Below are 56,909 nucleotides of genomic sequence, written 5' to 3'. Positions count from 1 at the left end.
TAACGTACCGACACAACCTAGACCCGGAGGTCCATCTCTCTTGCAGCGGGTAAAGTCCATTAAACTCCCTTCATTGTATAGATCAGAGCCAGAACAGAGCTCCGAAGAGAAAGCGCCGGAGAGGACGAAGTCGGAGTCGAGTAAGCCGGCGACGAAGAGTAAGAAGAAGAAGGCGGCGAAGAAGATGACGAGATCCGCTAGCGAGAAAGTCGGCGTCGGGTGCATTGGCCGGGAGGAGGAGACGGTTGAGGCAGTGGAGAAGAGGCGCCCGGAGACGACGAGAGTCGAGAGGACGACGTCGATCGATGAAGGAGAAGAAGGTGTCGACGACAAAGCTTCCGACTTCATCAACAAGTTTAAGCAGCAGCTGAAACTACAGAGGCTAGATTCGTTTCTCAGGTACAGGGAGATGCTCAAGAACACTTGAACTTTGAAATTTACGGTTTTACCCTCTTGTCGGAATGGAGTTTCTTGTGGGGTCTACTTGGTTAAAAACGGAATACCCTTGTCTGAAGGGCTTTTTGGTCATTTCGACACATAATGCTTGTCTTTAGATTTGGTGATGACTGATGACAAACTAGTAGTTTTGTCGTGTTCGTAATTTCTAGATCTGGCTTCTGCTGCACTTTTTTACTTTTACGTTTTAGGGCATCTCCGACTCAACTCCATTTATTACTCCAAAATGGAATAAAAGTGAATATGGAGTAACATATGCTACAACCCAACTCCATATCTCACTCCATTTTGAAGTTTACTCCATAAATAGAGTAATCTATTTTTTGTTTGTTCATGACTCCATTATGGAGTGAAAAATGGAGTAAAGTTGGAGCAATTTTACTCCATATTTACTTTTACTCCATTTTGGAGGAAAAAATGGAGTTTTACATTGGAGATGCTCTTAGGTCGGCAAAAGTAGTTTATGCTACTTTTACGTTTAAAAGTACTCATAATATTAGTTTTCGTATTGATCGAAAGAAAAATTATAGTTTTCGCTAAATCGAAAACATTCACTGAACAACACCTCCTATTTTCTTAAAGGACAAGACTTGGATTTATCTCCTATGGTAAACCTTTAAATTCATTACTTCCCTAATAACCAATTAAATTGCTAACTAGATTAATGATAAAATAATTTGAAAAATAAATAATATCATATTTAATAATGTTAATGTCACTATTTAATCTCTAAACTCAAACTCTATACCCTAAATCCAAATTCTAAACTCTAAATTTTAACTTATAAATCAAAATTCTATACCATAAACCCAAATCTTAAACCCTAAATCCAAACCATAAATCATAAACCAAAAAATCTAAACTTTAAACCCAAAACTATACCCTAAACTCAAACCCTAGACCTTAAACCCAAATATTAGACTCTAAACCCAAACCATAAACCCTAAATCCAAACTGTAGACTCTACACCCAAACCTTAGACCGTATCCCAAACCATGAACTCTAAATCCAAACTTTAAATCTTAACCTTAAATTTAAAAAAAAAACAACATCAATAATAATCTAAATATTTAGGGTATAAGGTTTGGGTTTTGTATTTATATACGTTTTGGTTTTAGAATCTAGGATTTGGGTTTAGGGTATAGGTTTGGGTTTAGAGTTCATGTTTTTGGGTTTATGATTTATGGTTTGGATTTAGGGTTTAAGATTTGGGTTTAAGGTATAGAATTTGTGTTTATAATTTAGAATTTAGGGTTTAGAATTTGGATTTACGATATAGAGTTTGAGTTTATGGATTAGATAGTGACATTAACATTATCAAAATTGACACTATTTCTTTTTCTAATTATTTTAGTTTTTGAAAAAAAATATTTAATATTTTTAATCATTAATGTAATTGACACTTTGGTTGGTTATTAGGGAGGTGGTGAATCCAAGTCCTATCTTTCTTAAAATGTTTTACACTCCGTTTAACATACCGGTAATTTATTTTGATTTAATACTATATTTGTTTTGACCCAAATGGATATATTAGTTTATCTGTTACTTGCTTTCATCATTGTTACATACAATATGTTACTATCTAATATCTATGTTGGTTACTGCATACAAATCTGAACATTTTCTATCAAATTTTTTTTGGTAGGGTATGTAGTTGTCATCAGTTTACTATTTATTGAACCACTAATGATAATGACGGTTCTCACTCTCATGACACATGCGTCATGCGTGTGATCAACAAACATTTGATCGAAAATATCTAGTGACTGGATAAGTACAACGGAACAAGTTGATCAAATATTCTTTTGCATTGTGAGAAAGGAAAAAAGAAACAAGTCTCAGTTATATCATGAAGTTAGTTTAAAGCAATAAACTAATAATGGGAGATTCGAGATGTGAATACAGATGCTTCACGGGTCAAGGTCGAAGATATTTTTCATAGAGATATTTTACAATTGTGTATGAAAGATCTCGAATGAGAAAAGGTGTGCGATTTGATTATAAACTTTCTTACAAGGCAATGATCAAAATATTTCAATTCACATGTCACTTTTCTTCTTATCTTCACTTGGTTGATTAAGCGTGCATCTAGTTTACATGGCTATGTGTTCAAATTAAAAATTTCTTTTTTGATTAGGAGTATTCCGCCTATGAAAAGATACAAACTAATATTTAAGTGGAGATGTAGCCTACATATACTCTTCGGGGTATTCAAATTTATATTTTTATAAGCAGCAAAATGATGAACTTTAGATATATTCATCATATATAGTCAATTCACGAAACAAAAACCTTATCAAAAGATTTAGACTCAGTCCCTAAATGGATTGGAACGTCTTGCGTGTACATAACTAATACTGTTGTACGTGAATGAATCTCCTGTGTGTACTCCAATGTTTCCATGATATTCCAACATCACATATGTCTAAGAGGCTGGTCTCCGTGGACAATGATAGTTACCACGAGACAAAATTAGGCAGAGACGTATGGACCCACGAACATATATAAAACAACTGGTCTGTTGTTACAAAGTCGTATCAGAAATGAACTCATACAATACTTATAGTGTGAAGTTGGTGAAGTCACAAACAATTTTGATTCGTGACAAAGACATCAAGAGAATTTGAACGGTAGGTATGCTTTGTTAAACTGATAAATAACCATACTATTCTTGTGGACTTTATATGAAAGGCTTCTTCCATCTAAATCGCGCAAGTCTCATGTATTAGCGTAAACAATACTGTATAAATAGTATCACATCACTGGTTAACAAACGACCAACATCTGTTCAAAATACACTTGCACCTAGTATACACTAATACACATGATGCAAAGTGAAGGTAAGAACTCATATTGACTCAGATGAGAAACAGAGAGAGAAACACATATGAACGAACATATATATCTACAACAAAACTTACCCGAAGAGTCTTACAAAAAGACCTAGGGGTGGGCCAAACTTAGTCGCGGGCTTGAAATGTGACATGCTTTTCTATTCTTGAATCACCCTTCCTCTTTCTGCAAAGTCTTTTCTCTAAATCTCTTTTGTCCACCCTTAGGCGCCGATGAGAGAGCTTACCATTGGACCTCACTGATCTTGTTTTGGAAGACTTTCCAGAGTCCTCCTTTTCCTCACTAAAGGTCTTCATCAGAGTATCTTGTAGTTCCATGTACCTTTGCTTCTTCTGTAGACGTTTCTCAGGAGTGTCCTCTTCTACACAAGCCAGGTGATTCAAGTCCTCAGTGTCCATAAAGTGATCAAGAGAGCAGCGTGGGAAGTATCGTTTCCCTAGCTTCACTGATAACAGAAGTTGACATCAATTAGGTTTTTTTTTCTTAACTCTTCTTTGACGGTAAGAAAAGTAAAAATCAATACATACATACCGACATTTGTAAGCGCTATTAGTCTACACAAATGCTCCTCTCGGATTACGAAAGGTGCCATGTTTAAGTCCAGTGATGTCCTCTTCGCACCACTATGTTGATCAGGCTCGAGACTAGAAGCTGTAAACTCGTATGTTCCCTCCAGTTTGACGATATCCATTACCACTTGTGCTTCCACTGGAAAGAGGATCCGAGCCAGTGCAACTGAAAAGTAGACACAAAGTATAGTAATGTCATTAGAGCTACTGCAGTCTCAAATTATTTCTAGGCCTTGTTCATAATTAAAAACCTTCAAAAAGTAATGATAAAGTTTTAAAAGTTATAATTTCATCTCTATGTAATTAACTTTTCTTTTAAAATTACATAAATTTGAAAGAAAAAAATAAATAAATTTTTAGGCTCTAATTTATATATTTAGTTAAAATAATTAAGTTTAAAAAAAAAAATAGAATGTGGGCTTATCCGACCATTCCACTTACACATGTTAAAAACAGATCTGCCCTGATTAGAGCACACGACGGTTGTCATATGAGGAGGAAGAAGACATACCTCTGTTTTCAAGATATAACAACCTCATCTTCAGTTCATCAGGAGTAGCTGGAAGACAAGGTGATTCATCTCTAGGCAACCTACCTAGTTTACGTGCATGCTCTAGTACCTCTATGCATAACCCTCCTTTCAGAGAAGGCTTCCCTTGCTCCGTACTAGCATTATACTCCGAAGCTTTAGTGCGCCGCTTCGCAATCACAAGAGCAGTTCTACCATCAAACGTTGTCTCTGACGCATTCGCACCTTTAGTCAATAAATAAACCATCAGCTTCGGCTCGTTACGCATCGCAGCAACGTGAAGCGCCGTGTACCCTCTAGGGTTTCTGTGATCAACATCCGCAAGCTCAAGGTCTATGAGATCGGACGCGGTCTTGACATCGGAATGCGCAACGGCGTAATGAAGAGCGTAGGCGTCGTCTAGACTCGTGTGTCCTTCCGTCAAAAGCATCTTGACAAGCTCAACATCGTCGGAGTCTAGCGCCTTGTATACGTTCGTAACATGTTTATCTGGCTCGAATGGCTCGAGACCGAGCTCTTTTCGGGTGTCGGTGATTCGTTTGACGATGTCTTGGTGTAGAGACTTGTGGAGACTAATAATCTCTATATCAGACTTGGCGATAATCTCTACGCATCTATCTAAAAGCTTCGTGTAAGTTTCACCACAGATGTTACCGAGCTTGAATATCACCAAGATGTCTTCTATAACAATCTTGTCTACAATATCAAGAAACTGCCTCTGAAAAATAAAAATAAACAGAGGAGACCGACTCATTTTGAAATTGCTTTATAATTAGGAGATACGAACCGTGTGTTTTATTTATTACCTCGTACAGAGACACTAACTCAGGAATCTCGAAGACGTAAGCCAAGTAGAGAAGCTCCATCAAGAACTCCACGGCTGGTCTGCACGCCACGTGGCAGCAACCATAGTCAACGCAATCAGAAGCTCCTTTCCGCGGCGGCCTCGCTCTGCCGCTGTAGACGTAAGCCAAAACGGTCACCACCGAGTCGAATCCCACGTCGTGATCTCTCGCGATCTCCTTCAGCTCGAGCTTGACGACGGCGGTGGGTTTCTTGTCCTTCACGGCGGCTGCTAGCGCGTTCTTGAAGACGGGTATCCTCGCCGAGAGAACGCAGCGGTGGAAGGATATCTCACGGCCGTCGGGGAGAACCAGCTTGGCGTCGCTGTAGAAAGTCTCCGGCGAGTCGAAGACGGATTCTAGGCATGTGGAGAGGAGTTGCAACGCCGAAACCTCCGGTGATGTTAGAAACTCAGACGCGGGGTTGTCGACGGAGGACTCGGTGATGAAGCTGTATCCGTTGGTGATTTCATACGAACCGGAGAGTCTAGCGATGGTAGCCATCAAAAGAGAAATTGACAATAAACTCGATAGATCCGAGGGAAAGAAACAGAGAATGTGTACAGTGTAATCGAGGCGTCAATAAGTAGTGACCGAATTAATCGTATTATTTAAACCAAACCAGAACAAAACAAAACAAAACAAAACGGTCTCTATAGAGCATCTCGTAAATTTCTTCGGAAATGATTTAAAGCATAAACTAGAAAAAATTAGTAAATAAAGAAATGCTCTGATTTGATCTAAAAAAAGAAAAAGAAATGCTCTAAATGAGGCGGTTTTTTCGTTTCTTGATTGTGGGTCCCTTGTGCATGTCTCCATGGTCTCTAACTCTGCAGTGTGTTTGTTATGTCCGAAAAAGAACAAAAAAAGAGTTTAGATGCCAGGACTCGGTATTTTATCTCTTCGATTTGATTCTGTTTTGATTCGATGCCAGATTTTCATCTCAGTAAGCTTTAGAAACAAAACAAATATAGTAAAAATCAATATCCGTATAATATCGAAATAAATCACAAATATTAAAATTTTATGGAACAGATATCCATTTGAGGAAATTCCATAAAAATACCCAAACTAAATTTTGTTAAGCTTTTTAATACCCAAATTTTTTCACTATCTAGTTTAATACCCCAACTAATTATTTTTCTCATTTTAATATCCAAACTTTTAAAAACGTGCCCATTTTAATACCCAAACTTTATTTATTTTAATAAAAATACTAATAAATTTCAAACAAAATTTTTAAAAATCTCAAAAATCTAAGAGAAAAAAATTAAAAATTTTAATTTTATTTTAAGATTTAGGAAAGAAGGTAGATAAACCATGGAAATTTTATTTTTTAAAAAAAATAAATGAATTTGAATGATAAAATAAATTTCGTTTTTTATTTCAGAAAATAAACTAAATAAAATATTTAAAACTTAGAAATTTTATTACAAAATTAATATTTTACACTATTTAGTTACTTTTATTTCTCAAACACCAAAAAATTTAGAATTTCTGAATTTGTTTTGTAAATTTTAGAGATTTTTTAAAAAATTGTTTGAAATTTATTAGTATTTTTATTAAAATAAATAAAGTTTGGGTATTAAAGTGGACACGTTTTTAAAAGTTTGGATATTAAAATGAGAAAATAATTAGTTGGGGTATTAAACTGGGTAGTGAAAAAGTTTGGGTATTAAAAAGCTTAACAAAATTTAGTTGGGGTATTTTTATGGATTTTCCCTATCCATTTCGATCCGATAATAAATTAATACATGTATATCTTTATTATATTTAAAATGTATAAAATTATATAATGATTATTCTAATATATGATTTGACAAATTCTATTCAAATTATTACTTATATAAAAGTATTACATAAAAAAGAAAAAAATTATGATATTTATAATCTTTTTCTAATTTTATGTTGTTATAATTATTAACTAAGTTTAAAAAATTTACAAAATATGTAGATTCACTATTTATTTTTATTTTGATTTTATATATCATGCAAAAAAATATTTTATAAAGCAAATTTGTATCGAATTTTGAAGATTATTGATATTAATTAAAACTGATAAGATATCCAGACATTCAGCTAAATATTTTGGCCAAAATATTTGGCTGAAAGCAAAATCTAATTATCAGCACACAAAAATTAAATAAAGTAGGATGTTGTTCGAACTTTTCACCTCCTTTGAATGTGTTTCAGCACTTGACCACTATGGTAGCAGACATTCAGATATATATTTTGGTCGAAATATTAGATATTTGAAACCGGGTTGGAAGCATATGCTTCTGTCGCTTTTGCCCAGAGCCAGTACTAATAAATATTCGTCAATATCTCTTTTTTTTGCAGATCCGTATTTTTAGATATATCCGTATTTTTCCGAATCAAAATAAATCGCATAATTAGATATTCGTAACATACAAAACAAATTACAAATACCTTCAAAATGTCAGATTCGATCATGCCCTGGCCTGCTGATACGTGCGGACCACATTTCTTGCGTTAGTTGTATTCCGTTTGTTGGACTTTGAAAAGGAGGTTTTAATATGGGATTAATGGAGAAATAGGTGAGCTGATTTTGACAGATTTTGACTTGACTGAATTGGTAGTAGTCAAATCATCCATTATTTGGTCTTCACTAATAAATGGTCAAGGTTCATAAACAGTAAGACAGAGTAAAATGGTAAACTAAAAGATAACAATGGTTCAGATTACAATACAACGATAATGATTGGTCAAACTAGTTTGGTCCGAATCAGAGAACAAAAAATTGGAAAACTCTCTTTTGTCAACAAAAGTAAGAATGCGGAAAACAAAAGCAAAACGGAACTTTCTTTCATATTAGGAAGTAATTTACATTCTTCAGAAATTGACAAATCCGGACGCGGGCGACAAGTAACATCACACAAGCCAATTTCACCGAAGAAACCTCTTGGTGGCATCCTCTTACAAACACACATGTCCACACTTACTCTGTAAAGGACAAGTTTGAACAATTGGCTGAAGCGTAGTTTGTGCAATAAATACAGCACAAGCCATATTCTCCCTATTCTTTAAGACTATTGCGTTAGAATGCTTGTTCTCAGGTTTGGGACATGTATTTCATCTTTGTATTATCAAATGTGAGACCTAAAATATAGAGTACTATATAGCAGTTTTTCACTAAAAGATGGTGAAGACAGAAAGAAAATAAGGGGATAATTCATTGATTGATATTTGATTGATAAACACTAAGGAAAAGTCTTGAGTGATTCTAAGAAGATAAACACCAAAAGTTAAATGATAGACGAACAGCGAATGAGCCAAGGGTATGTGTTTTCACGCATGCTTTTTCATTCAGTAGAGCGTAGACATTACTATTGCTGCTTGCATTCAGGTGGCCTCTCGCCTTGTTGACCGTCACCAACAACCACCTGAGACCTGCCTCCCTTCTGCTAATATAAACAAAGATGATGATTACCACCATATGAAATTCATCACTCTACAAATGAAATGAATAAAGTGACTCAAGAAAATGACAAATGCTAGTTACATACCTTGCGACCGCTTGATGGCTGCATAAACAATTTAACCAATTTCAAAACCATTAGCAAGCACACAAGATATGGCAGGACCAATTGAATACAAAACAATAATTGGCGCACTTCATACCTTCTTTTTAGTCTTGCTATCTTCTTCATCTTCATCATCCTCCTCATCCTCCTCGTCATCTTCCTCATCCTCATCTTCGTCCTCGTCAATATCATCGTCCTCATCATCATCATCTAAATCAAACTCCTCTCCATCCATAGCCTCACCAGTAAACCATGAGACTGCATGAGGGATAATCTTCTCCCGGATAGCAGATCTGCAGAAAGCAAGAAAGATAATCAAATAGTTAGCAACTCATAAAGTAGAAGCAAACCCATAAACCCAAACAGAATAAATAATCTCAGAAAAGGACGCACCCAATGTCATAATCTTGTTCCATCAGATTCTGAAGTTCCTCAGCCTGCATTACAGAAAATAGGAGGCGTTACTAAATACGTCAACTAAATGATGACAATCACTTACAACAATCGATATCATACACTGTCCTCGTCGATATCTTCATCTTCCTCCGGGACTTGTGGAGGATTAAAGAAGTTGAAGAAGCTTTCACAATCTTCCATTTTGGTGATCGGTTTGGCGTTTGAACCTTTCTTAGGCTTCTTCTTAAGAATCTTCTGAGTAAGACACTTTCCAGGATACCAATCAATATCTGTCCTGAAATAGGGAAATAATACAAGTTAAGATGATTTTTATACAGCTTACTGCAATAAGATAGGAACATAATATACATTATGTAAAAAAAAAATATTTGTCAAAGAGCATAAGCAAGTTACCCTATAGCCTTCTCAAGCAGTGGGTCATCTTCATCAATCATATGATAAGACTTTGTCAAGACAGCGTTCTTAAAATAGGGATTCGAGTCAAAGAAAAACTCAAGTTTGAATCCTTTAGGCTCTTCAGTCTTGCACCACTTAATATCCTTAAGATATTTGAGAGCCTCTTCATCACGCTCTGTAACCTGGAATAAAAGACATTAAGCTTAGATTATATTACATTGTTATGATTGGAGTTGCATACAAAAGGAATACCAAAACTGTATATAGCTTACCTCCTCGGAAGTAACATCATTGTTTTTCAAGGCCGTCAGCCAGAAACTTGGCACTCCTTTCTCTGCCATGGAACACATGAAAACATGTTACATTGTTCTCATCTTCCAGAAATATTAAAAAAAAAAAAGAAGAAGAAGACACAGTGTTCCTGAAGTTACCTTCTGCAGTTTTTTCCTCTCCTTGGTCCATCTTCGTATCCTCTGGAGTCGGTTCAACATCAGTAACTCCATTCACAATCTCATAACGCTGTGCATTACAAGATACCAAGTTAAGAATTCATGAGTATTTAACACGAAATCTCAGAGGAAACTCTTGACTTTTTTTCTCAGTAACAAACAATTACCTTGGTATACAAAGGCTGATACAACTTTTCATACTTGGCTTCAAGAACAGCTCTCTCCTCACGAAACTTTGCCTCAAGCTCATCATGCTTTCCCTGTGTTGAGAGACGTCACAGGTTTATCAATACGCAACAAACACCTTAATATATTTAAGGCTTGACATTCGAATAAAGGAAGGAGAATAATACACACAATCTCACATCCTTAACCAAGATCAGATTTCAAGGTACCACACATCATTCTACACAATTTAATAAATCAATATGAAAAAGAAACTTGTCAAACCTGTATGTCCCTCAAGGCTTCAACACGGTTTCTCACTTGGGGAGTCAGACTCTCGAGAACATCAGAACGCTGACCAGCCATTAGCTTGTTCTGTTGGATTAACATATACAAAATTAAAAAAAACTCACAAACAATCTCCGACGGAACTCATAAGTTATTATCATTCTACACTGAAACCCTATAAAATCAAAACCAAGGCAATGTCTAATAGCAACATTAAACTTAACAAAACCATTCATATTCTTCGATTGCAGAACTTTGTCAGAAGAAAACAAAACTCACCTTGAGAGCGTTCATAAGGCCAGCTCGATCCTCGTCTTTAAGAGCTACAAAAACAAACGCAGATGAAAAGAAGAAACAGTAAGTAACCACGATTAAATGAAAAATTAGGGTTTAAACAGGTCTCTCGCGTAAGAGGAAGAGAAGAAGAGTGTAGTCAGAGGGGGGAAGTCTTACAGGCGGTTAGATCGGCGAGGTTGAAGTTGTCCTTGTCGCCGCTCATTTTTTCTGAGGATTTTTTTGCCTTGGAGGTTTGAAAGTGAGAGGAGAGAGAGATAAGAGAGGAGGGTTTTTAGGAGGCGACGTATAAACGTGGCTTTCCTTAAATCCTCTCCCTCCCCCTCACACCAAAATTATAAACCTAGCAAACTGGCCACTCTTCTTTTTTTTTATGTCATTTTAATTTAATTTCTCTAGTTTATTAAAAAGAAAAACATTTTGTCTCTCTTTTTCTTTCAATTTTATTTATTTTATTTATTAAGAAATCATATTCTGTTTTTTTTTTTTTGCCTAAACAGAAATTCAGATTTTGAGTTGTCAATGTGTTATAAATTTGTATTTACTCCTCAGATATGAATATTTTCCTCAACTAGAAGTCTAGAATGCGTTGTTCAAAAAAAAAAAAAAAGAAGAAGTCTAGAATGCGTGCCGTTTTTACAAAACGATGATAAACACTTGGCCGTCTAATCCAATAAGTTTTCAATAAGGAATATTCCATAGCAGTGCCCAAAAAGAGCCAATAACGTATCTGTCGTGGATACTAACGGGCCAACGATATATATGAATATGAAAAGATAAAAAAGCTTGTTTCGGCTTTGTCATCTAGAAAACGAAAGACATACGGAGGTAGGTTGCTGTCTTCTTCCTCTGATTGGTAAACAAAACCTTTCAATCATAATCCTAAACAGCAAACCAAATCTTGCTAGGCCTTGCAAGTGACCAGCTGCTATTGCTAATGCAACAGAGGTTTTTGAATTTTCCGAAGAGGGATGGTATGGTTAGAGAAGCAGCTCCACTGAGAGATTAAAACCCTTCAGGAATGCTAATAATTGAGGTAGCGGTTCTGGGAGGAACTCGTGAAACATTCTTGAGGTGATGGCTTCAACCTTTAGAAGATACATTTTTTTCCCCAAGGTTCTGGATTCTTATAGCTGCAGTTATTGCAAGTGAACCTGAACATGCTTTTGGTTCTTGGTAGACGTTAACCAGTAGATGAACAACCATTCTTCATTTTTTTCGCACACCGACTCTTAAAGACTCTGTAACACCATCATATGGTGTATTATTGATGTACATAAATTATATGTATATATCACAGCCTCAAGAAGTTACAGCATTTGCTCCAAACACACCCCTACATCATCAACTATTACCTCCAACAAATAGTCTCACCGACGTCGTCGGTGAGAGAGTTTAGCAATAGACCTCTTTTTACCATTTAATTTCGATGTGGAAGAAGAGGAAGGTGAGAGAGACGACTTTCCAAGATCCTCCTTGTCTTTACTAAACGCCATTCTCACAATCTCCTGTATTTCCATGAACCTTTGCCTCTTTTGTTGTCGTTGCTCAGGAGTCTCTTCTTCCACGAGAGCCAGTATAGTCAAGTCCTCAAAGTTCAGAATATCATCTAGCACTTTCGAACAGCGTGGGAAGAAGCGTTTCCCGAATTCCACTGGCAGAAATAAAAAGGAAACAAGGTCAGCGCAGATGTTTGTTTCAGTTATATATATAAATATTAATATTACAAATGATTTGATCATACCAGTTTTAGAAAGCGCTGTTAGTCTACTCCGATGCATTTCTACGAACTTGAAAGGTTCCATGTTTAAATCCGTTGTTGTCGTCACGACAAACTCGTGTGTTCCCTTCATTCGGGCGAAATCCATTGCAACTTGTGCTTCCATTGGATAGAGACATCGAGCCATTTGAACTACAAAGTAAATAGTTAAATCATTTGTTCACTCAGTTCTCCTAAGCGAGCACACATAGCTTTATTTCGGGGGCTATAAATATTTCTTTAGAATTTTAATAACGGTCTTGACTAAGAAATGAAGGAATAAGAGTAAAGAGATACCTCTGTTTTCAAGATCAATCAACCTTATCTTCAGTTCATCAGCAGCCACTGCAAGGGAGGGAGAAACATCTTCAGGAAATGGTTCTCGTTTGTTGTCTGGTTCCTTGAGTATCTCTACACATACTCCGCCTTTGGCAGATAACTTGCCTCTCTCCAGAATACAACACTCGGCCGCCTTGGTGACCTGTTTCGCGATCACTAGAGCAGTTCTCCCGTCCAAAGACGTTTCCGATGCATTAGCCCCTTTCGTCAACAACAATGCTATCAGGGTCGGCTCTTTCCGCATCGCAGCAACGTGAAGCACCGTGTAACCCCTTGGGTTTCTCCGGTTGACATCCGCAAGCTCCAGTTCCAGGAGATCCTTCGCGGTCTGCACATCGCAGTAAGCAACAGCGAAATGGAGAGCATACGCGTCGTCTAGATTCGTGTGTCCCTCGTTCAGAAGCATATCGACAAGTGCAAGATCGTCTGACTCAAGCGCCTTGTGTATGTTTGAGACATGTCTCTCTGGTTCAGCTACCTCCAGGCCAAGCTCTTTACGGATATCGATTACTTGCTTGGCAACGTCCTCAGGCAATGACTTCTTTAGAGTAACAACATCTACGTCAGACATGACAATGATCTCTTTGCACTTATCGAATAGCTTCTTGCATGCTTTACCACATATGTTGGCGAGCTTGAGTACGACCAAAGTGTCCTCTATGATAACTTTCTCTATAACATCCAATAAATGCCTCTGAAAGAAAGTAGATAAACAGAGTTAAATAAAAACTAAACTACTTGAGTGTGTTCTGTCTGAACAATAAAGCTAAACTACATCACGTGCGTTCTGTCTGAACACACAGCTAAATTACTTCAAGTGTGTTCTGTCTGAAAACAACACAGCTAAACTACTTCAAGTGTGTTCTGTCTGAACAATAAAGCTAAATTACTTCAAGTGTGTTCTGTCTGAACAATAAAGCTAAACTACTCCAAGTGCTCTTTCTGAACACACAGCTAACCTACTTCAAGTGCTCTGTCTGAACAACACAGCTAAACTACTTCAAGTGTGTTCTGTCTGAACAAACACTGAGATCGTGTTATTTATTACCTGGTACATGGTAACCAACTCAGGGATCTGGAAGACAAAAGCCAAGTAGAGAACCTCCACCATGAAATCAACAGCCGGACGGCACGCCACGTGGCAGCAGCTCTCGTCCGCGCACTCGGAAACACCCTTCGGAGGCGGCCTAACCCTGCCGCAGTAAACGTACGCCAGAACAGCCACCACGGAGTCGAACCCGACGTCGTATTCCGCCGCGAGTTTCTTCAGCTCGAGCTTCACGGGGGTAGACTTCTGCACCTTCTCGGCGGCCGCCAGCTCGGCCTTGAAGAAGGGGCTTCTCGCGGAGAGAATGCAGCGGTGGAAGGATACTTCCCTGTCGTCGGAGAGAACAAGCTTGGCGTCGCTGTAGAACTCTTCCGGAGAGTCGAAGACGGACTCGAGGCTGTTGGAGAGGAGTTGGGACGCCGAGACTTCGGGTCTGGTGGTGAGAAGCTCCGTCGGGTAAACGGTGGATGATCCGGAGTTATCGGTTGGTGCCGGTGCGGCGAGGAAGCTAGTGCTGCTGATCTCGTAGAAATCATCAAATCCAGCAATGGTCTCCATTAATGGTGAGAGGAAGTTAGAGAGATCGCGAAAACAGAGAGAGATGGTGAAAAAGTGAAGAGTCCAAGAAACAAGGACCGAATCAACGAAGAAACTTATGAATCGAAAGACTTGAGATCCACACGGAAGAGGAGACAACACCATTGACGGGCTGCGTACTTATGTAGCGTGTGCCAAGTCAACGAGATAGAGAAAAAAAAAGAGATGAGGAAGCATCGACGGTTGTTACACGATTACCGGTTAAGTTTCCCGAAAAGGCAATTTGAGAATATTTACTTTTAACCGATTAATAACCGAAAGTGTTTACAAAACCAAACCGAAACGGAACCAGAATCTATTAACAGCAAGAAACCAGATTTTTTTCTTTTTCCAACTTTCAGAAGAAGAAAAAAAAAAGACATCCTCATCATGTTCTGTCCATCATAAGCTGTCTTTCAATCTTCGTTTTCAATTCTTAGTAAGAGAGAGAGAGAGAGAAGCGTCTAAGAAACGACATTCCGTTGAGAATGGATTTGTTTTTTCTCCAGATCGAGATGAGGATAGCTATTGGGTTTTGATTCTGGTTTTGTAGAGACTTTTTGTTGTTGGGGTCCTTCTTCTGGCTTTTGAATCTGCTTTTTTTGGAGGGTGAGATTGTAAATTAGGGTTTCGTTGGGTTATTGATGGAATCTCGTGTGGGAAACAAGTTTCGCCTTGGAAGGAAGATCGGTAGCGGTTCGTTCGGGGAGATCTATCTGGGTTCGTCACTCTTTTCTTTTTTTTTGTTTTTTTTTGAAATTGTTGTCTGAGTTTGAAAATTGGTGACATTGTTTGTGAACCCTTTTCTGCAGGTACTAATATTCAAACGAATGAAGAAGTTGCAATCAAGCTTGTGAGTTTCTGAGGCTTATAAACATGAATTTAGTTTTGATCAATGTTGAATGTGATCTTTCATTTAAATAATTTGGATCTATTTTGTAACATTATTGTCACGACATGGGCTTGTTTGATCATGTTCTGTTTATTGAAAGCTCCGATATTGATTTCTTTTTTGTTTTCTCAGGAAAGTGTGAAGACAAAACATCCTCAGCTTCTCTATGAATCGAAGTTATACAAAATTCTACAAGGAGGAAGTAATGATCTTTATCTTCTGTAATCTGTATTTTTTGATAACGAGGTCGTGATTCCTTGTGTTTATTTTGAACTCTGTATTGCCTTTGAACTTTGGTTATAGCTGGTGTTCCAAATGTCAAATTGTACGGTGTTGAAGGGGACTACAATGTTTTGGTGATCGACTTACTAGGGCCGAGTCTTGAGGATCTGTTCAATTTCTGTAGCAGGAAACTTTCCTTGAAGTCGGTCCTCATGCTTGCAGATCAAATGGTAAGAGCATCTTTTGTCTTCTTGTCATGCCTGTCTATGTTTCAGTAATGATTGACTTCTTTTTTTTTTTGTGTGTGTTAAGATCAACCGTGTTGAGTATTTCCATTCAAAATCTTTCCTTCACCGAGATCTCAAGCCAGACAATTTCCTCATGGGCCTTGGAAGGCGAGCCAACCAGGTTTCTCATCTTATATCCTACCTAGTATATATACTATTAGAGACACTAGTGGATTGGTTAATAAGTTTGTTCCTTCTCTAAGGTATACATCATCGACTTTGGTCTAGCCAAGAAATACAGGGATAGTACAACACATCAGCACATTCCGTATAGGTGAGGCACCGCTGTCATTATATCACCTTTTGAATGTTCTTACTTAGAACATGATGTTGTCGTTATATCAAAATTGAGACACTATTTTTTCCTGTGATCCCATTCGCAGAGAAAACAAGAACCTGACAGGAACTGCACGTTATGCTAGTATGAACACCCACTTGGGAATTGGTAAGCTCGAAAAGACCTCTTTTGTACGTTTACATGTTCCAGTTTCTATCCTTGCATGTTTCTGAGTATCAAGATTTGACACTTACTTGTTTTCTGCCCTCGTTGAACCTCAAGAACAAAGCCGAAGGGATGATCTTGAGTCTCTTGGTTATATCCTTATGTATTTCCTCAAAGGAAGGTGAGTTTATGTTAATGCCTCACTTTACTTCATTTCTTGTACTCTTTCATTGTGATGACACATGTTAAATACCTCGTTTTTAGTCTTCCATGGCAAGGACTAAAAGCTGGAAACAAAAAACAGAAGTATGAGAGGATTAGCGAAAAGAAAGTTTCCACATCCATTGAGGTAAAGTCCTTTTTCACAAGCATGCTGCTTATTTACACCCTTGCCTTGATCTGAATCATATATTTTTGACTCTTGTAGGTCTTATGCCGTGGTTACCCATCAGAATTTGCATCCTATTTCCACTACTGCCGGTCGCTTCGTTTTGATGATAAACCAGACTACGCTTATCTCAAAAGGATATTCAGAGACCTCTTTATCCGTGAAGGTTTGAAAAAAAAATCATCTTTTCCCTCTGAAACAAACCAATTCATTTTTCTAAGAGGATTACATTTCTATGTTGCAGGATTTCAATTTGATTATGTCTTTGACTGGACCATCTTGAAGTACCAACAGTCACAACTAACCGCTCCTCCGACTCGTAATCACGTAAGTATGATTATGTGATAATCTCGGTTAATCTATCTCTTTAGTTGGACCACTTCTTTGATCGAGTCTCTTCTTCTTCAGAACCCTGCGGTTGGTACTAGCGCCGCATTGCCACCTGGCGTTTCAAACATTGATAGATACACAGGTAGATAGATCTCTCAACATGTGATTCTCATTCTCTCTCCACATAACTTAGCATTCATATTGTTTATTGCTCCTTGTAGGCGAGGAAGAAGGGAGACCGGTTGGTTTCTCGCATATGGAATCATCTCGACGGAGAGCTTCAGGCACTCTTGACCACTCAGGGAATCTTTCCAACCATCAGACATCATCATTTAACAGAGACTCCATGGTATGAAACTGCTCTGCTCTTCTCTTGTTCTGTTTCACTCTCTCTAGTCTCTCCCCCTCAAAAAACCTAACTTGTGTTGTAAGACATAGATAGAGAAAGCATGAGCTAAAAAGAAAAAGATCCTTATTTTGTTTGTGGATTGCAGATGCCGAGCTCCTCGATGTTTGCACAATCAGCAGGATCGTCGAGGAGAGTAGCTGCAGTGAGTAGCAGCCGAGACAATCTTCTGAGCGGGGAAGAGTTTCAGAGAAACCGTACAGGTGACGTAAGCCGAGGAGGAGGAGGAGTGATCTCTAGGAACTCCCCAGTGGAGGCTGGGAAGAGGTCTTCTTCCTCAAGAAGACACTACGAATCAGCCATTAAAGGCATTGATAATCTTCAAGTCTCCTCCGACAACAAGTTTCACCACCACCACTAATAATGATAATAAATAACACATTAATTTGTACTTGCAACCGTATTGGTCAAACGACCACAGAAGTTTCATATTTTTATTTCGTAATTACACTACGGAAGTTTGAATACAGTTGAGTTAATCTACATCAAATGGGTCTTCATTGTAAATTCGTAACATTCGGGGCAGTAAAAAAGTTAATCTAGTAATGTTGGGGCTTAAGTGCAATAAAAAAAAATAGAAGATAGATTCCATCGTCGAGCTCGAGCGAGCTGACTCATTTGTTCCCACTGAAACCCTAATCATCCTCTCTCTCCCAATCTAATATGACATCGATTTAGAGACTTGCTACAGAGATCTGATAACTGTCCTTCTTCACGGAAAGGAATCGGAGCGAGTCTTTGTTCATCTCTGTGCAAGAATATTCCGTGAGTTTTAGTATATCCTCTTCATAGTTTCGTTTTTTCTTTATCGTGGTCCGTCTCATGAGATCTTCGGTTGATCACCGATACTTTTACTTAGCTAGATTATCTATTCTCTTTACTTGTATGCGTAACTTTATGATTGGATCAATAACACAGAAAGCAAAAAAAAAAAAGTTTGGCTTGTGGCCTTGAGCTCCATATCGTTTGTGATTAAGCGTGCATTGATGATTTGATTCAGCTGCGAGTTCCTGATTTAGATGTCACTTTATCGAAACTTTAATCTCTAGTTTTGTGGCCTTTAACTCCATCTCGTTGTGATAAGTGTTCTAGGGGTAGCTAAAGATTCGATTAAAGGTGTTGCTAACTAACTATTCATTAATGATTTCTAACAAATCATTTGCATTTATATAGCTGTGAATACCTAAACGTTTGTTTAGTTGAATGATATTTTAGTCTTATTGTTGCGTTGAAATAACTGTAATTTTTTTCAGGAAATGGGCGACGAAAGTTCACTTCCTGGCTCTCTGGAAGAGAAAGCAGATCAAGTTGCTGAAGTAACTCCATTGGTTGGGGACGATGCTTCACTGGAAACTATAGTCCGAAGATTCCAGGACTCCATGTCAGTCGAGAAAACACACAAGTTCTGGGAGACTCAACCCGTTGGGCAGTTCAAAGATATCGGTGACACGAGTCTACCTGAAGGTCCCATCGAGGCTGCGACTCCCTTGTCCGAGGTCAAGCAGGAGCCGTACAACCTTCCTGCTGCTTATGAATGGACCACGTGCGATATGAAGTCTGATTACGTCTGCTCGGAGGTTTACAACCTTCTGAAGAACAACTATGTCGAGGATGATGAGAATATGTTTAGGTTCAATTACTCTAAGGAGTTTCTGAGTTGGGCTTTGCGTCCACCTGGGTACTATCAGAGCTGGCATATTGGAGTTCGTGCCAAGGTGTCAAAGAAACTTGTGGCGTTTATCAGTGGTGTGCCAGCTAGGATCAGGGTGCGTGACGATGTTGTGAAGATGGCGGAGATCAATTTCTTGTGCGTTCACAAGAAGCTTAGGTCGAAGAGGCTTGCACCTGTCATGATTAAGGAGGTTACGAGGAGGGTTCATTTGGAGAATATATGGCAAGCAGCTTACACTGCAGGGGTTGTGCTTCCGACGCCGGTTGCGACTTGCCAGTATTGGCACAGGACCTTGAACCCGAAGAAGCTCATTGATGTCGGATTTTCAAGGCTTGGTGCAAGAATGACAATGAGCAGAACCATCAAGCTGTACAAGTTACCAGATGTACCGGCTACTCCTGGATTTAGGAAAATGGAGCCCTGTGATGTCCCTGCTGTGACACGGCTGCTTAGGAATTATCTTAGTCAGTTTGTTGTTGCTACAGACTTTGATGAGAATGATGTTGAGCACTGGCTTCTCCCAAGGGAGGATGTTGTGGACAGTTACCTTGTAGAAAGCCCCGAGACCCATGATGTTACTGATTTCTGCAGCTTCTACACTCTTCCTTCAACAATTCTCGGCAACCCCAACTACTCAACACTGAAAGCTGCTTATTCATACTACAATGTGGCAACAAAGACGACTTTTCTTCAGCTGATGAGTGATGCTCTAATAGTCGCCAAACAGAAGGGTTTTGATGTATTCAATGCATTGGATGTTATGCACAATGAGAGTTTCCTCAAAGAGCTGAAGTTTGGGCCAGGAGATGGGCAGCTTCACTATTATCTCTACAATTATCGTCTAAGAAGCGCTTTAAAGCCATCAGAGCTTGGGCTGGTGCTGCTGTGAGCTCACATGTTAACTTCATGCTCGACTGAACTCAGCTGGAGTTTTGGGTTTCTTTTTTCCTTTCTTTTTTTTTTCTCTGAACTCCTTCCCTATGGGACAGTGATACTTATTTAATTTGTTGGCAATGCGAATTTGAAACTTCTGTGAGTTTGATCGATAAAATTCTCAGGTTTCTAGTCATTCTTATGCCGCTTAATCTGATTTCCCTTTTCTATAGTTTTGTTTTTTACACTCTCCATGGCTTTTTAGCTATATTCTGCATTTAAATGTTGATGTACTCATAATATGGTAAGAATCAGCATCTGTTGCTACTTCGTTTTGTTCACTTCTTTGCTCTAATTTGACATGCTACAGGCAACAGTGTTGGTAAAGTCTGCTCAAGCTCTTAATATTTCTCTTGCAAATTACTTAACATTCATTTGTTTTCATGTACATTACTGGCAGATGTTGATATGTATAGAGAGCTCCTAGCTCTCATATCAATTTGGAACAAAGCGTGGTGAACAACAAAGCTCTGTGATTGGTTGATCTTCTTCCAGTGCCTCCCACCATTTCTTATCACAGTAAACTGCTGGCAAGTTTGGCTGGACCCTTTCCTGAAATGGTAGTTTCTTCACTTTGGGGCAATTTATGATGACTAAAGTTTCTAGTTTTTTGAAAGAAAATCGAGATGGAAGGATGCTGCTTAGTTCTGGTAGATCCCTAATTGACAAAGTCTTCAAACCTGGGAACAATACTAGATCTTCAATGGATGGACTCTCATGGTCACTAGTCAGTTCCTCTAGCTCTCTGCAGTCGAACAGATCAATCGTCTCTAACTTCGGGAGTTGTGGAACCCATGAGACGTTCTTCAGCTTGTGGCAGTGTGAAATGTTAATGCAACGGATATTCCGCAGACACTCTTGGCTTACAGAATTTCCCCAGACTCTGCTTAGTTTCTGGAGGCTGTGTAACGTCAGAACCTCTAGACTTGGAAGCCAATCAACATCTGTTGGTGTGACCAGGCACTCCAAGTCATGGCAACTCTTAATGCTAAGTCTTCTTAAGTTCCTACCGTGGTTAGAAAGGGATGATAGATCGAAGTAGAGGAGATCATTGCACTCTTCAACGTGCAGATGCTGTAGACATTTATGCAAGGCGTCAAACTCGTAGAGTGTTCTCAGGCTCTCCAGTGAGAGAACAGTGATACCCAATGTGGTGAGGTTTTCTAAGTGTTCCAGGTCGGCAAATCCAAGTTCTTCTACTTCATCTTCTCCATAGCTCTGCAGTTCCCAACCAGCGTAACTGTAGTATAGGTTCAGAACCTCGAGCTTGCTTAGCCAACATATGGCATCTCGTGGGATTGTCTGGAGAAACTGAGTTCTTTGTAGGTCTAGATGCTTCAGGTTTCTAAGATACCTAAGCTCCTGGGGCAATACACTTATCTTTGTACCCGACAGAGCCAGATGATACAACTCCACCAAATACTTAATAGAAAGTGGGATCTCAGTGATACTTGTGAAGGACAAGTCAAGGACTCTGAGAACAGGCATATGCATGAAAAAGCTTGTTGGAATCTTCTTCAAAGAAATGTTCTGTTGGAGCAGCAGCGTTGTCAGATTCAGGCATATGGGTTTTTCAGGCAAGGTCTTGATTCTGTTATCCATCAACGAAATCACCAACGCCTGTTGCCAGTTTTCTGTTTTGGGAGCTTCAGTAAGTCCCATACTCGGCTCGATAAGGATCAGCTCTTTATAAGTCCCCTGTTCAGATGCCATCCACAGTGCAAAGCTCCTAACGACATTATGCATCTTCACCTGCGTTTTCTCATCCCCAGTTTCCAACAAACATGCCGCTTTCAGATCTCCAATCAGAAAATATCCATTGTATAACGTGTTAACACCGTGGGAGCTGATGAGAAAGCCTTCTCCGAGCCAGTACTCAACAAGCTGTTCGATCTCAATAGAATGTTCTTCAGGGAACAAAGCGCAGTACAAGAAACAAGTTCGAAGCAGATCGCTCTCGAGATTGTCGTAGCTGAATTTTAAAAGTGCAAATACATAGTCCATACCCTTCATCTCTGCTGGAAATCTATTCAGAACTTCACACGCGTGAATCCACTCTTCTTCAGTCTCTCTGTGAGCCATGGCTCCTCCTAAAGTGATCAACGCCAGTGGCAATCCACCGCATTTACTGACAATGATCTCGGCGTGCCGGCGAATCAACGGTGACTCCAAGAGATCTCTTCTCCCAACTTTATCACAAAAGAGCTCCCACGCGTATTGCTTCTCAAGAAATTCCACTCTCAGCTTGCATTCGGCACCCATGTTGCTGCATAATGCCACGGACCGTGTCGTGAACATCACTTTGCATTTGTTTTCCCTGTCAGGTCGAGGAACTCCAGTCTTGTCCAAGTCTATCTCTTCCCAGACATCGTCAAGCAACAACAAGAACCGTTTCTGTTTCAAAGCTCTGTATATCTTGAAAGTTCTACCTTCCCCTGTCTCCTTGTCATCCCAAGATAAACCCAACCGCTCTCCAACAGCTTGCTGTATTGTACATTCGCCAAATTCACGGGACATTGTAACCCATATCAGTACATCGTACTGATGACCTTTTGTGATCAGCTCGTTGTTAATGCTCTGCATTAACGTTGTCTTCCCAACCCCACCAGGTCCATAAACACCGATGGTTCCTCTTTCTTCTTCACTGAGAAGTTCCAACACCTGTTCCACCATTGTGGTATTCCCAACCACGGACTTCATCGGTATCTCCATACAAGTCTCTTGAATCAACCCACCATCTGTTTCTATATCTTCAGAACGCTGTCTAAGCTCATTGATACTCTTCAGCGTCCCCAAAACCTTCTTGCTCAGTTTGTACTCAGCACAACCTAAGCAACTGAGGCATCTCCTCCGCACTCTTTTCCTCTGTTCCCGACGCATATTCCTCGCTAGAATGGATTCTGTTTTTGCCTCCGCTGCTTGCACCGAACCGAGCCACTCTCTGGCACGGTTTGTGCAGCTTCGACCCTCTAGATTGTCTCGTCGGATGCGTAAATTCAGGTCGTCACGTATGGCCTTCAGCTCACCTGTGGCTGTTTCGAGATCACTGATGGCTTGCTTAAGATCAGTCTTATGTCCTGCTCTTCTCTCTGCCATATTCATAGATTCACACAACACCTGAGCCACGCCCACGAGTAGAGATGAGATGCAATCCATTTGGAATATTTCTCGCTCTTTCGTCACTTCCTCTCTCTGGGCAAACTAAGTTTTAGCTAATCATTGCTTCTCATGGTCGATCTTATCATACAGATTAGGTGAAGGTTGATTCATGAAGTCAAGTCAACTATAATATTTTAATAGAAAAGTTATGCCAAATGGAAAACGGTGGCCTTAAGTTTTTTCTAAAAAATAGTAATTAAATATTAATATATTTGTGAGATATATATGTTCTTTTTTTCACACTGGATTGTGTGAGATATATGTGTCATAACAACTCGTAGCTTCAAAATGTTGTTTGCATGTTTGTGATGTCCTGTCAAGGCCCATAGTAACAAACTGGCCCATTAAGAGTGTTTTCTCCAATATGTCAGAGACATTGAACTGCCTTCTTCTACCCAGTATCTTGATTTGTCTAATCAAGACTCCCTTGCTTATCTAGTCATATCTCTCTCCAAGTGACTTTTGCGTATATCTATTAGACTTGCTAAACAGTGTTCTCATGTTAAGATTATACTTTCTACTAACTCTAATTATGAAAGACACATGTAGCTGACAGCTCACAGCTGTGGTGAATTTCAACATAGGAAATTATATATAACCTTGGCCCTTAATGATCATCTCTCTAAGTTCTCAAAATTTCTATATGGTAATCGACCGCATGCAGGAATGGTTAACACTAGCATAATTGATACACAGTGATTCGTAGTTAATACTTAGATCATAATACGTAATGATTCTCTGAATAAACACATCATAATAATTGAGATGAATTGATGCTCACAGAAACACTACTCCGAATGTGTTCCAGTTTCTTTATGATGGTGTCACATGAGTTTGTGACCTCAAGAAAAATACACCGAAGAATTGAAAATAAAACAAGCTTTTCTGTTGTTAATGGAGACAATAAGAGTATGTTCCATATCAAAAGAATAGAATAGTCTGTTTCACCCAGAAAATGGGAGGCAATGGATGTGATAAAATACCACATTATTCCTTAATTTAATTTAAATTATAACGAACTTAATAACTTATTTATGATATATATAGTAGTAGTACCAGTCTTTGATTTAGTTAGGTTTTAGTTACGAGTTGAACAACCCTACTGCTTCCCTTGATCACGTTGCCCGCAAGCAAAGCTAAAAGATTAACATAAATAAGCAAACATTAACCAAAACTAGATTTTGACCCGCACAATCGTGTGGGTATTTATTTTCATGTTTATACATATATTTGGTTTATTTAATCACACATGAGAAGATGTTGTGACTTCTCTTTTAATATAATAGATTAGATTTTGACCCGTCCTGAAGGGCGGAAATTGATTTTTCAAATTTTAATTTTAATATATGTGTATATAATATTATTTATATTTTTGTGTAATATTTATATATATATATATATATATATCTGACATATATATAATATTTTATTAAATGTATATATAATTGAATGGTGTTATAATTTTGTGAGTTAGACATTTTTTCTCTTATGTTTGGAATGACTTGGAACTTGTTGATTTAAGAGTGGTTCACTTTTGTATGATCTAATAATATTAAGAGATAACCAAAAATATTTTAAAGATGTTATTGGTTAAGTCTAATTTATCTATGTCGGTTAAGATTTGATTTAATTTAAGTTGGTAGGTTACATTTTATAGGAGGCTTGATATATTCTATTAACAACTATGAAAGAGTTCAAATCTAAATGACAACTATAAATAGTAGAAAAAAAACAATTCCTAAATTAATAGATTAGATATTCACAATCCATGTTTTATTGCCCATTTCTTCTCATTTTATTATATTTACTATAAATAGTAGATGATTGGTTCATTGAATCTGAGGTGTCTAACCAACTTTCACATTTCCTTTTACAATAACATATCATTTACATTTACACATTAACAAGGTATAAAAAGGCTTGTAAAAAGGCCCTTTTTTGTTGAATAATAATTTTACATTCTGAAAAGAAAAAGAAAGAAAAATAAGAATAATATAATTTTTCAATATATTTATTTAGAGTCAGAAGGAAGCAAACGTGAAGTATACCGCAAAACCCTAAAGAGCAGTCAAAGCCAGCGGCACCTTCTTCCTTTAGGAGATCAATGATACATATGTCGGACCTTCCTGAGGATTTGATAGAGGAGATACTCTCTCGCGTCCCGGCGGCATCTCTGAAACGGTTTCGAACTACTTGCAAACGATGGAACGCTTTATTGAAAGACCAGGGATTCACGGAGAAACACTTCCGTAAAGCTCCAAAGCAGTCTCAGGTTCTCTTCGGGTTTTTAGGTAGATTGAAGATTTGTTCGTTGAGCGTCAATGGATGCCCATCTATAGAGGTCATAGATGAGATCAGACTAACCGACCCTGTTTATATTTATAAACAATTCGTAATTTCAGAAGTCTTCCACTGCGACGGCTTATTATTATGCACTAACGAAAAAAAGACTGGGCTAGTGGTTTGTAACCCTTGTACACGTCAAGCCAGGTGGATCAAACCCAGTAATCGTCACAAGATGAGCGACACCTATACTCTTGGATCCTACCAAGACATCAAATCCAACAATATTACTAGCTACAAAATATTGAGATGCGATACATATGAGGACAAGGCAAGATTCGAAATCTATGAGTTTGGATGTAATTCATGGAGGATTCTAGACGTCACTAATGACTACAAAACTAGGTATTCGGACGGCGTGTCATGGAGGGGAAAAACGAATTGGGTTTCTTGGGATAAAAAAGAGAGAGCCATGGTTATAGTCAGTTTTGATTATACACAGGAGAGATTTGGAGTACGTATGCGTCTTCCCTATTTTAGATTTGGTATTTCGACTATTTCTCTATCAGTTGTTGGAGAAGAGAAACTTTCGGTGCTATTACTACCCTCAGATACGATGAGGAGAGAGATATGGGTAACAAATAAGATTGATGAGTGGAACAAGGTCTTCACAATGGATAAACGGAAACGTGATTGGTTGGTAAATGGCGTAAGTCTTTTGTTCGACGATGAGAAGAAAGTCTTCTTGTGTTGTGAGAGATTATTTATTCCAGACCTGCCAGGGTTCGAACGCGTTCTTGGGGAGGAGGATGAGAAATTGAAAGAATCAGGGAGGGTATACGTTGTTGGGGAGGATAAGGAAGTCAAACAAGTGAATGGAGAAGCCATAGATGTTTTTTATGATTATGTTCCAAGTTTAGTTCAAATTCTGAAGTTGAGTCAAAAGAGAAAGAGGGGTGACTAAATAAGCTACATGCAGACATTTTCATTGTTTTTTATGCGTTTCTTAATTTGACTCCTTTGATCAGTCCTTTTTAATAATTTTATGTCATTCAGATGCCTTTAACAGTAAATATGAGAATATGTGATGTCTCTTAATTTTATAGTCTCATATCTATATACATTTATAAGCAAGCCAGTGACTGGAATGAAAATAGTTTGAATCCTTCAACAATTTGTTATCTAGAACATGATTTCTTTTGGCAGTTGTTTAATGAGAGAATGAGCTCTTCTGAGATCAGAGTAAGAAGAAGAATGGTTGAAATCAACTTCTCTAAATTATTAGACAAACCATTCAACAGAACAAATCTGTATTAGTAATTTATTACACCAACTTCTTCTTGAGAAGTCATTAACTTAAAACAACATAAACAGTCGATCTCCTTAGACTTAAAACTTCAACAACTCTTGAGTTAACTGTTTGTGTTTCAAGCTGAGGCCGCTTCAAACGTACTCTTGAATGTCTCAGGAGGTTGTGCACCACCCAGCTTCACCTTCACATTGATCTGACCAAACAATACAAAGTAGAGACACAAGACTTGAAGACTGAGAACACATTAAAAATGGCACAGTCTGTTGTAACTAGAGCTTTGCCATGATCTTATAAAGGCAATCGATCTATAGTGCAAATACTTACAATGTAATGTGGTACTCCAGTGATATTTTGTGAATTGCCAGCTCTTCTTTCACCTTTCATTATATAAAAGACTAGATGAGATCATTAACTATTATCCTATATAGAATAAACACTAATGATCACATGATTCAGACATCTCACCTTTGTGACTCCATTTTTGGGGTCTAAGAGGAATTCTTCTGCTCCCTCTATCCCAAAATTTTTGACCGTCTCAACCAAGTAAAACTGTTTCACACATTATGAAGACAAGAGTAAAAACTGTGTATAAACCTGTCACCGATAAACTTTCCCTACGTGAAGTAACCAAGACACAATTCTTCAACAAGTTCATGTTGTTTCTCTGGCGCTTGTTTACGGTTTACCGGTGTAATGTATAAGTCTATGACTATCCAGAGTGTTGCCTCTGTTCTTATATCAACAAAACATTTAGAAATTAAAAACAAATCTCTTTTTTTCTTTCTAATAACTTATATTAATATTTACTGAAAATGGGCCTCCACAGAAAATGGGCAAGGCCTTGGCCTGTTACAATTGGGCTACAGTTACAAAAGAGGCAAATCGGAAAAAAAACTAGTGCATCGCCGGAAAAAAGAAATCGGATCTTGGCGATTGACCGGCGAGCGGAGAACCCTAACACTAACGCCGGCGAATACAAGGTTCACGGCTTTGCGGCGGAATCACTAGATCGGCAACGTTGACGGGAGTATTCGGTTCCCGTCTCCGATCCCTTTCCGGCGAGTCACCTGTCCCGCTACAAACCTCCCGACATGTTTTGCTCTCCGACAAGCCGGCTCTCCGTTGTCGGATCCTCAACCTAGCATCATTAAAAATATGAAAGTCAACATAAGTCCCTTCCATTTCGATATTTCTCTATCATCTACACATGATTAAGATCCTATGATCTCACTTTGCTCCATATCTTTGATCTCTGTACGGTTTCTTGTTGGAGATTGTATTTGGTGCACAAATTTCCCTTGATTATTTCCAATCTAGAATTAATGGCAGGCTATCTTTTTTTGCCGCCTGTGTTCTTATGCCAATGGTAGAAGTCTCCTAACGTTACTTTCTACTAAATCTAATTATGAAAGACACATGTAGTAGCTGTGATGAATTTCAACATAGGAAATAATATATCTCTCCAAGTTCTCAAAATTTCTATATGGTAATCGACCGCATGCAGGAATGGTTAACACTAGCATAATTGGTACACAGTGATTCGTAGTTAATACTTAGATCATAATACGTAATGATTCTCTGAATAAACACATCATAATAATTGAGATGAATTGATGCTCACAGAAACACTACTCCGAATGTGTTCCAGTTTCTTTGTGATGGTGTCACATGAGTTTGTGGCCTCAAGAAAAATACACTGAAGAGTTGAAAATAAAACAAGCTTTTCTGTTGTTAATGGAGACAAGAAGAGTATGTTCCATATCAAAAGAATAGAATAGTCTGTTTCACCGAAAGAAAAAAGAATAGAATAGTCTGTTTCACCCAGAAAATGGGAGGCACTGGATGTGATAAAACACCACATTATTCCTTAATTTAATTTAAATTATGACGAACATATATAACTTATTAATGATATATACAGTAGTAGTACCACTCTTTGATTTAGTTAGGTTTTAATTACGAGTTGAACAACCCTACTGCTTCCCTTGATCACGTTGCCCGCAAGCAAAGCTAAAAGATTAACATAAATAAGCAAACATTAAGTTCAAAAGAAAATAAGCAAACATTAACCAAAATATCCACAATCCATGTTTTATTGCCCATTTCTTCTCATTTTATTATATTTACTATAAATAGTAAATGATTGGTTCATTGAATCTGAGGTGTCTCAGGTATTTTGTCTGTTGCCTATCATCCAGAACCAACTTTCACATTTCCTTTTACGATAACATATCATTTACATTTACACATTATCCAGAGACAACACAAGTGGCATACAACATATGGAACTTGGTAAGTTGCAAAAAAAAAAAACATATGGAACTTGGTAAAATTGTTATAGACTATAGTAACGTTCTCCTGACAACCAATATAATATTTATTTATTTGAGATATTAAGAACCAAGAAGATGGGAAAATAAATAACAAGAGAAAGACAAGATATTTACGGAATCAAAAGGTCTGTCTTTGTCAGTGGTGCAATGAACCTTTCCTTCTCTCATCTCTCCCGCCACCCAACTAACACATCTTTAACCGTACACGTAACCCCCTCTCGTTCACCAAAACCGGACTTTTCTTTCTATACGTGTCCCTCATCGACCGATTTCTGTTAAACATGGGACCCATTAATATTCACATTTATTTTCTTAAATTTATAGTCTTAAATATTGACGGATTCTCTCATGTTCTCGGTTCATTGCTCAATTATGTCCATGATGTTCAGTCGGAATCATGTTTTTATTTTCTGTATTGCGACAAGAACAACATGTCGTGGAAAAAAAAAACTCAAAAAAAAAATGAATGCACGTAGATTTTAATGTATGGCTGTAAAATTATAATTGCAATTCTCTTCTCTTGATATTCTCAGGAAAATACCAATTCTCTTTCAGGATCTGCATAACCATTCATGGGTTTATGATATTTTTCTAGAAAATAAGATGAATAATCTAGGTTTTGGTGGTTTGTATCTTCCTATGCTAACATCAACATACAAACAATGCTTTAGGTTTTAGGTTTGACCAAAAATAGTTTCTAAGATGTATAGTTTTAGATTATTTGACTAATGATTCCCATTAAATTATAACTATTTAGATATTATACAGGTTGTCTTCCATTTTTACAGAATATAAGAACATCCAATTCTTTTCTTATCTTATTTATATTGATAGAATATTATTCTTATGTACTGAAAATGACAGAAGATCTATTGTTTTTCTTTTAATCTAAATGGTACATGAGTATGTTTTAAGTTCAATGGTCTGAAGTTACTAATAAAGTCTGTTAATCACAAATAAATATTTTGTAAATTGCGACTTAAAATCCGAATGTGACACGTATGTCTATTAGTTAAACTCGTCTAATAAAACTCCGTTGAATTCATTAAACCGATGACCTAACTAAAGTTAAGAAAAGCTAAACATATTTCGTTTGACCAAAAAATGATTTGGTATAAGATTATTGATGATTCAACATTTGTTTGTATAAAGTTACATTTCTTTTGTAACACTTTGTAAAAAGTTGTTAAAAGCGAAAAAAAGCCGAGCAAAGAAAAAATACAAAAAAATTATTGAAGACAGAAAAGTTGGAAAAGCAGGTGTCTTTTTCTGATTTTAAAATCTCAAGAACGAAACATCTCCCCTTATTACAAAAACAATAAAATTATTAAAAACAGAAGTTCTATAACATAATAAAATAAATAATAGTAAATAATATCTATTTAAGTAATAACACAAATAGCAGATTTGAAGGGATTCTTGCCTCTGCATTACCTATCTCCTCTCTCCTTTCGTTCTCCTTTTATCTGTGAACAAAGAAGAAAAGAGAGTCTTCTTTCAACTTCTGGGTAGTTGAATCTACAAACAGTTCTAGCTGGAAAAATTAATTGAAGAAAGAGAAAGAGAGAGATACACAATCTTTAAGAGGCTGTAACGAATTACCCACAATCCAGGAAACCCTGATAAATATTTCCCGGGAAAGTTTCGGTGTATCATGAGAATCTTGTCTCCATACCTTCTAATAAAGTTGATCTCTTAAATTTTTCCCTGTAGAAATCTGTCGAATTTTCGTTTTTTGTTCCATTAATAGATCAACAACCAATCTTTACAACCAACAACAACAAAAAAAAGCTCAAACCTTTTACAAAAAAAAAATTCAAAAAAAAAAAAAACAGAGCATCAATGGAGGAAGTATCACCAACCGTCGCTATGCCTTTCATGCCGTTCCCTGAAACTCAGCAGATGGAGTTAGCAGGGATCATGCTGGGTAAAGGCTACTGCAACGGCCAATACTCAGAGAACGGCTCGTGCTCTGTTTCTCAGTCTAGGAAAGTTTTGACCTCTCGGATCAACTCACCTAACTTAAACATGAAGAAGGAGTCATCATCATCGGAGATAGTCGCCGGAGAAGAGATCAACGGCTCAGATGAGAGACCGACGGTTGAGAAGAAGAAGATGATAAGCAGAACAGAGAGCAGGAGTCTGTTCGAGTTCAAGAGCGTGCCTTTGTACGGTTCGACTTCGATCTGCGGGAGAAGACCGGAGATGGAAGATGCTGTCTCCACGATACCGAGGTTCCTTCAATCTCCGACCAACTCGATGCTAGATGGTCGGTTCAATCCTCAGACGACCGCTCATTTCTTCGGTGTCTACGACGGCCACGGCGGTTCTCAGGTAAACATCAATCGGTTCAGATTCGATCTGACAAAGTGATTGCAGAAAAGAAAAAAAGCTGAGGTTTTAATTTGTGTGTGTTGTGTAGGTAGCGAACTATTGTAGAGAGAGGATGCATTTGGCTTTAGCGGAGGAGATTGCTAAGGAAAAGCCGATGCTCTGCGATGGCGACACGTGGCAGGAGAAGTGGAAGAAGGCTTTGTTCAACTCGTTTCTCCGCGTTGACTCGGAGGTTGAGACGGTCGCGCCGGAGACCGTTGGGTCAACGTCGGTCGTCGCGGTTGTCTTCCCGAGTCATATCTTTGTCGCGAACTGCGGTGACTCTAGAGCTGTTCTTTGTCGTGGCAAAACTGCGCTTCCGTTGTCCACTGACCATAAGGTAAGCTATTTTCCGACATAACAAGTTTGGATCTCTTTAGTTAGGTTTGGTTTGTGTCAAGATGTTGGATTTGAAGATTACTGATGTATGTATGTTTTTGTATATAATGTGTGTAGCCGGATAGAGAAGATGAAGCGGCGAGGATTGAAGCCGCCGGAGGGAAAGTGATCCGGTGGAACGGAGCTCGTGTGTTCGGTGTTCTCGCCATGTCAAGATCCATTGGTAAGCTTTCTTGTGTTACTAACTAAAAGAATCAAATGGTTCTTGAAATAGAAACTTTTTTTTCTTACAAAATATATGTTGTGTTGGACTGACAGGGGATAGGTACTTGAAACCATCGATCATTCCTGATCCGGAAGTGACGGCTGTTAGGAGAGTTAAAGAAGATGACTGTCTGATTCTAGCGAGTGACGGTGTTTGGGATGTAATGACGGATGAGGAAGCGTGTGAGATGGCGCGTAAGCGTATTCTCTTGTGGCACAAGAAGAACGCTGTGGCTGGAGATGCGTCGTTGCACACGGATGAGAGGAGAGGGGAAGGGAAAGATCCGGCGGCGATGTCCGCGGCTGAGTACTTGTCAAAGCTAGCTTTACAGAGAGGAAGCAAAGACAACATAACTGTGGTGGTTGTTGATTTGAAGCCTCAGAGGAAATTCAAGAGCAAACCCTTGAACTGAACCAGAGGGTCCTTTTTCTTATTTTTATCAATGAATATGGGTCTCTCAAAGAAAATAATTATAATTTGTGCTAAAATTATTTTTAACTAACAAGGTATGATCAAATCATATGACATGTTGTAGCTTATGTTATGTGTTAAGCTCTTTGTCTTAAACGCTTAAACGCCCTTTGTATTTTTCCTCCCGGGCTAATTTGTAATATGGTTACAAAATTTACAATCTATCTTATGAACATTACAACTTTTTCTAGGTAGATTTTTAAAAGTGGACCTCATATATTTAAATTAAATGTCTCATTCTTTATATATAATACGTACCATAGTCTAACTTTGCATTGATGTATTTCCTTAAATACAGTTCTTCTTTTTGTCTATATTCTATATATGATTTTTACATTTATTACATGTCGATTTAGATAAGATATATACTAAGAATACTAAAAATATTAATTATACTATAATTACCCTATACAATTCATTTTAAATTGATCAATATATTTTCATTGGCCATATTAATTTTATTAGTACTAATAACATTAGGTAGATAAGTCATAGACATATACATAAAGATATGACTATTCTTATAACTACGTTAGGCCTAATCTACTTTCTAAAACAAATAACACATAGCTTCATATATTGTATAGAAAATACTAATATTGTATAGTATTATACTTATACAATAATACTAAAAACAAACCAAACTGAAATATAATATATATCGAAAATGCTTTGAACCATTACACACAAAATATATTAGACTTTAGAGATAAACTTCACTTTGAAATTACGTAATAATTATTTAAAAAATTAAATTTCGTAATGTACAAAAAACATAAGTTTTATATAAAATTTTGTGTTACAATAAAAAAACACAACTCGCGCTTGCAAAGTGTTATTTTTATATACAAAAGACAGTTTTGATATTGTTCTTTAAACACAAAATTGAATTATACAAACTCGATACTACATAAAACTAAACAATATAGAATACATTTTAAAAATAAAACCAGTGCGGATGTGCATATGTTTATATAATATATAAATATATTATGTTACACATATTTTCATATAAATAATACCCCAATGTAAGTTTTGTATGATAAATGTTGAAAATACAAAATATATAGCACTATATATTTTAAATAATATAAAAAATCTACTTTACGTTATCATAAAATTTAAAAATCAGATTTAGTAATTAAACACATTGCTTATTTAAACACATTAATACACATTGTTATTTATCAAAATTTTATATTAATACAGATTGCGATCATATATAACATTTAGTAAAAACAAAGATAAAAAAGAAAATTGACTCCTGCTCGGTCGAGCGGGTCATGATCTAGTATACATTAAGACCTAGACATTTAATATTTATTATCTATCCAAGTACTTTTCAATACTTTGCATATGAAAATGAAAACATATTTTACTCTCTATCCAAAATAACTTTCTCACAAGGCATATAACATCTCGTAAATGTCTTTCGAAGGTCTCTTCTAGTGGATATAGAAAATATAGCTTGGTGGTAAAAGGATTTGCTCAAACCAAATGTCTCATCTAGGCCCATATTTGTTTTCACAGACAACTCGGGCCTAGGTGGGGAAGATACTGCGAGTGCGAAGACGGCTGATAGTTTCAAAATGCTATCAATCTTACATTATTATTACATACAAACATGAATCAATCTACACGCTACAAGTCTATGTCATAATTTACAAATGTGTTCAACAAAACTGAACCAAGACACAGCCACAAAAGCCACCCAAAAGTCTATGTGATACATAGAAAAAGAACCCTACATGCAAAAAAATAGATACAAAGGAAACAACGTTTCATGCAAAACAAAACAAAAAAGACATGTGAAAACGGTTTGGTGAAGATAAGAGAACACAGACGTAACCGTAGCTAATACCTTGGAGGAGAGAAAAACGTGGATAATGGAGACAAGAGGCGACGCGGGTTGAAGAGGGACACGTGTCTCGGGGAAGCTAGTCCGTCGATTTGGCGGTAGTCGGAGACGTTGATGAAGCCTTCCCTCTCCTCTCTATGGCGGTCACCGCCGGTTCTCCTTCCTGGAGACCTTCCCGGAGATGAGCTAAAGCCGTGAAAGGTCTTGTACTTGACCATCTTACCAATGCCCCACAACTTTTTCTTCGTCGGAGTTTTGTTATTAGACTCGGTCATCTTCTCGCTCATGTACTGCTTCACTGCTTCCAAACCATGTTCCACCTGTTGCGTCAGATCATGAAACATGCATAAACTATATTACAAATTTTATTAGTAGTCACTATTCATTGTTCACTATTCACTTCTCTTGCTCAAGTTTCTTTGTAATGTTAATTAATTAATTCCGTAGTGCATTAAACGGATTATCTTAATTAGCATGAAGACCTAACAAAAATTATTTCCAAATGTTAGTTAGTTTCAAACAAATATCATACTTGCGTTTGCTTACACACTACAGAAAGTAATGCTTGTGAAGCAAGCTAAGTTCTGTATTATATTATTTTCTGCTGATTGCATTTTTATTAAATATGGACTCTTAAATAGATCATGCATGTTTTTAAATAACATAAAACGTTTCTTTTTACTATAGTCAAAAAGAACAAAATAAACAAAGTAAGATAAATTGTGCATACCACTTCAAAAGGTGGGGAGACGAGGGGATTACCCTCGACGGAGAGCTTCTGAATCCGGCGAAGACAGCCGATGGAGTCCGGTAAAACCCTAATCCCGTTATAACTAACGTCAAGCTCCACTAGAGATATCAATAACCCAACGGAGTAAGGTAACGTCTTCAAGTGCTGGAAGTTCTGGCTAACGTTAAGGACCTGAAGGTTCACGAGGTTCTCTAGATCCTCAGGGAGCGATACGAGGCAGTTAAGCCGCGCGTCAAGCACACGTAGCGACGTTAAGTGGCCAAGGGAGCTTGGTAACAGGACAAGCTTGTTTGAATTGACGGAGAGCTTTGTCAAATTCGTTAGCTCGAACCCTATCGTATCTGGAAGCAGTGTCAGCTCGTTGAAGTTGGCGTTCAGCTCTTCCAGCGATCTGCGTTTTGTTGCGTTTTTAGTACATATGGATATAGATAATAAGAGAAATGGATGCGGGGAAAGGATCTTAAGTACCTGCAATCTTCGATAGTTTTGGGGAGAGCTTGTAGGTTGTTTCCAGAGACATTAAGAATCTTAAGCTTGGAAAGACATCCAATGGAGTTTGGGAGCGTTTTGAGCTGATTGGAGTGCAAATCCAATGCCCACAAGTTTAACATTCTCGCTACTAGAGACTCCGGAATTTGCTGTATGAGAAACTAGATAAATGAGTGTTACAGAGTTTTAAGTCGTATAAAACAAGTACTTTCCATTTTTGAGTTTGTGTACACAAATTAAAAAATATATTTTATTTTATATTTTTCTAAACAATCTTTTATTAACCACTTATGTAAAAAATCCAACCAATAGAAAAGCTAGTTTTAAAGTATAAGATTTAGTAAAGTTCAAATTAAAAGTTGAAAACTTCATCTAATCTAAAACAAAAAAAATTACTTAAAACGTTATTTATTAAAAGGTGAAAGGAATACTATAATCATTTCTACATGCTGTTTTGTACTCTGGAAATATGCAACGAAATAAACCGTAAATAATAAAATTTTCAATTTTCTTTCACTGTTTTAGTATTCTTTGTTACTAACATTAATTTCTCTTGTACTCGAAGATATATAAAACTACTAAACAAAAAAAGAGAGAAAGTTAGAAGTTAAAACTGATGTTATTTTATTTTTAATTTTTTCTCAAAAAAAAACTGATGTTATGTTCTTTTCATCAGTGGTGTTCTGTTATTTAAATATTAGATAAATCTTTCGGTAACTAGTATTTATCGATCGTATCTTATCTTAGACAAAATTGCTCCCGCCTCCCGGAAGAAGACAGTTTCAATACCGCAGAGAGTCAATGACACAAGAAATGTTAGTAAATCAGTATCATATTTCCGAATAATTGATGCTGTCCATTTATGTTATATATCTTATGTATAACAATTATGTAACGAGAACACGAGTACTTATCTTAAGAAAAATGGACACTTGTGGATCAACTGCTTATACACCCAGACGTTGAGTAAATAATAAAACAAACAAATATGCTTTCTAAGGTTCGAGTTGACGTAAGCAAATAGGCTAAGAAATTTAATGTGCACAATGCCAAGATGATTTAAATATTTCTGGGGTATTTTGCTTTGTTGTGTGCTACTTTTGGTAAAATCTGTTTAATCCGCAAACCTTTTGTTTTGTTATACATAATAGACATTTATTTTTATTTTCATGAAATCAAACAGAAAATGACAAAACCCACAAATTAAGGAATACAACGAATCATGCATATGCAGGGATTAAATCTACGATCTTTATCATTTCTTTATTTCGTAGTTAGCAAACTTAGCAACGATCTTTTTTTTTAAAAAGCTCTGATTCTTTCTCCTAACGCTCTGTCTTCTCTCTAGAAAGAAGAAACAAAACACCACCACCTCTGGTTTCTCCGGCCGACGGGTAGGCTCCTTCAGCCACCATCGGTCCGGTTATTTGTTTTTCTAGCTTTATTTTCGTTTTGCATGTGGATCACGGAAGGAGAGTAATCGATTTTCTCCTTCATTTTTGACTCTGGAGTGACGAAGCTTCTTCAGTTTGATCATCGCCGGTTCTGACTCCGGGAAGTAGAGATTTTTACAGCCTTGCGTCTCCGGCCTTAGATTCCCAATCGGTGTGGGTAGGATCTGGTTTCTTGGTTACAGTTGATCAGACTTTTCGGGGTGACGGTTTGGTGAGATCTAGAACAGTTCGATGATGCTCTCTGAATTTGAAGTCGCGGCGAGGAAGTTGATCGGGAAGGGAGTTCGAGACATCTTCAATCTGGTTTGGTGGTTTGGTGGCTCTGGATGAGATTGCGATGATGGTCGCTTAGAAGCTCTCCGCTCAAGGAGCACAGCCGTGGAAGATGCAGTAGATTCCGGTGGAGTTCCGGCGAAACGCCCTTTGGTTTCGTCGGCGGTGGAAAAGATTAGAGTTATGTGACACGTGTTGTTCTCATTGTCGAGGTTTCAACACGTTTGGTTAACGTGGCCTGCTGTGGGCTTTGTTGTTTTCTTAGTTTTTGGTTTGAACCTGTTCTTTGGGTTTCAGTTTGTAGTCGGTTGGACTTGGTTCTTTTAAATAATAAAACTTTTAGATGAAAAAAAAAAGCAACGATCTTTTTAATTTAATTAGACCGCCCACCACTTATAAATAAAATTCATTTAACTAGAACAAAGCCACCAACAAATTGTTATATGGTAGTGTTTGTTAACCTCTCCACCCGGGTCTCTATAAACAAAACAAGAAAATAATCGAGCCTCAACGAATACTAGTACACCAACATTATTTTTTCGTGCCTTTCGGCTGAAGAACTATATTATTCTCACGTATTTTAGTTGCTAACCAAATATAGTATCGTTAGTAAAAATTTTGTAAGCGAATTATGAAAAGACCACCTCTTTTTATTAGAATTCAAACTCTTATTATTTTTTTATATAAAGAACATTTATTTAGGTTTATATAGGTTTTAGTTTTTAAATAGTGACAGAAATGTCTATTTTCATCATTAAAAAATATTATTTTCCATGAATTTTTAGTCAAAACTGAGTAACTACGATTGATGAAAAGTAGATATGATCCAATATATATGTGTGTATATATACCTGAATATTGTTATTGGAGAGATCGAGTTTCGAGATGGAAGCTAAGTTGATAGAAGATGCTGGGAGGGAAGCCAAGGACATGCCGCTAAGATCGAGAGTCTCGAGATTCTGGCCGCGATCTCCTTCTCCAGCTGCCGCAGCGGTCGCACCACCATCAATGGCCGACACACTTCTCCTCATTGTTTTCTTGTGTGGAGTACTGATTGGTCCCACCTTATTGAAATTCTTCATCATCGTCGTTGTCTTCATTGTCATCTGATTCATCTGCTCGTAGCCCATCATATCTTCCTATGTGTATGTGCATATATCTATTTATATACACAAAGAAGAACCTACAAATCGAGAGAGCTAAGGGGGAGAGAGAGAGAGAGCCAGAGAGGTTAATGATTTGAAGATGTGTTATAACTTAGTTGAAAATATATCCTACTTATATACAATAAAGATATTGGAGAGAGAGAGAGAGAGAGAGAGAGAGTTGAAGATTGAAATGTAGGATATGTACGGATGATAAGAGAGGGCGTTGAAAACTTGAAATTCTCTCTCTTGATTATTTTGTTGTTACTATCTATTTATTGTGGCTGTTCTTATATACTACCTCAGTTTTATTTTACTTGGTATACAAATTTAATAAAACATGCTTCCTCCGTTTTATTATAATCATCGTTTAAATTTTTTTGCACATGTATTACAACATAATCAAAATTTTATTTTATATCTATTTAATATATATTTAATTTTAATTGATTTTATTAATTAATAAACTAAGAATAAAAATAAAAGGTAAAAACTAAAAATAAACTAAAAACTAAAAAATATTTAATATTTAATATTTACCTTAGAATGTAAAATGATGCTTATAATAAAAATAAATTATTATAAACACCACAAGTTAAGTACCACTTTTCAAAAATACCATCAATCAAAAATATACTAACATTTGAGTTAAAATTTTAGTAATTATTTTTTAGAGTTTAGTATTAAGGTGCTAAGATTAGGTTTATATATATTCTATAAATATTTGAAAAATTAACTTACTGATATTTTGTTCCAAAAAAAAAACTTACTGTTATTTTATTACAAATTAAGGATATTTATGAAATTAATGGTAAATTTGAAAACGGTATTAAAATTGTGGTAGAATTGAAATTTCCGCTAATGATAAAACAAAATTTAAAAGATAAAACGACATATAATATAAAACACAAGGACTAAAAAATTTTTTTATGTTAGTCAGTTTAAAAAATCGTTAAATATAACTAATTCAACAAATAAAATGATATTTTGTGATTAGTCACAAATCTCAAATAACATTAAACTTTTATACAGAACAACAAATATTACTTTTATGAAACAAAATAAAGTCTTAAACACCAAATAAATTCAAATAGAAAGAATAGTTACAATCTTATATTTTGTATATTTGTCTTATTTAGCTTTTTTTTGAGCAACTGTCTTATTTAGCTATAAAGCTTATGGTATTGTAATTATAAGAAAATAACTAGATTTTGACCCGTCTTTAAAAGGGCGGGTATATTCTTTTATTTTAATTTTTTTTTTTTATTTGTTCTTTTTTATTATATTTGTATTTTTGTAATCATATTTGTGTATAAATTTAGATTAAAATATATTGTAATTTAAAAATTGATCCGGTATACGCACGGTTAAGGTTGAATTGCGGGTCGAACTCGCCCCGCTGACCCGCCAACCCGTGGACTTTCAATTTTGTTTTGGTTAAAAATATGATCCGCACAACCTACAAACAAATAATATTGTACATGCATCCGTTCCATTTAATTTTGTGGTTATCCGTGGGTTATATACATATTTTAAAAATTATTATTTAATTTAATTACTATAAAAGTATATTTATAATAAAAAATTATACGTGACTTAAATTTTAAATTATTATTTTTAAATTCTTGTATTTAAAAAAGTATTTACTTTTAAATTTTTATTTTTTAAAAATAATTTGCGGATCGACGGATAGCCGCGATCCAAAATCCACCAACTCATACTAAGCCTGCATAAAAAAACTCATAACCCGCATCCGCAAATCAATTTTTCAAATAGTTAGACGAAAAATAATTAGTTAGTGAAAGGATTCAACAATTTTTTTAAGTAAAATTTTTGGTAGTGATTTCCTTTTAATAGTATAGATGAGATATAATGTTGTTTTAAATTAATTTCACACCATCATTCGATACAAAAAAATTATATAAACATTAGGTTTATACAAATATTTCTTACGCACATATTTAAAATGTTAGAAGTCAACGGTTTAAATTATAGTAACATTTAAAGTCAATAACAGTAATAGGCTTTATTTAAATGAAGGAGAATCTTATTAAATTGCTATAAAAGAGGTTAGTTATAAGATTTTGTTATATGTAATAGGTTGGACAAAAAAATAAAAGGGTCCAAAACAACTTGTATAAGTCGACTTTTCAAAACTGCTTTTCTTTTAATAGTATAAATGTGCTCTAGCAACTAAAAATGTATCTTGCTTATCTATTTTTCTGACGATTTGTATTTAATTTCAGTGGATCATTAAATTTGATAATTGAAAATCGTAACAATAGTTCGGAAGAATTGGGAATTTAAAGACAATTTTTAAGCTTTGATAACTATTTTCATAAGAAATTTTTTTTTTTTTGAACAGAGTTTTCATAAGAAATTGATATGGGGTAATTAAGCATTTTATAAGAGACTATTTATTAGCTGGATGCCTAAGCTAATTTTTAAACACTAAAGTTAGATTTTTTTTAAAGATCGTGTTTTAGAAAATCGTTTAGAAAAATTGTTTTGCTAAGACTCGATTTGCTATCTGCTCGAATTAACAATCCAACTACAAAAATAGGTACTGCAGATAGAATATACATGTTTTAAGACATAAAAGAGTGTGTACTGGACACAAAAACATAATGCTAAAGGATATGTTAGGACGATATCGATCTGTTAGAGCTTTTGTCATCCATTTTTACGACATTATAATACTTATCGTTATGCGAATTTGTTTTGGTGAATTATTAATAATGTTTCATGATAGATGTACGAAAATACATTAGAGAAAGAAAAAAGATACGTCCGAGAAGGGACGTTAAGGTATAGTCCCGTAGTAGCTGTACGCCACGTCAGTAATTTGAATAAGTCAACTTTTCAAAAGGGTTGACTTTTCGTTTTTTTTTTGAGTAATCCGCGAATCTCGCAAGTCGCCACCTGATTTTCTTCGTTTGTTTTAAAGAAGCATACATTCTAAGAAGAAAATAAACATATCTAAGGTGGTTCTCTCTGCACCGTCTAAGTGTTTTTAATTGGCAAGTTTAGTAAACTAGGCGGTTTGTAAAATAAAACTAAATATTAGATAAATTTGATTAATTAACATGCAATATGGGGGTGTTACAGAAAAAAAAATAACATGCAATATGGGGTTTTAAGTTAATCAAAATAAATGTGTCACATACATGGGTCTTAGGCTTGACTTCATAAACTTGGGCTTATTCTCTAATTTTTTTGTCAAAAAAAATAAAATAAATGTGTCACGTAATTATGGATTGATGTACAATTCCCAGGATATAGAGAAGATTTCGGCAGATATTTAGCCAACCTTAAGATTATGCAGCACATAACTGCATCGTCTACTACCACTGTACTACTACAAATACATGTATGCATAATGCATTTGCACCATCTATATACCACGTACACCAACCAACAATATCAGCCACAATTAATCTACCTTGTTTTCTTTAAAATCCATATAAATTAGTTATCTCACAACCAGTCATTTTAGATTTTGTCAACAGATTTGATACTAGTTTATTTATTTGATACTAGTTTATTGTTTTATTTCATTGTAATCTGTCAGTATATTGTATTATCTACAAATTGATTATATTATTGGCTCATACGTATAATACTCATTGAGGATAATATTTTTATCTTATAAAATGTATTTATGAGTTACTTTATTTAGGTTTTGTAAATAATAGTTTGATCGCACTATAGACTTGACGACTTTTTATGGTATTTTATATATTTTAAATAGAACAGTTGCCCTAAAAATATGTATATCCCGGCTCAGTTTTTATAGTACTACGGCGGTTTATGTTTTCTGTAGAAGATAATCTTCTTATATATATTGCTCGGAAGGAACTAATCGTCTTACCTTTTACATCTTTTTTGTCTCTGCGAATAACGTCAAAATTTTGAAAGTTGAAATTATATTATTTAGAGAGGTATATTCGATCTTAAATTTGAGCTGATTTGATTTTTTAATAAAATTTTAGATGATTTCAATAAATTACAGAGATTTAACTGATTTTTTTAAACAATTCTAGAATATAATCTAAGACTATGATATTTGAGTTTTAATTTATTTAATTAAGAAATTATATCCAAATATTCTAAAATCACTTAAAATATTTAAAACTCCAAAATTCAAAAATATTTTCAATAACAATATATTTTAGAGTATATTATAAAATGTCAAATTAAATAACACTGAATTTTAAATAAATTTTTGCAATTCATATTTAGATAAAAATGGATTTATCATTTTTAATATAAATCACCTAAAATTCTCAGTTGAATACTTCTCCTTAGTCTCAAATTCCGGGACCAATAGTTATTTTCAAAAGAGAGATTGTAATTTCATAACCTTATTGTATATATATATTTGAACTTTTAAATCATACATCTTTATCGAGCTGCATTTTTCTAAGTGGTCATATTATCAATGCCATTTGATGGAGGCCAATAATCTCATCTAAATATTACAGAACTGAAGTGATAATGTAAAGGAAAATAATATGAAAAATTATTAAATTTGATGAAGAGATCTGTAAGCCGTCTTTAACCACATTTCGGTGGACTAGTAGTTTTAACTGGAAGAAGAGTTATTACGTGGTTTAGGCCATATATCAATTCTCCTTTAATATGAAATTATTAGTTTTACATGTAGCCAAAAAGTATAAAGATAATATATATGTAGGCTGTACCTTTTTAGGAATTAGTCGGGATTTTTTTAAAAGGTTTAGGAATTGAGATACCGTTAATTTAATATTTTTCTTCTAAATATATAAGTAGTCAAAGATGAATAGCGGTTGAAACGGTTGAAAAAGGGAATAGTGGTAGAAGTAATCTGTAAGGTTATATGCCGAAAGTGTCTCTCCTTGACCAGTTAACCCACACCCTCTTTTGTAGCCCTTTCTTATTTCGACCTCATCATGCATGGAGATTCACGTGTCTATTTATGCTGAGTTTCTTTTGTTTTCATCTTCAGATTTCAGCTCTATAGAGCTTGTGAGGCGGACTTGCGTAAAACGGTTCGACGATGTGGTGGGCGTTCGACACGATGGATTATTAGGATGTTGCTTTTAATGATCTTCATATCCTTTCCCGTTTGGATTTTTATCATCAATATTAGTGGATTTGTTTTTGGAATGGTTTTTTTCTTTTGTGGTAAAAGTTGGAATGAATTTTGTATGTGAGATACAACTCTAACGATCAATTCATCAATATATACTACAACCCAAAAGCTAGAAACATACAATTCAATATACACTACAGGCTACAGCCCAAAAACTAGAAACGTACAAATGAACTTGTAACTACACCACATAAATATATAAAACTATCACTAAATAATTATTCTTTTGATTCTAGTTTTGTTTTTTCTTTATAACTTTGTGTACAAAACAAAAAGCAGTGAGGTGGGTAATGGGTTAGATGCTGCCCACAAAATCCGCCGCTCGGCACATTGGAAAAGTTCCAATTTAGTGTTTTCTTTCTTTGAAAACTTTGCAAATATTGTTGTTGTGTCTATCCCAAAACATTCTTTTCTCTCTAACTGCCTAATTGCGTATATACAAACTTTTTTCATTTGTTGTAATCTAATAATGATCTAAACACTGGACCGCAGTGTGTTCCGCCTCGAGAATAATCCATTTTAAATATGACATATTTTTCTTCAACCGCGACGGAAGTTGACCGTAAGTTTTTAATATTAACGACCACTTCTAAAATTATAGTTTAGTACTTGATATGAGAGAGAGCTTATACATTTAAAATTCATATTCTATGCTTATAGCTTAGCTGTTTATCTGTTCTCTTAGTCCATAATAGTTAATTAATTGATTACCCGTTGTTTATTTGCTACTTGCACTTTGAAAGTATATCTTGCTTGTAAGACGACGTATAATAAATCTTTTATTATTATATCATCCAGATATATGATTAACTACTTGACAGCAATGTTGAACTTTAAAAAGTTATTTCGAATTTAGAACAGTAAAAGTTAGGCAGAAAAGATTTATATCTCATTTGGCTGTATATACATACTATCTGCAGTATGTTGTTGTAGAACAATAAAACATAGTACTACTACAACATAATGAAATATGTATGCTTTTTGACTAGAATGAAATATGTATGTTGTTATGTAGTATTATGTTTTATTGGTCAATTGAAACCATTCCAGATTGATTGAAGGCAGGAACCTACGTGGAATTCTAACAAAGCAACATCGCAATATTATGATAATAGATTATTGTGAATAGTTTTGATTATCCACAAAAAAATGACTACCTGACATGAGGAGTGTCTGAGAAGACACGGACCCAAGGAAACAAAAACTAGTTAGGACTCTCAACCTGATTCGTGGATTCCAACAGTTATACAAGTTGAGTTGCGTATAGACAACAAAATGATGTTTAAGTAGTATTCGTTGCATTGAAAAAGGAAGACTTTCCGTATACTACATTGTCAGTTTGTTTAAAACAACAAGATAATTAGAGATAGAGGACAGAACCGAAGTTCCACATGTTCTTGCATAATTAATGTCATTTTCATGTCCCTTCAGATACACATAAGCAGAAAGATATGTTCACAGATATGTTCACCAAGGGTATAAAACAGCAACGAAGCATGTGCAGGAAACTATACATATGCTAAAAAAATCCATGCAGTGCTATGGTTGACCAAATCCAGTTGATTCTGTCGGATTCTTTGTGTAATCGACTGAAACCAAACATATTTTGCATAATACATTTCTGTTTTACATTAAATGTCTCAATGCTATTTTATTCCCTTTGCTGTTTTTAAGCTAAGAGTTCACATAAGTTCTTCAGTCAGAGTATTGAAAAAAAAAACTAATTGCTGGTCCCTTTATATTCTTTGCAGTGGTTATAAGTAGAACGACAGTAGCTAAAAAGCCGAACGATACAACTTCATACAGTTCGAGACATTGAAGCAGAAGCTAATGAAACTGAGAAAAGAGAATGAGATCCTGAAACGGAAACTATCTTCCTCATAGAACAACTAGGAACAATTGCTTGGCAAATCACTTAATGATCTGTCCGTCAACGAGTAAGTTCAATAAAACCAAACAAGACCATTTTTGTTTCCAGATTATTTCCGTAGATGATATAGTTGATATTTGAAAAGTAACAAAGACAAAAAATGGGATTCTACAATGTCCATGAATAGTACATTGTAGAAAAAAAGACATTAATCACGTCCGTTGCTTGAGCAAATCACAGTCTAGAGAATATGTCTCATTTGATTACGTGCATATGGTAAAGGTAGATACAATATCAGCAGTTGATGGTCCAAAGGAATACATTGAATATGTAGTTGTGCTTTTATAAATGTTTCCGAAAAATGTTACATATCGTCTTCCACACGTCAAAAGACAGATCAGGGCCAGCTTGGAATACATTTTGAACAATATGCAAAGTTCCGTGGATTTCTTGTAGAAGAGGAAAGAACGAAAATTCTGCAATGACTGGTTATTGCTATGCAAGAAACAAAACAAGTTGTAGATCGTAAAGGCAGTTTTATGTACTCATATTTGTTAAATGAAAAGGATCAACTCAAACTAAACGAATAGTTTTATTTTCGCCACTAAAGGATGTTCGAACAGATTATTGGACTTTATTGTTTATACTTTGCTTATCATTTGATTATTGTACAAATGGGAGTTTGTAACTTTCGATGATTAGCAAAAGCGATCTAAGCCTTGATGAGGTAATTAGTCTGAAATTAGTGGTACCTTGGTACGTACATCCGAATTGTGCTTAGATTATGCATCTCACTTGTTTCGTTGCCTATGCTTATCTTTGATTGAACTATTTGATCCAAACCCTTACTATATACCTAATCGTGTAGTAGTTTCGTTTTTTTATTTTGTAGTAGTTTCGTTTTCTATCATATCTATTATGGGTTATAAATGTTTAGTTAACTAATAATGGTGTTAAAAAAAGTTAACTAATAATGATTAAATTATAAAAGAACAACGAACAAAAAATAAAACCACATAAAATACACCCAATAGGATAACATAAGAAATTAAATAACAAAGAAAGTACAAAATGCGATTACACATCATTTCGAGGAAAGAAAAATATATGATAGCAAATAAAAAACATTCGGTGGATTATTAAAAACAAAAGAGAGGAAACCCAAAAAAAACAAGCGTCACGATAAACAATGGTCAAAACAGAGTATAGAATCAACGTCCGTTGTTGAAGACTCTGCAGTTTCTTCTAATCTCTCCAGAACGTCCGGTAAGAACCTTAATGGTTCCCATTTTCACCATCGCTTGAGCAAATCTATTTCTAAAGAGTGCATTGTTTTGTGCAAAACTCGAAACAATTCCACGGGTTGATCTGTCAAGACCCATGTTTTGATCAATCCTCATGACTCCTCTCTGTCTTCGGATCTCTCCGTAGATAGCGTTGTCCACGATGAACGGAGTCCTTTGGTCCAAGAACACAGATGGGTCATTTGGAGCACGGCACGTGTTCCTCAACCTTAAGAGATGTATTATTGGGTCAGATGCATCACATATATATATGCTCGCTTAAAATGCATGTTATAGAAGAAAAATAATATTTTTAAAAATTGAGCATAACACTTTTATCATAACATGTATATAACGTACCTAGCATTTAATGACCGGTCCATAGCGGGATCAGCGAGTCTATCTTGGATGAGACTACAATGTGCAACACCAACGCTGTGGCCACCACCAATAAGTGTAACCATGTCGTTCGTATTCATACCTTGAGCTGCAAATAATTGGATGGATGCACCCACTGGAATTGTTGGTCCGGGCAAGTTCACATCATTGGGGCTTGACCTTAATCCATCACGTCTTCCTGTTGGTACGGAGAACCTTGGACCACCAGCTAACGCGACCGAGTCTCTGGTGGCTAGAGTTACAATGTCTGAGCATGAGACAGTTCGAGGGCACGCAGCCTCGAGAAGTCTCTTAGCCTCATCAATGATCTCGTAGCCTCTCACGCTTGCATTTGGCCCGGTGCTTTTCTCTGATGGCCTTCCGGGTCTTGGGTCGATCAAGAGGGAAGCATCACAACCCTAATCATATACCAAACAATATTTGATTGGTCAGTGTTACGTCAAGATATATTAGTTAGACCATGATATACACACACACACAAACACACATAAGGAGAAGCGTACTAACCCTAACAAAGCAATCATGAAACTGCATACGAAGCAAAGCTGCAGTAATGCTACGGTCACGGCGGAAACGGTTGGCAACAACATTAGCAACGATAGATTCAGCTCGTGGGCATGATCGGCCGTAGAACCCCAACCGGAGCTGGGCCAAAGCAGAGGGAGCAAGGAAGCAGAACAGGAAAAACAAAGCTGTGATTGACCTCATTTTCGAAATGATGAGCTCTTCTTTGCCTCTCTCCAATGAATGTTTCTTCCAAGTATTGGTGATGATATTCTTAGCGCCCGTAACATGCATATTTATATATAAATTTAGGGACCAGACGTTGACAAAGAGAATGTTTCGTTTTAGAAGACGTGCATAGTTTAAAGATGGATACATTGTCAACTTGACTGGTCCAAAGGAATATACATGATGTATTATTGTTTTAATAATGTTTCACCAAAAAGGTTAGTGTTTGTTCTACACACGTCAAAGATTCAATATGGCCAACTTGGAGTATATTAAGTAACGAAATTTTGTGATATACTTGTTTGACAAATGATAATCTACTAAGGACAGGACGAGTCTAACAATATATATGCACCGCATGCAATCAATAAAAAGTTCCAACACCATGAAGGATAGCTCTTTCCCCAATACATGGGACTATACACGGGTTTCTTACATCATGCTAAGCTCAGTCCTCAGATATACGGTTTCTTACATCATGCTAAGCTCTTTCCCCAATAAGGTTGCATCTATATAGTTTATGTAACAATTCAGAAATCGAACTGCAAGCTTTGTCTACACTAAACCATTGGATTAGAGGCTTCTAACATACTTATTTATAGAGAAAAAAGACGTCATTAAAGAAACTTATAAACTCTCTCTAAAGATGGTTTCTCTAAAGGTTGTTTCTTGCTATCCAAGAAAGAAAACAAGATTAAAGTTAAGATTATATACTCTAAAGCGATTCATGCCACTGATCTGATAACACAAATGAAGATTATATATTTGGAAACGTCTTGTAACACAAATGCACCTCTGTCTTTTTTTTTCTTTGACTATTTTACAAAATCGAAAAACTACTATTTAGATCGCTGATTTGAAAGTATCACCAGTGGAGAGAAGTATCCAAACCTGAAACCAAACACAAAGGCTGTGAATAAATGACTTCTTGCGTAGTTCATACATACATAGCGTATTTAGATGTCAAAGAGTAACGTAATGCTTACACTATATGTTTAAGAAGAATCTTAGTTCCGAAGATAAGGAAAAGCTTGGAAAGGAAAGCGATTAGCGACTTGACTGTCCAAAAACACAGAAAACAGAGTTAAGGTCTCGCCAATTCAGATGATATTGATTCTTTTCTGTGAAGCGGTTGTACCTGAAAAGACCGATTCCAATGGAGATCAGCCACTGCTTCCGGTTAAGCCTGACTGTGGAAAAGAATATGCCGAAGCATTCTATCACGATTACCTGATCGAAACAACAAAAGCAAGCATGGAGATTAAGGAGTGTTCAGCATGAAAGATAGAACAACTGTTACAAATATCAGTTCATGCATAAAGGACTACCTGAAGAATAACAGTTATAGCAATTGTTCCAAGGAACAAATGGTTCTTTAGGATCCCTCTGTATATGTTTCCTTGGTATGGAGTTCGGCATTCAATCTCGTTAAATACCTGCACAAATTCAGACCGTGATACCAACAAACGTGAAGCACTCACCAATCAAATACAGGATGGTGTTGAGAGATCATATAAAGAGGTGAGAGAGATTACTTGGCAGAAGACAAAGCAATTGAATATAACTGTGTTCTTGACTTTGTTAGCATCATCTAGACTTTTGTTCTCCAGTTTCAGTATACTCTCAAGAAAGTTTATGCAAAGCAATGCAGTCACTTGGTAAGCAACCTGGAAAAGCACACTTAAGACGATGTTACCCAGAACAAGGTCATGATATGATTGCAACAAATAAAGGTGGAAAACTAAATATCTTTGTGTAAATTCACCTTTGCAATTGTATTTATTTAACTGAGATATATGAAAAATCAATCACTAGTATTAATGGAAAGATGAAGCTTATATACCTGTAGAATGAACTTCGCCCTCATGAGTTTGGTTATAAAGGGTTCTCTGAAATAGCAAAGGGAGTACCATCAAACTGCATATCTTATATATGACGAAAGGGAAACAGAAGCAGAGAAAAATATTGTGATGAAATGCTTTTGCCAAAAGTTCAATTTTCCAATCATGCTATGGGCTAACAAGAGAATAACTTGGTTCGGCTACTTATAGGAAATTTCTTCTCTACATCCAGTTCAGAAATTCACATACAGAGGAGCAGAACCAAATGATCGCTCCACTGCATAAATCAGAACTGTAACCTATTGAGAATAAACAGGTTTTTAGAATTGCAGAAAGCTCAAAGAACGTTTGCTATGGTCATGCAGTCACCATATATGGTAGTAGTAAAGGAATCTCTCCACTGAAATATCATTTATGGAACGTTTTTCATACCCTTTACGAATCGGAGGCCTTCGCATTAAGTTGTCAATTGGTGGTTCTGATGCCAAGGCCCATGCTCCAAAAGTACAAACGAGAAGATTAATCCATAGAAGCTGCATATAGAAATGGAAAGTATCTTGATGAGGAAGAAAGAAAGAATGAGTTCTTCAGGATACAGAGACTGAAAATTACCTGCGCAACATTTAGGGGAATTTCATGAGAATGAATCGCCACAACAACACAGATGATTAGAGCTGATGCGCTGACTGTTAGCCGGAACTGGACAAACCTTTGAACATTTGTATATAAAGATCGTCCCCATTGGATGACCTTAAAACAAATACACTCTTTTTCAGTTGCAACCATTTTCAAATATGATCTCAGCTAAATTGATGCATGATATTTCACCAACCGTGAGAATCGAAGCAAAACTGTCATCCAACACAATGATATCAGAGCATTCTTTAACAATTGAAGTCCCTCCAATGCCCATCGCAAGACTGATATCCGCCTGCAGTCAATGGTCAAATCAACAATAACTATAGCAGTCATAGGGAAGATATCATTTTGAGTGTTTTGAGAGTTTCAAAGACCAAATTAGAATTTTTAAGGACCTGGCGCAGACTCGGAGCATCGCGGATTCCCTTTCCAGTTGCTGCAACCACCTGTCCCTTCTTACTCAGTGCTTCAAGTAGAAGAAGGTTTACATCAGGAGAAGATCGACCCATCACCTATCAAAAGAAGTAAGGTTTTTTAGTTATCAAGCATGTATAAATCCGCTGCAAATTCTCAGTAAATAATAAAAGGGTAAGTAAGAACATAATTATACGCACTACAATATTTTCAGCGATTTTTTCTCTTTGTGCTTCGGACATGGAAGCAAAGTCCTTTGCTAATATTGCTGTATCCGCAGGCTCGTCTGTCAGTATCCCGCACTCAGTCGCTATTGCTTTGGCAGTCAGAAGGTCGTCGCCTGTCACCATGCACACCTATGATACAGATAAAATACGATTAACATATCGGCTTGTAGAAATAATTTTGATCTTAGTGGGTCTGGGTCAAGTATGTCATCATGAGAGATATAATAGGAAAAAAAGTGGTATAGAAATCTGCAAAATAAACATGCCACCTTTACTCCAGCATTACGACATTCTTGGATTGCCTGTCTTATGCCTGGCCGGCAAGAATCCTGCACACATTTTATCCATTTGTTAAAAGTGAAGATAAGTTTCTAGATTGCAGGGATAGATAGCAAATATTAGAAGTTTAACATGTTGAAAAGCAAAATTTTACCTTTATACCAATGATAGCCGATAGCACGAGGTTGCTTTCATGTATGTATGGGAATGCTTCGTCCCTAAGAATATCTTCTTCAGGATAAGTTCGGTAGGCAAGGGCAGCACAGCGCAATCCTTTTTTGGCCATGTCATCAATGGTTTTTTCAAAATGAAATATCTGAGGAAAAAAAAATGAAGAATACAATTCAAGATCACTAGAGGCATCCTTATGTAGTTTCTATAATTATCTTTATGATTATAATATAGTAATATAGTAATATAGTGTATGGTTTTATTTCAGTTAAATTAATTACTTTTTCTTGGTCCATAGATGCTATCTTGTCCTTGTCCATATACGACTGGCAAGAAGCTAGAATAGTCTTGGCAGCACCTTTCCAATGAACACGGGCTTGAGAATCATGCTAAAGGTGTATTAGCAAGAAAAAAGGATCAGACAAACGGGGTATAGCTCATATACACATGAAACCGTTAAAAAAGTTGAATCAAAACCGAACATATGAAAACAGTTCTACCACATAGAAGGTAGGAAGGTTGGATTAGTTAGCAAGAAAAAGAAATCAGGTTACATTACCAATTGGACTGCAACACCTCTACGTTTTCTGCTTGAATTGAAAGGCGAAATGCGAAAAATTGTTGATCTTGACTTCACTTCATCAAAATTCATCCCCAACTGCAAAAATGAGTTCAAAACAGTTGATTAGTTCTACAATCATATGGCTAAAACTACGTTTGAGATAACTACTAAAATTTATAAGAAACAAGCCCCACCTTGACACCGAATTTAAGAATGGCACGTTCTGTTGCTGATCCAAAGACCTCTGGTTCAGGCCATCCCTGATTTTAATCAATCAAGGCTGACTCATCAAGATTTAAAGCAGGAACTGGGACCGACCTATATAAAACTTGACAATATGACTGTACCTCAGGATGATATACACTCCCATTCGTGTTCAGGGCAATTCCTTCGGTGATCAACGAGATCAGAAGGGGAGACAACTCAGCCATAGTATCCAAATTCTGCGTTCCTAATCCCCCGGCACAAACATCAACAACCTCCATCTGCTCAAAAGAAAATGAATGTCTTATGATAAGGAACACAAGTTTAATAAGAACAGACACTAGGAAATCTGTGTAAACAAGGAGAAACTAACTCAATTTCTTAAACCATGAGTAATTTATTAAGTTGTGAAGAAACAATGACACAAAGCGTTAATAAAGCAACTAAGTATGATTTGAAAAAAGAAAAAGATTAGATAGCAAATTGCCTGATTTAAGGTTAAAATCCCGGTTTTGTGGCATACAACAGTTGTTGCAGACCCCATCGCTTCACAGGCAGAGAGCTTTTGTACCTGAACATCGCGTGAGATTATTAGTGCGTTATTAAAAGTATGACAAAAGTAGTCATCTACGAGTTGCGTACCAAAGCTATCTCTCCTCCAAGTTTTCTCGACATATGGGCAATGCTATTTCCAGAGTATGGCATCAATTACACAAACAGAAAATCAGTTGTTGAAACTGCTAGAAGAAAGTTGTAGGAAGTCAATTAGGTTTTGCATGCTCGAGGATAAAAGATGCAGATAGTCTACAGACGGTTAATAGAAATTGACTGGTAGGCAGGCAACCATAATATATAAAGCCATTCAAAAGTACAGAGTTTGTCAAGTAGCAAATGTCTGAAAAGCCTTACTTCAAGGTAACAGCTAGTGGCAGTCCTTCAGGCACTGCTGCGACTACAATGGTAACCTACAAAGATAAACATAAAGATCAACCAAATAATAAAATATGAAAGGTAAAATATAGTTGTCATATGCTTACTTTATACTTACCCCCAAAATTATAAATTTAATCACCATGTCTATTTTTTCATCTAACGTAGTTTTCCCAGCATCAAACATCGGACTAACATCTTTATTTCGTCCCATGAAGTATCTGGGCGTGAAAGGTTTCTTAAAGATAAGAATCGAGCAGTAGGACTTATGACGAAATAACAGAAATAAATCTTGGTGTAGAGACAAACTTACAGGAATGACACGATAAGAGAAACAACCAAAGCAACCGAGATACTGACTAGGCCAAATACAGTTACAACTCGGTTCAGGTACACCTAGTAGAAGTGACTTACAGGTGAATAAAGAACTGCAACAAGAAAATATAAAAGGGCCAGTCACCAATAAAATGTACCTGCAATGGTGTCTCTTTACCAGTATATAGTGGAATAGAAGCCATCGGCATCCTCCACTGGGTGTTCATCCCGACACTAGTAACCTTAGAAACAAAGGACAAGAAAAAGAGTGGACCCAAAAACCCAGTGTAAGCAGAAAAAAAAAAGCAAGGTCTGCAACCTTCAGATGTATAAAAGAAAAATAGAGAATCTTTTCTCATTAGACTCTTGTCATGTCGTCCTAACCAAACTCAAGTCTATGTAGTTACTAGGGTCGGCCCGCCCTACGGGCGGAATAATAATTTAAATAGTTAGAATAAATATTTTTGATTTTTGTTTAATATTGGTTTTTTATTTTAAAAAGTTTTTTTATATTAGTATGAATTATTATTTAAATTGATTTTTATTCTTGATTCAATCTCATTCTCATTACAATTAACTAAATTTCTCCTTACAATGAATAAGATTGTTTATTTGAAGTTTTATTCTGTTTCTATTTTAATGGTATAGAATTTTTGATTTGTTTGTTTAATTGAAGTTATCTAGTTTTATTCATTCTCTTATATTATTTGATACCGTATGTCTCGTATTCGATTATATAACTATATTTTTTATTTTTTACACAGTTGTGGATCTATGTTTATAGTTTCTTAGAATTCTTGACATAAATATTTAAAATACATTCTACATCTATTTAGTTACAATAACTTAACATATCTCTTTTATATAAAAAATACATTTTTATTTTTGTACTTTTCTGTATTTTATTCTATTTTTCGTAACAATTATTTTGATTTCTTATTATCTATTAAATTTTATTGTAATATTATTTTCGTAAAAAAAAAAAATCTATTATGTATTACTATTTGATTATATTTTCCTTTATTATTTTAATTTTCTAATTTTGAGCTTCTGATAAAATTTTGTAATTATTTCATAAGCTTTACGCTTTTATTTGCATTTGATAAACCGCGTAGACACAAAATCACTAAAAATCGTTTTTATCATTTTCTGAAGTATATGTATTTTAAATGATATTATGTATTGTGTGCTAAAATAAATTTACATTGATGGTTTTTTTTGTAGATTGTAATTAAACTATTGATTAAAACGAACTTTTGGGTTACTAAATATTTTATAAATAATTTTAGTTAATAGAATAAGATGTTAAGGAATATAAGAGTATTTAATAAATTTTTAAAAATTATAGTGTCAAATTTTTAGACAACTTATTTTGATGAGGTTAACATCAGTAAAAAGGGTTAACCCACATTCACATATTCACATATTATAATATCTATTGATTATGAATATACTTTTATGATTATGAATATACTTTTACTCTTAGTAGCTTGTCATGTACTTGGTGTGTCTGAGTATCTCTCATTGTATAAACATCGAAAGAAAAGTTTCAGTCACCCATATCAAAAGTGAAAAATATAGAATTGAGAACGTTCAAGAGGCCAACATACGCCTGATGTTTGTATCGTTGTCAAGACTCTAAAGAAGAAGAAAGCTATTAGGTTTATAAAGAATTAACAACACAGAGCTAGAACCATTACAAAAACATGTTCTAGCATTTCATTCTCCTATAGCTTCCCATGCATCGATGACGTATTACTTTTCTTCCTCTTCTATAATCATAACTATTGCCACTGCTCTGAGAGAATAAGTAGTTCATTTTTCCCAGTCAAAACAGACCAATTATCTTATGTGGAGATGAAATGAGGACATGTACTATATACTGGCTCAAGAATTGGGAAGAAGACGACCATTGTACATTGTGTCGAGTAGCTCACTGCACCAGGCCTTCTAATGAGTCCTTTGTTGTTTGGTAAACCTGTACCTAAACTGACCAAGCAAACCTTCCACCTGTTTGCAAACAGGAGGCACCACCAAAACCAAACTACATTACAAATAAATGTTGGGAAAGAGGGAGTGACAAACCGTAACAGTTTTACATTTTCCTGTACCCCCACAAATATCACCTAATCATATAAACACATAAGGCATCAATGTTATGCTCTTGAATCTTTTTGAAGCATATCAAACGGAAACAGAGAATCGTTTCACATACGCAGTTAATCCGAAAGCTTTGATTAACTTAAGAGGTAACATTACCGGAGAGAGCTAGAATTCTTCTTCAAGATCCAAATTGGATGTGTACCTTCACTTCTTTTCTCTCTTAAGAGTTTCTCAGACTTCCGTATTATTTTCTCTGAAGAGGCACTATATATTTTGACCATAGCCTAGACGTGATGAACTTAGCCAAAGCACGTTCCACTTCCTCACTCACCTACACCAAACAAATAGACATACCAAAGGCCTTAACAAAACAAAACTGATTCATACCTAAAAATAGCTTAAAAGAACAAAGAAAACCAAGAATACTTGGTAAAACAAAGCAATTAAGAGAAAAGCAAAGAAAAAAAAAAACAGAACATACAACTCTGCGGAGGATAGGTTCCAGAGAGGAGCAGAGCTTCTGCAAGCTGTCAACTTTCATCGCCTCAACAATCACACTGCACCAACAGAAAAAGAGGTAATCTGATAGAACATAATTTTTTCTATCTAAAAAAAATCAAAGAAGATGAATGAATGAATACTAACAAACCTAGCAAGAGCAGGGCGCTTTCGCTCAGGCTGCTTTTCATCGTTGTTGTCGTCTAAGTTACTCTTCATTCTTCAAAATCTGTTAAGAGGAACAACAAAAAAAAGCCTTAATTTTTTTATTTGTAAAAAAAAAATAAAAATCTAAATCCCTCCGACGAAGACTTCGCGTAGACTCTCTCAAGCAAAGCGATTAAGAAGTTTACATTTATTTTCCAGTGAGAGTAATTCGCCGGCGACGGAAATGATTGTGTTGCTTTTTGATAGTCTCTCCCGACAGAGCCTCTCCAGTCCTATGTAGTAACCCTCGATCTTTGTAGGAAATCATGAGATTTAGCTGCAACACAAATTAAAAATAAAACAAAACCATTAATTCCATAAGCACTGCAATATCTATTACACATAACACTACAAACCTACTTTACCTCTTCTTCTTAACTTCCGAGCTTCGTTGATCTCACATGATATAGTACTGAAACCACGGCTTCCGATGTTCACAACACCAACCCCCAAAACCCTAGAAACTCCTTTGATGAAATCGACGGTGGCGGAGCAGTCT

At 36.0% G+C, this 56,909-nt stretch overlaps 13 protein-coding genes across 14 annotated transcripts in view; 5 read left to right on the top strand and 8 right to left on the bottom strand.

Annotated features, from left to right (window-relative positions):
* Window positions 1–625, top strand: part of LOC108816066 (pathogen-associated molecular patterns-induced protein A70) — a 1,143-nt gene extending 518 nt beyond the window's left edge. The window contains exon 1 of the mRNA XM_018588639.2: window positions 1–625. This exon is cut by the window's left edge and continues 518 nt beyond it. Within this exon, the coding sequence (XP_018444141.1) occupies window positions 1–427 (427 nt within the window). The 3' untranslated portion in view covers window positions 428–625.
* Window positions 626–3,181: 2,556 nt separating this feature from the next.
* Window positions 3,182–5,919, bottom strand: LOC130508054 (regulatory protein NPR2). The gene is made up of 4 exons (XM_057003240.1): window positions 5,214–5,919; window positions 4,390–5,125; window positions 3,841–4,044; window positions 3,182–3,754 (listed from the first exon to the last, which is right to left on the bottom strand). Exons 1-4 carry the CDS (start codon window positions 5,751–5,753, stop codon window positions 3,417–3,419), a joined length of 1,818 nt encoding a protein of 605 aa, XP_056859220.1. The 5' UTR covers window positions 5,754–5,919; the 3' UTR covers window positions 3,182–3,416.
* Window positions 5,920–8,425: 2,506 nt separating this feature from the next.
* Window positions 8,426–11,126, bottom strand: LOC108841539 (nucleosome assembly protein 1;1). The gene is made up of 12 exons (XM_057003239.1): window positions 10,963–11,126; window positions 10,789–10,832; window positions 10,507–10,596; window positions 10,224–10,316; window positions 10,039–10,126; window positions 9,880–9,941; window positions 9,605–9,789; window positions 9,311–9,485; window positions 9,188–9,231; window positions 8,892–9,087; window positions 8,777–8,794; window positions 8,426–8,671 (listed from the first exon to the last, which is right to left on the bottom strand). The coding sequence occupies exons 1-12, from the start codon at window positions 11,006–11,008 to the stop codon at window positions 8,597–8,599; spliced, it is 1,116 nt and encodes a 371-aa protein (XP_056859219.1). The 5' UTR covers window positions 11,009–11,126; the 3' UTR covers window positions 8,426–8,596.
* Window positions 11,127–11,994: 868 nt separating this feature from the next.
* On the bottom strand, window positions 11,995–14,681 carry LOC108841534 (regulatory protein NPR1). The gene is made up of 4 exons (XM_018614291.2): window positions 13,950–14,681; window positions 12,860–13,595; window positions 12,548–12,715; window positions 11,995–12,457 (listed from the first exon to the last, which is right to left on the bottom strand). Exons 1-4 carry the CDS (start codon window positions 14,649–14,651, stop codon window positions 12,174–12,176), a joined length of 1,890 nt encoding a protein of 629 aa, XP_018469793.2. The 5' UTR covers window positions 14,652–14,681; the 3' UTR covers window positions 11,995–12,173.
* A 190-nt stretch (window positions 14,682–14,871) lies between these two features.
* On the top strand, window positions 14,872–17,975 carry LOC108841536 (casein kinase 1-like protein 1). Its single transcript, XM_018614292.2, has 14 exons — window positions 14,872–15,245; window positions 15,338–15,378; window positions 15,550–15,619; window positions 15,721–15,869; window positions 15,952–16,047; window positions 16,130–16,200; window positions 16,310–16,371; window positions 16,486–16,549; window positions 16,633–16,717; window positions 16,796–16,922; window positions 17,001–17,083; window positions 17,165–17,228; window positions 17,308–17,435; window positions 17,581–17,975. Exons 1-14 carry the CDS (start codon window positions 15,170–15,172, stop codon window positions 17,851–17,853), a joined length of 1,389 nt encoding a protein of 462 aa, XP_018469794.2. The 5' UTR covers window positions 14,872–15,169; the 3' UTR covers window positions 17,854–17,975.
* A 126-nt stretch (window positions 17,976–18,101) lies between these two features.
* LOC130508053 (glycylpeptide N-tetradecanoyltransferase 1-like) lies at window positions 18,102–20,233 on the top strand. Its single transcript, XM_057003237.1, has 2 exons — window positions 18,102–18,257; window positions 18,746–20,233. Exon 2 carries the CDS (start codon window positions 18,749–18,751, stop codon window positions 20,051–20,053), a length of 1,305 nt encoding a protein of 434 aa, XP_056859217.1. The 5' UTR covers window positions 18,102–18,257; window positions 18,746–18,748; the 3' UTR covers window positions 20,054–20,233.
* A 191-nt stretch (window positions 20,234–20,424) lies between these two features.
* Window positions 20,425–23,355, bottom strand: LOC130508052 (disease resistance protein RPS2). The gene has a single exon (XM_057003236.1). It carries the CDS (start codon window positions 23,251–23,253, stop codon window positions 20,533–20,535), a length of 2,721 nt encoding a protein of 906 aa, XP_056859216.1. The 5' UTR covers window positions 23,254–23,355; the 3' UTR covers window positions 20,425–20,532.
* A 2,014-nt stretch (window positions 23,356–25,369) lies between these two features.
* LOC108839501 (probable F-box protein At5g47300) lies at window positions 25,370–26,503 on the top strand. Its single transcript, XM_018612256.2, has one exon. The coding sequence runs from the start codon at window positions 25,370–25,372 to the stop codon at window positions 26,501–26,503; it is 1,134 nt and encodes a 377-aa protein (XP_018467758.1).
* A 3,999-nt stretch (window positions 26,504–30,502) lies between these two features.
* On the top strand, window positions 30,503–32,822 carry LOC130508050 (protein phosphatase 2C 56). Its single transcript, XM_057003235.1, has 4 exons — window positions 30,503–31,518; window positions 31,607–31,897; window positions 32,014–32,119; window positions 32,215–32,822. Exons 1-4 carry the CDS (start codon window positions 31,027–31,029, stop codon window positions 32,571–32,573), a joined length of 1,248 nt encoding a protein of 415 aa, XP_056859215.1. The 5' UTR covers window positions 30,503–31,026; the 3' UTR covers window positions 32,574–32,822.
* Window positions 32,823–34,236: 1,414 nt separating this feature from the next.
* Window positions 34,237–38,693, bottom strand: LOC108835108 (plant intracellular Ras-group-related LRR protein 8-like). Of its 2 annotated transcripts, none has more exons than XM_056991786.1 (4): window positions 38,309–38,693; window positions 35,710–35,891; window positions 35,221–35,632; window positions 34,237–34,810 (listed from the first exon to the last, which is right to left on the bottom strand). In XM_056991786.1, the coding sequence occupies exons 1-4, from the start codon at window positions 38,588–38,590 to the stop codon at window positions 34,487–34,489; spliced, it is 1,200 nt and encodes a 399-aa protein (XP_056847766.1). In that variant the 5' UTR covers window positions 38,591–38,693; the 3' UTR covers window positions 34,237–34,486. The 2 variants fall into 2 exon arrangements, with proteins under 2 accessions (XP_056847766.1, XP_056847769.1); XM_056991789.1 differs by having other exon boundaries at window positions 34,238–34,810; window positions 35,710–35,879.
* Window positions 38,694–46,616: 7,923 nt separating this feature from the next.
* On the bottom strand, window positions 46,617–48,039 carry LOC130499906 (peroxidase 44). The gene is made up of 3 exons (XM_056994405.1): window positions 47,796–48,039; window positions 47,250–47,686; window positions 46,617–47,118 (listed from the first exon to the last, which is right to left on the bottom strand). Exons 1-3 carry the CDS (start codon window positions 47,994–47,996, stop codon window positions 46,818–46,820), a joined length of 939 nt encoding a protein of 312 aa, XP_056850385.1. The 5' UTR covers window positions 47,997–48,039; the 3' UTR covers window positions 46,617–46,817.
* Window positions 48,040–48,758: 719 nt separating this feature from the next.
* Window positions 48,759–56,909, bottom strand: part of LOC108829009 (calcium-transporting ATPase 8, plasma membrane-type) — a 38,950-nt gene continuing 30,799 nt past the window's right edge. Inside the window, exons 12-34 of the mRNA XM_057003234.1 lie at window positions 53,761–53,844; window positions 53,601–53,683; window positions 53,406–53,508; window positions 53,267–53,322; window positions 53,000–53,042; window positions 52,845–52,928; window positions 52,501–52,638; window positions 52,348–52,413; window positions 52,151–52,249; window positions 51,873–51,980; window positions 51,575–51,736; window positions 51,411–51,470; window positions 51,115–51,270; window positions 50,896–51,012; window positions 50,694–50,792; window positions 50,474–50,611; window positions 50,294–50,394; window positions 49,864–49,909; window positions 49,556–49,687; window positions 49,349–49,456; window positions 49,159–49,250; window positions 49,007–49,079; window positions 48,759–48,911 (exon numbers count right to left, since the gene is read on the bottom strand). Of these exons, the coding sequence (XP_056859214.1) occupies window positions 49,028–49,079; window positions 49,159–49,250; window positions 49,349–49,456; window positions 49,556–49,687; window positions 49,864–49,909; window positions 50,294–50,394; window positions 50,474–50,611; window positions 50,694–50,792; window positions 50,896–51,012; window positions 51,115–51,270; window positions 51,411–51,470; window positions 51,575–51,736; window positions 51,873–51,980; window positions 52,151–52,249; window positions 52,348–52,413; window positions 52,501–52,638; window positions 52,845–52,928; window positions 53,000–53,042; window positions 53,267–53,322; window positions 53,406–53,508; window positions 53,601–53,683; window positions 53,761–53,844 (2,127 nt within the window). The 3' untranslated portion in view covers window positions 48,759–48,911; window positions 49,007–49,027. The remainder of the gene's footprint in view (window positions 48,912–49,006; window positions 49,080–49,158; window positions 49,251–49,348; window positions 49,457–49,555; window positions 49,688–49,863; window positions 49,910–50,293; window positions 50,395–50,473; window positions 50,612–50,693; window positions 50,793–50,895; window positions 51,013–51,114; window positions 51,271–51,410; window positions 51,471–51,574; window positions 51,737–51,872; window positions 51,981–52,150; window positions 52,250–52,347; window positions 52,414–52,500; window positions 52,639–52,844; window positions 52,929–52,999; window positions 53,043–53,266; window positions 53,323–53,405; window positions 53,509–53,600; window positions 53,684–53,760; window positions 53,845–56,909) is intronic.
* On the bottom strand, window positions 55,138–56,434 carry LOC130508049 (calmodulin-binding protein 60 D-like). Its single transcript, XM_057003233.1, has 3 exons — window positions 56,355–56,434; window positions 56,187–56,262; window positions 55,138–56,036 (listed from the first exon to the last, which is right to left on the bottom strand). Exons 1-3 carry the CDS (start codon window positions 56,420–56,422, stop codon window positions 55,950–55,952), a joined length of 231 nt encoding a protein of 76 aa, XP_056859213.1. The 5' UTR covers window positions 56,423–56,434; the 3' UTR covers window positions 55,138–55,949.

The sequence above is a fragment of the Raphanus sativus genome, chromosome 2 (assembly GCF_000801105.2).
Source record: "Raphanus sativus cultivar WK10039 chromosome 2, ASM80110v3, whole genome shotgun sequence".
Classification (NCBI taxonomy): Eukaryota; Viridiplantae; Streptophyta; class Magnoliopsida; order Brassicales; family Brassicaceae; genus Raphanus; species Raphanus sativus.
The sequence above is the reverse complement of the archived record's forward strand: the minus strand, read 5'-3'. Positions and strand labels throughout refer to the sequence as shown.

What these genes read in the sequence shown, in the direction of transcription:
- LOC130508054 (XM_057003240.1), bottom strand. Translation starts at nt 5,753, where the DNA reads ATGGCTACCATCGCTAGACTCTCCGGTTCGTATGAAATCACCAACGGA. An exon ending in AGTTAGTGTCTCTGTACGAG is followed by an intron (nt 5,126 to 5,213) that starts GTAATAAATAAA and finishes TTTATTTTTCAG; the next exon opens with AGGCAGTTTCTTGATATTGT. An exon ending in AATAGCGCTTACAAATGTCG is followed by an intron (nt 3,755 to 3,840) that starts GTATGTATGTAT and finishes TTCTGTTATCAG; the next exon opens with TGAAGCTAGGGAAACGATAC.
- LOC108841539 (XM_057003239.1), bottom strand. Translation starts at nt 11,008, where the DNA reads ATGAGCGGCGACAAGGACAACTTCAACCTCGCCGATCTAACCGCCT. An exon ending in CCTCGCCGATCTAACCGCCT is followed by an intron (nt 10,833 to 10,962) that starts GTAAGACTTCCC and finishes TTGTTTTTGTAG; the next exon opens with CTCTTAAAGACGAGGATCGA. An exon ending in AAGATATCGACGAGGACAGT is followed by an intron (nt 9,232 to 9,310) that starts GTATGATATCGA and finishes TCTGTAATGCAG; the next exon opens with GCTGAGGAACTTCAGAATCT.
- LOC108841534 (XM_018614291.2), bottom strand. Translation starts at nt 14,651, where the DNA reads ATGGTGTTGTCTCCTCTTCCGTGTGGATCTCAAGTCTTTCGATTCATA. An exon ending in AGTTGGTTACCATGTACCAG is followed by an intron (nt 13,596 to 13,949) that starts GTAATAAATAAC and finishes ACTTTCTTTCAG; the next exon opens with AGGCATTTATTGGATGTTAT. An exon ending in GATTGATCTTGAAAACAGAG is followed by an intron (nt 12,716 to 12,859) that starts GTATCTCTTTAC and finishes TTTACTTTGTAG; the next exon opens with TTCAAATGGCTCGATGTCTC.
- LOC108841536 (XM_018614292.2), top strand. Translation starts at nt 15,170, where the DNA reads ATGGAATCTCGTGTGGGAAACAAGTTTCGCCTTGGAAGGAAGATCGGT. An exon ending in TTGGAAGGCGAGCCAACCAG is followed by an intron (nt 16,048 to 16,129) that starts GTTTCTCATCTT and finishes TCCTTCTCTAAG; the next exon opens with GTATACATCATCGACTTTGG. An exon ending in CTCCTCCGACTCGTAATCAC is followed by an intron (nt 17,084 to 17,164) that starts GTAAGTATGATT and finishes CTTCTTCTTCAG; the next exon opens with AACCCTGCGGTTGGTACTAG.
- LOC130508053 (XM_057003237.1), top strand. Translation starts at nt 18,749, where the DNA reads ATGGGCGACGAAAGTTCACTTCCTGGCTCTCTGGAAGAGAAAGCAGAT.
- LOC130508052 (XM_057003236.1), bottom strand. Translation starts at nt 23,253, where the DNA reads ATGGATTGCATCTCATCTCTACTCGTGGGCGTGGCTCAGGTGTTGTGT.
- LOC108839501 (XM_018612256.2), top strand. Translation starts at nt 25,370, where the DNA reads ATGTCGGACCTTCCTGAGGATTTGATAGAGGAGATACTCTCTCGCGTC.
- LOC130508050 (XM_057003235.1), top strand. Translation starts at nt 31,027, where the DNA reads ATGGAGGAAGTATCACCAACCGTCGCTATGCCTTTCATGCCGTTCCCT. An exon ending in ACGGCCACGGCGGTTCTCAG is followed by an intron (nt 31,519 to 31,606) that starts GTAAACATCAAT and finishes TGTGTTGTGTAG; the next exon opens with GTAGCGAACTATTGTAGAGA. An exon ending in CGCCATGTCAAGATCCATTG is followed by an intron (nt 32,120 to 32,214) that starts GTAAGCTTTCTT and finishes TTGGACTGACAG; the next exon opens with GGGATAGGTACTTGAAACCA.
- LOC108835108 (XM_056991786.1), bottom strand. Translation starts at nt 38,590, where the DNA reads ATGATGGGCTACGAGCAGATGAATCAGATGACAATGAAGACAACGACG. An exon ending in AAAACTATCGAAGATTGCAG is followed by an intron (nt 35,633 to 35,709) that starts GTACTTAAGATC and finishes AACAAAACGCAG; the next exon opens with ATCGCTGGAAGAGCTGAACG. An exon ending in TCTCCCCACCTTTTGAAGTG is followed by an intron (nt 34,811 to 35,220) that starts GTATGCACAATT and finishes CTGACGCAACAG; the next exon opens with GTGGAACATGGTTTGGAAGC.
- LOC130499906 (XM_056994405.1), bottom strand. Translation starts at nt 47,996, where the DNA reads ATGAGGTCAATCACAGCTTTGTTTTTCCTGTTCTGCTTCCTTGCTCCC. An exon ending in TTCATGATTGCTTTGTTAGG is followed by an intron (nt 47,687 to 47,795) that starts GTTAGTACGCTT and finishes GTATATGATTAG; the next exon opens with GGTTGTGATGCTTCCCTCTT. An exon ending in GACCGGTCATTAAATGCTAG is followed by an intron (nt 47,119 to 47,249) that starts GTACGTTATATA and finishes ACATCTCTTAAG; the next exon opens with GTTGAGGAACACGTGCCGTG.
- LOC130508049 (XM_057003233.1), bottom strand. Translation starts at nt 56,422, where the DNA reads ATGAAGAGTAACTTAGACGACAACAACGATGAAAAGCAGCCTGAGCGA. An exon ending in AAGCGCCCTGCTCTTGCTAG is followed by an intron (nt 56,263 to 56,354) that starts GTTTGTTAGTAT and finishes CTGTTGGTGCAG; the next exon opens with TGTGATTGTTGAGGCGATGA. An exon ending in AACCTATCCTCCGCAGAGTT is followed by an intron (nt 56,037 to 56,186) that starts GTATGTTCTGTT and finishes TGTTTGGTGTAG; the next exon opens with GTGAGTGAGGAAGTGGAACG.